Raw genomic sequence first — 66,402 nt, 5'->3', positions numbered from 1 at the left:
AACAATAACGTAGCAACATTATTTGTGATATTGCATCCGAGTGATGGAACATGGGACAGAGTCATGAAGACGATGAGCCGCGGTGAAACTCGATAAATGCTGTTACTGCATTTCAGATCCACGAGACAGTGAATCAACTTTCAGGCAAAATAAAGGGCTCAAATGTCAACAGACAAACAAACAAACAAACAAACAGAAGTACATTGAATGCACCAAGGTTTTCTTTAAGTTCTGTGCGGGACAGTTTGCGCCATTGACCTAATTATAGCTTCTCGTGATAAGCTATATTGACACAGGGCACGACTGTGTTTGTTTGCATCACTGTTACTGATTGCAGTGTTATTACACAGGTATAAGAAGAAGTGTTATTGATGATGAAAGAAAATACTTTTTTCTATAGCTCAAGGTTTGATACCCACTCTTAATAAATGTTTTGTATATCGATGTTGTGTAGATTAACAGCGAGGACCTGCGTCACAACACACACGTGAACAATATGAACATTGCTACCATTTGCTCTTCATAGTAAATCACAAGTCTTTTTTTTTTTTTTTAAATAACCCAGTATTACAATTACCCATAATCCCCTGGAATTGCCAAAACACACCAAGTCAATTCAACGAGCATAATTCATTCACAAACTTATATCACAGACTGTTTAGAAAGATGGACGACGAGAAAAATGCCCAAAAGGGACACCAAGCGATCTTGACCGCCCTCTGGTGGCTGGCTGCGGTACAGGGCATCAACCCTGCTTCCTCCGTGTTGAGGCTGCTGCACACTAGAGGATATTCAGGACGATTTTAGACCCGATTTGTCTCATCCGACAGTCGGTGCCGATTATCTGCCCAAATAATCCTGAAGGGTGAGAAGTTTACAAAATAATCTTAATACAACCGATTGAATCAGAGCCTCCCGATCTCGAATCATAAATATCAAACTCGTAGCAATAACATGGAAACTCCCGAACACGTTTGATATTTCACGATAATCAGCTACGTCAGAAACACACTAATAGCCAATGAAAGCAATTTGACCGGGAACCGTCACCAACCAGCTGCTAAAAACAACAACACATTTCCAACTCGTGCTGCAAATGATGGGACACGAACCAAGCTTAAAAAAACTTTTATGAACAAGTTAAATTGTTTTTCTCAAAGATGGTTTCTGTCGTTTTCGGTAGTTCTTGTCACACTGATATTCGTTCTCCAGTAAATTTGGCTTCAATTAGTTATGTGATGCTATAAAAAGAAAACGTCAGCTAACGATTGGTCAAGACTCGACGTTAAAAGAGCAAGATGGCGTCACCACTGTAACTTTGTCTTTGCCCAACGGGAGGAGGCGGAGACGTGTCGTCCGTCTCTATAAACAGCCTGTGACTAATTTATCTATCATGAACATCTCACGTGTTAACACCTCTGTAATCGTCTCTGGTTGTAACTTGTGAATGTTTACACACAGAGTTTCTGTAAAATCTCAGGCTCACGTGTGAAAGAGAAGAACGCTCTTTACAGTTGTGTTTCTCTTGCTGACAGAAAACTATGAAGTAGAGAGGTGATCTGAGATGTGTTTGCCCCCCCTCACACCCCCTGTAGCCTGCTATGATCAGAGCAGCCTTCTATTGGCCCATCGAATGCCTCCTTGTTGTTTTGCCTCGTAGACTTTTAGCGGGAAAATAAGCTGTTGAAATTAATCATGAAGCATTTTTTTCACCTTCAATCTTTATTTGGTTTGAACCCGTTGCAACTGTTTGCCTGAAGTACGATAAATTATATTGTTTTATTTCTTTTCTGAGGAGGTGCAGTGCAGGGCGCGGATGCGGTGCATCTTTATTGTAGTTTATATTGTATTTATTTGGGAAGTAAATTATGGTTTTTGCATATTTATTTAGATTACCACACAGAAGAGGGACAGCTTATTATCATTAAGCAACTGTGCCAAAAAATGTTTTATCTAACATTCTATATTGACTGCTGAATAAACGTTATTTCAGAGGTATGATGGTGATCATTTCTCCCAAACTATTGATCTTTGGGTGTCAGATAATCTGTACTCAGACTGTATTTAAAATAAATAAAGAAATACGTATTAATAAAAATGTTATCATGCAACATCCTGTTAATAAAGACAAAGTGAACGCTGTGAGGAAATGTGAGGATCACAGCAGCAGGAGGATGAACTGATAAATAAAAACACAAGTTACACCTTTTGTCCTGAATCTCCACTGTCATTGTACTGCGTGGCGTGTTCCTCCGTCGACATGAAAACAGCAACTGAAGTTTATTCTGAGTTAATACCACATAGCTCATGACACTGTGCAGCCAGAAATACTCACCGGATTAATCTGCTGAAAATAGTCCCCAACAAATGACCTATTTAGTCTATTTTTAGAAACTTTTGCAAAAAAAACCACCAAAACCAAAGAAACCACTGAGCGTCTTTTAGTAAATGAAACCAGCCCCCACCCTAGTTTTCTCCTTTTTCTAGATTTAAATCTTCAGAATGAACTCATAGGATTTGGGTGGAGTGCCACAGGCTCATCAGAAATTCAATTAGATTCTAATGAGATTTCAAAAATTAGATTAGATTTGAACAGGTTTTGGTCTCGATTTGACAAATTGCGATGAAACGTGACAAATTTTAAGATATTTCAATGAGATTTTAAATTGTGGCTTTAGATTTGGAGGGTTTTCGTATAGATTTTAAGAGTTTGTAGATTTAAAGAATTTACAATTAGATTTTCAGTTTTAGGTTCAGATTTTTTTTTAAATTGATGGAATTTTAAGAATTTTCATCTAGGTTTGAAGAATTGTTAATTAGATTTGAAACATTTCTAATAAGATTAAAAAATGTTTTCTTTAGATGTTTCTATTGGAAAAAATTGTAGTTTTGATTTATATTTGAAGGGTTTGGCTTAGATTTTAAGTTTTTATGGCTTAGATTCAAATAATTTTCCACTAGATTTCCATTTTTCGGTTTAAATTTAAAATATTTTAAATAAAATGTACGAGATTTTAAAGTTTTTGAAGAGTATGCAAGAACTTGGTATCAGGCTAATAACTTATTAAGTATATTCTGTGTGTTGATGGTGATTCCGTATTGGAAGTTTGATTTGAGGTTTCTTTGTTTAAGGTATATTAAGAACTTCTAGCTTAGCTTTTCCAAAGTGTCAGGGAGACGTGGACTTAAATGTAATTGCTCTGATGCCGTGAGCATCACAAATGAAATAGTTTTGGGTTGAGGCAACAATTTCCCAGAAAGAAACATCGAAACCTGTAATTCTGCAAGTAAACACAGGAGGTAAGTGACATTTCTTACCCCCAACAATGAAGTTGTGTTTTCTCCCCGTCTGTATTTTCTTTCTCTGCAAGATTATGCAGAAACTACTGAACAGATTTTCGTGAAACTTGGTGGAAGGATGGGACGTGGGCCAAGAAAGAACGCATTACATTTTGGCGCAGGTGAGGGGAGTATTTGTCCTTGGCAGAGGTTTGTGCTCCACTGAGTGCCGGTCTAGTTTTAACATGACTTTATAAATGCAGAACAGCCATCACTGACATGAGATTGGGAGGAAATTATACTAAAGAATGACAATTAGCACGAACATATAATTACACAGGACGGTCAGATGTGTTGTTCAACTTACAAAAGTCTCCGCCGAGGGTAAAACTAGCAAAGCGAAAACTATCGCAGGCCCATGACATCTTGTATTTTGACTGTGGGGCATAGCTGTTGGGTTTTGCCAGGTACAACTCTCTATAGGTCTGATCCGCTGCAGACATTTAAACGTGTCATGGCAGGTAAAGCATACGTGTAATTGATATCATTAATTGTATCTGCATTCCTTTCATGTGAGTCAGGCTCAGGTTGTTGTGCCGCTGACTCACCGACACACCGACACGCTACAAACCCATCATTGATTTAATTAGTTACACCTGGAAAAGTCAACGCGTTTGCCTGGAAAAGGGGTCTGTTGCTGTGTTGAAATGCACTCTGGGATATCACTAAGAGGCGGGGGGGCGGAGGCCTTGGTAATGTGCTCAAATCAGAAAAAATCTAATGACAGCACTTCAAGACATTTCCCGCAATTTGATAATATATATATAACAGTTTGCGAGTATCCGAGCAGGAATTTGGCTTTGAATTAAAGGCAAAATAAAACACGCAAAACGAGAGTCCGAGTGTTTTCATGTGACAGCAGCAATACATCTGTCATACACTGTGTGTTCTGGAAATAAATCATGTGGAGGTAACTCAAGAACACTATTTATTTGAGCTATATGCCGCCCTGCAGATGCCAGTCCCGACTTGGAGATGTGGGTAAAAGGGTTTGCTTCCCTCTCGGCCCACCCCTGCAAAGAATCCGCTCACTTTATTGCACTGCAGATGTAAATTATCTAGGATTTAATGTGTTATCACCATATTTCAACCTCCCGGGTAGCAGGAGAAGCCTCCTCCTGAGGTACACATGCGAGAAGACGGGGAGCTTGTTACGCCCTGCAGACACAAATCCCAACAAAACGAGACAACAACCACCTTGGAGTTTATACGATGGCTGCAGGCGTTTAGCGGCAGCACGGGAGTTATCTGAGTTTAGAGATCAGAGACAGGTCACACAGAACGATGTGGCGGAGGTTCGGTCCTGTTAAACTGCTGTGTATTTGTGAGTGAAAACATAATCCTCTCCCTTTGGCGTTTATTTGGCCAAGTGGAGCACATGTTTGAATTTGACTGTGATGTAACTGTATTTATTACAGCTGCGGGAGGAGAAATGATTTCAACACTCTGCATTTGGAGCAATTGAAAATCTGATAAATGGAGAATTTCCTCTTGAAATTAAACTTTCACACCAGCTACCAGAGGGAATAGAAAAACCTGGACAGCATTCCTCCAGCAGGTTTTATTTACATTGTTTTCTATGTGTAATTTCCTTCCGACTCAAAGCGCCCAAAATATGCTTTAAAATGTTTATAGCTGCCTTAAAGTGGAACCACTTCGTCTCGGATGTAAACAGACATTTCCGCTACTTGCCACTGTGGTAAATGTTCTTCAAGCAGAATGTCCCCAGAGGCTCGGCTGAGATCCAGAGGACGTTCGGGGATTAAAAAAAGTACGATCAAAAGCAACACATGTAAGAAAATACAGCGTAATAACACATGGCAGCCATTTGATCACAAAGTATGAATCATCCCCAGGAATCTGAAGCATTCTGAGGCTGTGGTTTGACATTTAGAACAAATAAAAAAAATAATCATTACAGTTATTTGTTGTTCCTGACGTTCTTTTCACTGGGTGATAATGGCAGGTGAGACCTCTGGCCAGCGGGGGTTTACGAGGTCCAAATTGAAAGAGGTGACACTCTTTGCCTCCGGAGGACTTGACGTTAACAGGGACGCCCAGCAACACCCAATGAACCCCCTTCGCCCATTAGCGTCTCAGTTGGGTTCTTCGTTTTTACGCAAGGATTCCTGGATAATCTTCCTTCATCTTGTAAAACGAGCTGTCGGGAGAAAAGCACATTCTAGGCAAAATTAATGATTATTTGTGTTTGCGGGTTTAATAGGAAACCCCCTCGATATCCGTGTCAACATCCTAGCGTGTTGGAGGATAATAGTGTTAGTGTATACAGGACATCTGTTGTTGGTAACGGCGCTGACAAGATCTACAATAAACATGCCAAACTTTTAAAACCCCCCTCCCATGTCCAGCTGCAGCTCGCTGCCTCAGCTCTTCGGAGAAAGATGGCGCGGACGGAGGATGCAGTGGTGACTCTGGAGGACTCGAACAACTGCAGCGAGCAGGTGGTTCTCCTCTTCCTGAGCAGCTCGGGACTCTCCAAAGATGAATTCACACAATCCATTTAGGCCGTTTTGTTTTTTCCCCCATGACATGATTACATTAAAACATTGGGCGTGACACTTTCATTCGATTAGAAGATTCTTACTGTAAAACACAAGGTTGTGGAAACATCGTTTTAAAGCAGAGATGTGCACAGGTCACAGAAACGTACTTGTTGACTCCTCGTGTTCATTTATAATTCACGAGCATCCTGTGGCACACAAACATGAATATTTAATACCTTTATACCTAAATAATCATTAATAATTCACTAAAATTATATGATAGTTCATAGAGATGACGGCATGGTGTACTGTCGCCTCCCACCAAGAAGGTTCCCAGTTCGAATCCCATTTTGTCCGGCGTGGAGTTCTAACTGTGGACTGGATTTGGGATTAGGTTGATCGCAGACTGTAATTTGACGTAAATGAGGCGTGAATGTGAAAGCGGTGGCCCTGTGATTCGCTGGTGACCCGTCCAGACGACACCGCCTCTCGCCCAATTGACTCCAGCTGCCGCCCACGACCCTCCAGGAATCAGTGGTACAGATAATGAATGGATGTTCAGAGAGGAACTGTTCAATCTACAGTTCAGCTCATAATGGGCGACTGTCATGTGAGACATGTGAACAGTGTTAATTTATTGTCTGACGGGGTCCAGATGCTGCTGCTGCTGCTGCTGCAGCTCAGATCTCCGACTGACCGCTCTCAGTTTGAGGCCGCGGTGGTAGAGGAGCAAAAGCCGCTTGACTTGGCAGCGTCGTCTCTAAATAGATCTCGTAAGAAACCGTCTCTGCTGGTGCAAAAGAATGATGGTCATTCTGTGAGCGCGGCTGGCGTGTGTGCGGCTGAACAGAGGATCCACTGTCCTCTGGTTTTCATGTCCTTCGGTCGAGTCCCTGCAAACAGTCCCGCTTGGTTCTTCTTGCTGTGGAGATGCCGCTGATAGCCCGTGTTGTGAAGAGCTGTTGGACGATTAGCAGACGGGTGCATTGTTGAACAATCAGACATCAGCGTGTTATTGATGCCACACAGAGATACGTCCGGCCTCTGTAGAGAAGCTGACGGTTATCTCTCCCTCAGGATTCTTCTTCCTTTTCCTCTCTTTGCACTTTGACACCTTTACACTTACATTTAAAATACTTCTAATTCCAGTCAGATATGTATTGAAACAAAGAAAAGGACTGTTCATTGCCGGATGTTTTTGCTTGTGCGTTGGTGGGTGTGTGTGTTGTTGGGTGTGTGAGTGTTGCAGGGGCTTTGGGGCGGGGGTGGGATCAGGAGTGGCAGGATTTGATGGTTGGATCAGAGGGAGGAGTGGAGCAAGGTGAAGCAATGACACGGAGTAATGATTAAATGTAAAAACAAATAGAATAAATGGAATAATACACAAAACGGAATGACGCATGTTACCTCAGCCAAAGGAGGTTACGTTTTCACCCCCGTCTGTTGTTTGTAAGCACGATTATGCAAAAACACTTTCTGTAACATTGCGAGACAAAGGGCGTTTTTCAACCTTTTCACCGTTTTCTTCAGGAGTGATTAATGGATCTTAATTTAAACAAACGTTTATAGAACCGAGTGTTTGGAATCTGGTGCAGCTTGATGGAATCTCACGGACTGTTGGGCCTCGGTGGAGAAATGTGCTAAAGTGAGATTTCTAGTATTTGAACTAAATCCATTTGTTCATCAGTGTTGGCGAGATAACGAAGCTGAATATTGGGAACATTACACATTTAATCAACTTACGTTTTGTCAAAATGTAAATTTAGAGATAGTTGATGCAAATAACAGCAGAAAGTTAAATGGAAACGGGAAGAAAAGAGAAAGCCTTTTGTACCTGAATTGAACATGCAAATGATAAATATTTAACTATATTCCAAACCATGCAGGTCTTGATTTCTAGATAAGATTAATTCAAACAAGAGCTCTGCTCACTGTTTTATTTTTAAATACTGGCACAAGTTTGCAGAACCAACATATTTGACATTTTTGGCACCTTAGTCGCATCCTCTTCTCATGAGATGATCATTTCAAGACTCTCTAGGATTTTCAGGACACTCTGCTGTTATTACACATTTATTATTCTTAAACGTACGAAGGACGATGATGAGGCTGGAAGTTTTGCTGAGCTGTGATTTCAACATCAGTGTTCAAAAATCAAGTATCTGTTTGATATTTGAGACACTGTGGCTTTTTCACATAACAGCTCCCCCTTGTGGAATAACACGAGAATGATAATTGGGTAAAAGCTATAAACAAATGAACACAGATGACAAATTAAAGATGAATGATAAATAAACAGAATATATATATATATATATGTATATATATATATACACACACACACTGTATATGGGGTGTTTCTAGCGTCTGACTCCAATAATAGTGTGGAACCATATCTGACTATTGAGTAATGTATTTATTTAGGTTACGTGAGAACTTTTAACTAAAATCCACGTCATGCTGCTCGTTCATTCCGGTTAGTGATCGCACTTTATTTGTCCAACATTTCCATCCTGGGGGAGGAGGATGCTTCTCGTAAATTCCTCACAGCCGACAGTCGCGTGCAGTGATTCTCATTTTCCCATCCCTCGCAGGACGGACTCGATTCCTTGTAAGGAAACAAGTGACACAAATAAAGAATTCTTTATGGGATCATATAAATGTTGCTCTAGTTTTGATGGTGTTTTATTTTTTTTATGTGGCCCCTGTTGTTTTTCCCAGGCTGCTCGGAGAGAAGAATACAGTATAATATAGCTGTGATATATATTTTCCTCACTTCATTGATATAAAAACAACACATCCACTCCCTCTGCTCCTTCTGAGCGTCCCACATATTCTCATACTTTCATCACAGTCTTTTATCAGCTTCTCCTTCTGAACCTAATCCACTCTGACATGGTCTTCTCAAAGCGTTGCCAAACCTTTGCAACTTGACTAAAACGGCATGACTCATTTACGGATGGGCCTATTGTAAACATGCTCCAGCTCACAGGTGATAACAGATCTTGAGAAATGTGGACGTCCGCAGCTGTAATTTGAATTTCTCACTGCCTTTTAACTCTGTGTGAGTTATAGCACTGAGCCAACTGTGTAAAGAAGAGCGATGAGTGGAGGGTTAGCAGGTGGGATTCGTCCTCGGCGCAGAAGGTAATTCTTAAAAGAAGCTGTTTGCGTAATGACACCAGAGATAAATTTTTGGCCTTTTACATGTTTAACAATGTATATGAGCCGCTTCTCATTCTGACATCACGACGGGTCACGACCTGAAGTCGACTGAAATTCAGGAGCCGCTGCAACACAGACGTATCATCTTACAACAACTTCCACCTGGTCTGAAGTCATGCATCTCCACGCTGCGTCATTTGCATTTAATGGGCAGAGATCTGAATATTCATTGGATCTAAAAAGTTTACAAATGAATTCCCCGCAGGGACGAAGGAGGACATCTCATTCAGAGCAGCATCAACATTAAATACTTGAAGGGAGACCGACCGATGTATCGGGCGATATGAGCCTTTCACAGACATATCAGCACGTTTGTTTGCTGATGTACATCGATAGGAACACTTTCACAGAATCAACTAGAAGGCCACTCAGAGACCAACAGTCACCTTATGAAATCACATTTAAATTGACTAGATACAGATTTTTAGGGGGGATCTGCACCAAATTGCACCCACCCATGAACATCAGTCCACTAAATATTTCTGCTTTGATATTATTCTGTGAGAAATCCACGAAAATGTGGCAAAACGCCTTATCTCACAAAAAAGAAAACATCCTCGAAGCAACCCCCTGATCCAGATCTGCTTCAAAACCTTATTGTTCTGCCAAGTTTTGAGATAATCAGTCCGGTGGTTTTGCGTAATCCTGCAAACACACAGACAGACAGAGAAAAAAAGAAACAGACAAAACATAACCTCCTTGGTGGAAGTAACACTGGAGAACAGATGTGTTTACTTTCCACATAAATATACATGTTCATTATCTTAGTTAAAGTTCTATATATTTTTTATTGAATCAGTGTTTTCTTTTTTTCTATCTATCTCGTTATTTATGATAAAGTTTATGGTTAAACTGTAAAATATTAAGCCTCAGAAATCATTGCAATGCTGACCACGCTTTAAAGGTTCAGTGTGTAGAATTTAGTGACATCTAGTGGTGAAGTTGCAGGTTGCAGCTGAATACCCCCTCACCTCACCCTCCCCTTCCAAACATGAAAGAGAACCTGAGGAAACCTTCAGTCGTCATAAAAACTCAAAAGGTGTTTAGTTTGTCCAGTCTGGGCTACTGTAAAAAACATGGCGGCCTCCATAGAGAGTCCCTATGTAAATATAAAGTATTTAAATATAAGGGCCAATTCTAAGTGCCTTCAGATAAAGTATTAAATCGAGCTCTGGGATGCTTGACTGTTGTTGTGGTGCTGTGATCTAAATGCTAACATCAGCGTGCTAACGTGTTCACTGTGGCAGCTCGAATACAAACACTGATGTTCACTGTCGTACTTTTCTTAATGCCACGTTCAGTAGCTGGGGCTGTGAGTGTCTGTAGTTCTACAGATATTCGGTCAGTAGCAAAAGAAATAGAAAGAAAAACGTTATTGACCTCATGGCAGCACGAGGTGACAAATCAGAGGATCAGTTATTCTGAGCGGAACCAAACCGTCTGCAGCAGCGTCCGTATCATCCAAACAGACCATCAGCCGTACGTCCAGCAGATTCCCTCCAAACCACAAATGTGAACCTCTGGGTGAGGAAAGCTGGTGATTTAGGGAAGACATTTTCACCAGTGAAGTGACCTGTGTTTAGTCGTGTGGTCATGTGGTCGCATATATATTTATGCGCGTCCACACTGAGGTCACGACATCTGCTCCCAGGTAGCCACTGCTGCATTTTCAAGGGGTTATAAAATTGTATCTTCATACACTATTTATAATCCTTTCATTAAAGCTTAAGAACCACCGCTGTGCATCGTAAAGAATTTGACGCCTACAGCAAACAATTAAAGGGAAGGCACGAACCAGAAAAACTGTTATGTTACTATGCAACATGCTTCAGCTGAACAGGTACGACCAGCTCTCAACATTGTATTACAAATGTACCTGTGAAACTCAGAGTGAAAATATAAATGCATGGTTTTACTTAAGATAATAAACCCTGATGAAGTCCACTGGCACATTAAGCCGGTGTGCTACCTTAATGAGGCATTAAAGGAAGAAACATTGTCTTACTGAACACAGCAGCTTATAAAACCAGCTCGTAAAAGGAGGAATGACCTGCTCGAGTCAATATAAATAACAGAAGTTACAATCCTCAGTCCTTCCCTTGCCTGAAGCCAGTGGCCGAGCAGCAGATCTCTCAATCTCCATGTATACATCCTCAGACCGCAGCGCCCCCTACTGGACAGCAGCTCCTCCAGCTCTGCACACTGCTCTCACTGGGCCTGTGTTTGTTTATTTTGCTGCAGTGTTCCTTGCGCAACAATTTTTTTTTTTGAGGAGAGAATGGCCCTAATCCTCATAAATCAACAAAGGCTACGAGAGAGGAGGAGTGGAGTGTTTTTTATTACTCCACAGGCAACTCCATCCCATGAATGAGGGGGGAAATCACTTTGATGCCGACATAACACAGAGGAAAACAATGGCTGAAGACTCAATACGAATTATTGTCACAGCCGGTCCCTCGTTAGGATAGACTTTCACTTAAAGGCCTTAAAATAACAAAAGATCATACAAATGACAGCATGGAGAGAAATAATTACAGAATAACAAAGGAAAATGGGAAAGAGAATTGTATCTGGGGATGATGGGGAGGATAATAAACATTTAAAATAAAATAATAAATGTTTATAGCAACAAACTAAGACAAACATAAGGTCCAGTAATAATTCTGGTGGAAATATTTAGACAAATAAGCTTAATAAGCCACAAGGGACAGAACCAATGCTGGAACATATTAGTTTGACTTTTATTATTTGCAACTGTACAAACAATTAATATACGTTATGGTTTTCAAACAGAAATTACTAGACTCTGGTGGTACCAGCATTTACTGCCTTGTTCTTTTTCATATGATTGTACATTGAACTTCTTTTAGACTGTCGGTCCGATACATTGAGATATTTAGAGAGATGATTTTGAATTTGAGGATGTATACGTCTTTTTGGGGGGTTTTGTATTTAACTTTTCTGACATTCTACAGACAAATGATTATTTCAAACAATCTCCACTGAGTAAATTACAGTCAATCGTCATATGTGACAATGTAATAACAGTGTACATGTGTACTAATATAGTAATGACTACTGAGTTCTGATGTGATAATGTAGTAATAACTACTGTATTAATTTAGTAATAACTACTGAGTACTAAGGTAATAATGCAGCAATAACTACTGAAGGCTAATTGAATAATGTAGTAAAGACCGAGTGCTGATGTTATGTCGTGATAACTGCTGAGCACTCAGATAATTGAGTAGTTTGAATACTGTATACTGAATGAATACTGAGGGTTGTATATTTAATTTAGCTTTTTGTCTTCTGTCCCTTTGCCCCCTTGATCTTGAAAGCACTTTGTAAATATTCTTTAAAGACCTGCACATAGTTCACTCGCCTTTTTCTAACGTGCTTTGTCGATAAAGTGTTGATTTGACGTTTAAGTTTGTGAAATAAGTCCGGTGAGGTTCTTTGCTGATACTTATCTTATATATAACTGGGAAAACTGCATAAAAAACCTGCAGCTTTGACCAAAATCAGTATTCTGTACTATATGCAAGTACTTTTCAAAGACATCACATTTTGTGAAACTGAATGAGAACCCATGTGTTGGATTGTACTGCCCCAACATCTGAAGTCAGACTTTGCTTCAACATTTCCATTTCCAGGAGACACTAGAAATATACTTTCACAGCGAGTCACTACAGGAAGGCAGATAGGGAGGAGAGGTTTGGGGCAGCGGCAGTTGTTCCTACTTTGTATTTACAGATTGTGTTGGACTGTTACGATAGATTCATGCATCAAATACTCACAACCTTGTGCACACAGTGTTTATAAGCAAGGTTTGGTCTGATTCCTGCTCAGTGCAGTCGGGGCAGAGCATTCATCAAACTGTGGGCGAGATCCAACACATACAAAACAGATGAATCACTCATTCCACGCATTTTCCTTATGTTCAAGGTTAAAATCCGTTTTCTTTGGCTTTTACTCCTCATTGAGTGTTTTGATTTAACACAGCTACCTGATGATAAGTGGCCAAAGTGCATCATACTCTGTTAATGCCTTAATCATCAGGATCTTGCGATTATAATCAAATTTAAATCAGGAAAAAAAATATATCACAGATGTCAGTCCAAAATGGTTTATTTTGTAAAGGGGGCAGTTGGAGGAGATGAGAAAACATGGTGCGCTACTAAATGATGATATATTCAAATGTACATGACATTCAAAGGGTATTACAGTTTCACTCAATTTTCCACACATGTAGTTAAGTCTTCGTTCCAACATGTTCTCCAAGTGTAAATGGATAAAAAGTTTGTATATTTTCAAAATAAAAAATATAAACACAATAAATTCTCAGAATGCTGAAAACAGAAATAACAGTTACATGCAGAATGTAGACTGATGAGTTAATTTTCTTTGATTGAAAAAAAATAAAAATAAAGAAATAAAAAATAAACCCTCGAGGTGAATTACTTACACATCCTGTCAATTTGGAGAAAATTTTGAGGTGAATCCTTCTTCTGCCCTTTTGTCCTCACATTTCACTCACATTAGCAGAAACCGCATTGTTTCAGTCCTTTATCACTAGAATGTAGGTCAATGGGAAATTTAAGAAACTTCTATTAATGACAACTTGAGTGGTCTTGGCTAGCCATTACAAACAGCACACGTGTTGAGATGCTTCATGAAAATGACGGCCCAAAATAAATTACATTTTCCAAAACCTAAACGCACAGACGGGTCGGGATGGGGAAGGAGGGAGGATGGGACTGGATGTAGGAACAAATGACTGGATGACTAGTCAAATACACTGTGAATGAAGCTCCTCTGGATGTGTGGTGTCCAGGGGCACGGCTGTAGAGTGAGTAAAAAGGTCCCAAAGTAGAAACTGCAGTCTTAACATGTGCCATACTTTAAAATGTAGAGGAAAACACCCTTACGCTCATCAATATGATGAGCAGAAAAGTCCCAAACCAAAGCTTTGAAGTCTTTATTTTTGCTATAGGGGAGAGGAAAAAAAAAAATACTCGAAAACAAAAATAAAAACACAAAAAACAGGAGAGGGAGGGGAAAAAAAAACGACTCCAGATATTACGCTGAATGCAGAGAAGATGAACTGCACAAGTTGGGTGAGACACTCCGGCACAGGGGGTTATTTCCTGGAGCTAGACTTCTAATATCCAAAAGTACTGGTCTGGAGGACCCATGTTGGTCAAGGGGTGTCCATGGAGATGCCTACAGCAAAAAAGCTTTAACAGCAGCATCTTGGCAGGCTGTCCACGAGTGGCGCTATGTGCTTCCTGCTGCCTGGCTCTCTTCTCCCTCTGAATTACCTGCAGTAAGAAGAGTGACAGCAGGTTGGCAAATGTTTTGTCAGCGAGTGGTCTGGATATGCGTCCCTTCAGCTGGCAGTTCATTATTAGGAAGCTACAGCTAACAAACGCTATATCCTTCTTTCATGATGTCAAGTTTGTATTTAAATTGTTTTAAAGCAGCATTGATTCACCTTAATGAACACGTTGGAGGATGTAGTTTGTGGTAATGTTGTTTTATACAAGAGGTGTTATTTAGCCTTCCTGCCATAATAAATAGGATGGACAAAATAATAGAAACCCTGTCACTGTATAATGCAACATATCACCACAAAACTGTAGCCTCCAAAACAGGAAGTTCAATCAGCACCTCTCTAAAACTGTTTAAACACTAAACTGAACTTTAAAACCTTCAAGAGATTTAATACAGGATACTTGTATTACACTGCATACGTTTATGCTAGGTGTTCCTAATAAACTGCCAACTGAGTGCATATCACCACTGCTGTGGCACAAACAAGCAAAAGGTAACAACAAAATAAACACTGAAAATCACGACAATAATTTGAATTGAAGCAAACCAGAGAAAACTTTGAACCAAGATATAAAAATCACTGACTTGTAGCAGGAGCGGAGGCTGGGGCTGAGGCCGAGGCGGAGGCATTGTCATCCTCGTCGCTGTCGTCCTCGTTGGACTGTGGTACATCGGTGTCAGGGATGGTTGTTGTCGGTGTCTCGGGCTCCTGCTCCACCCTGCTCTTCAGGGCCAAGATACGGTGATGTAACGCTGAAGCCAGCTGACCTACGTCCTTTGAGCTACCCTAAAGGAGAGAGACACGGGTACAGACAAGTCAGCCTCACTGGAGAACAAAGACAAACCAGAACGGCCCAAGGTAGAGAACATTCCTCCAACAAGGCCAAACAACACAGCTCTCTTGCTCCAATGATGGAAAATAAAAGAAAAAGATAAGCAGTCTGATAATATTCACCAAATTGCACAAACTCATAGATCTAAACAAATATGATAAGATTAAAAAAGCCTTGAAACGTTAAGTGATAAAAAAGAAATTCCCAGGATTTGTCCGTTTGACTGGATCTGCAATTTAATATATTACTAAAATATAAAAAGGTCTGTTTGAAATAAAGCCCCCATTCAAATATGGACTAGCAACATATCAGATAAATTCCATCAATTGTCCGAGCTTAGAGATGACGGACATACCGATATTAGGAAGACCTTGACCCCCTGGTCCTCTGTGTCCATGGCAGTGATTCGTACACTCTTCTCGCTGGCTTTGTCCACCTGCATCTGGGGCCAAAGCTTAGTGTTGAGAATCAACCGGAGGCTGCCCTGGGTCCTCATCACTGGAAAAATGGAACCACAAACAGCAGCAATGAATTACAGGCACAATCAGCCACATGATTCACTGTCTTTTCAGTCCATGTCATTCTACCCGACTATGATCTCAGCAGCAATAGGAATAGAAATAGTAATAACGATTGGCCTTTAGTGTGGATGTTATAAGTGACTATGTTTTTTTGTCCTTTAGCATAAATACAGGATTAAGAAATGTGACTTACAATGAACTCATGATCTAAAACTGTGATATAGCAAAACATGCACAAAAAAACTCAATACTTTTAAAAATGAAGCAAAATCTCAACTTTTGTTTTGCTTACTTGATGGAATAAAATGTTTTACACATCATGCCCCATTTACAGTGTGTATAAGTTTGTTGTGGTGTCTCGTCCACTAAAGGGCTCCCCCTTGTGTTCAATGTCTTGTATAGCAATTGTTATGAACTATCTAATCCCAGCTCTTTCTGGCAAACAGACCCAACCAACCAGAAATACATGCAAACTAGAAAAATTCAGCTGTACACATGTTGTTAAATCCATTGTTTTCACGTGCAGGTGTGTTTACCTAGACGGGACTGTAGCGAGCCGTCGTCCGTCGATGCCATGTCATTGAGCCTCAGCAAACCCCGACCTCTCTCTATCCACGACTGAGCGGTTTTCTCAAAAACATACAACTTACACTGCATCTGTAGAACAAGTGCAGACAAACAAGGACTGTAGCACTTCCTGACACGTGTATTTAGTGCATGTCATGGATCAAGAGAGCCCGGCCTCTACCTGTAAAACATTGCTTTCTGATTCCTCTCCAGTTTTGACGTCGACTTTCTCTAAGATGCACTTCTTGGCTGTGGCTTTGGTGTACGCTGCTGCAGACTCCTCCAAAGACTCCGAGACGCTGTTCACTGCTGCGATGAAACACGTCAGAGAGAAATTAGAATCCTACTCCAAATGTTTGGTCCCTTCACTTTTCATCAATTCATGGGCATGTGTGAAGTGTGCTCCTTCTTCCAGGATATTATATTGGGACACAAAAGCAATACTTTCTGCAGAACTGTGGACGAGACAGTGCTGTAACTGTGAAGGATACGTGGAGGCACTCTATCACTTACACCAGAGCTGCAAAGGCCGCTGCTGATCATTGGCAGAAAAGAAGCACTTGTCTGTTCCCACATTGACGAATGTCTGAGCAGCAGCAGCTTTGAAATGCTGGATTTCTTTTCATTGTCACTGAACAAAGTGGACAGTCACTCTCAAGGTCCAAAACTCTATGTACAGCATCGTCTCAGCAAATCAGAGACCCCCCCCAAAATATAACATACATGAAATATTGGCCTTGGTTGCAATGTATAGGTTCATGACTGGTTGAATATGAAACCAAATAAAAACAAAATTCATATTTAAAAAACAAACAAAATAAAATTACAGCCTCCATCAAACCCAATCTTACAGTATTCTTACATTTGTAATCTGTTACTTCTTCCCTATAAACAAGCAGGAGATATTTTCAAATGATTTGAATTCACTTCACACTCACACAAATGTGACACAATTCTCTGTGGCACCTCATTCCTCTTTAGCAGTAATTTGTATGCACTGTGAATAAACTGCGAGTCTGATGGGAAAGAAAGGGGACAGTTAAATACCCTCTTTAGTGGGAAAAATGTAAATGAAATCAGTCACTGCTATCAACACAGAAACCGGCATTAATGTTTAATTGTTGGGATGCATCACTGGTGGTATGCGCATCTCAGATTGAGCATTTATTACAGACAGTTCTTTAGGCTGAAATGATCAAACACACAATTACTAAACTACTCAATGTGATGCTGAAATCAAAAGACTTGATGTAACATTTTTCAATGACTATTGCTGTTAGGATTACAACACATGTTGGATGTCTGATAAGCTGCTTGTTAAAACAATGCAAGGTCTTTTTGTGGTTTATGATTGTGAAGCCAGGTGTCTAATCAAACACAAAGCATTGTTTGAGTAATCAGTGGGGTTGTGTTCTTACCCTTCTCTGGGGTGGCTTCCTGTGATGAGGGCTCTGAAGCTGGGGCAGCCAAAACCTCTTTATTTTCCTCATTTGCAGACTCACCCTTGGGAGGGCTCTGGAAATACAACAAACCGTGTCACTGGAACTCGCTCAAAGCCGAATAATTAGGAGTGTTGCCGATTTGGCAAAATGCAGAGTGTCTCTGCAACAGGCGGTTATACTCACCAGAACTCTTTCAGACATGTTCTGCCCAAAAACAAATTTTGCTGCACTGTCTGTACTGTTTGTGGCATTTTTTGAACTGGAAAAAGGAAGAAAAAAAAAACCAGTAGTGAGTTTATGGAAGTTAATCATAAATGAAGATGAGTTTCTAAAAATACTCAAAGGAGGACACATTCATTACCTTGGGGTAGAGATGTATTGTAAGAAATAATTAGTGCCCTCTGATTGAGAGTCCAGTGGCACACCATCCTTTGACTTGCCTTCTGTACTGTTTTCCTCCACCTAGAAAAAAACCCTGACGTGTTAGATATGGAATCATGCAAAATCCAAGATTAAATACAAACAAACAAAAATTCACAAATCTATAGTTAATGAAATTCTGATTCACATGTTGCATAGCAAGTGACAAAATGTGGACTATGACAAGCTAATATAGAGTGAAAATTCAAAGAAGGTGGAAAGGGCCTTCCTCTGAGAGCCACCTCTAATTGATTTAGTCTCTTTGTTTGTCACATATCAAGTTTGTATGATCCGAGTAAATCACAAACTGGTGTGAACAGTTGGAAATCAACTTACTTTTGCTCTGTCTTTAATATTCTGACCAAACACAAAAGATATTGCTTCATCTGTCTCCTGCATCTCTCTCCCACCTCCATCGCTGTTACCACTTGCTCCATCTTCCTCATTTTCATGTTTCTGAGACAAGAAAAACAAACAATCTTTTGTCCATTTTCACAGATGTGTTTTACCACGTGGCAGTTTTTCAACCAGTAGCCTCTCCTCACCATTGACTTGGTCAGGGTGGCCGAGTGCTCTGTGTTGTTCAGGAAGAGGGACGGGGTCGCAAGTGTCCCATCTGATGACTTTTTCACACCATTGGTTCCACAACTGGAATCTTTAACGTACAGACAAAAAGAAGACTGATCATTTACATCACTGTTTGTTTACCGTTCTTAAGGAAATTCATCCTGTGACACACATGCAAAAAAAAAAAACACATAAGTCATCAGTATTGACAGTTAAAGAATTATCAGACTAAGAAGATTTTAATGAGGAGTAAAAGTTTTTATCAACTAATGCGGGCAGGTGACTCCAAGCTAACTCACTGGACTCTATATGTGATTTAGAGGGTGGTGCCTGGAGAACTGCAGGGCGGAGGACACTGCGTTGTTGCTCCTTGGGTTTCTGACTTGGGACACCTGCAAAAGACAAAACTTGTCTCATACTTTTTTTTTTAAGCACAATAAGATGTTTTAAGTCTACGAGTTCAAGTCTAGATGTACCTTTTCCACTTGTGAGAGGGGTCATATAAATGAGTGCAAGTCTGGGCTCAGGTTCATGAATTTATTTTCCATTTCAGTAAACTCTGTGTGAGACAATGTTTATGAATGAAACAACCAACCTGAACTTGGTGCCTGTCCATGTATGAGAGTTGGTGGCTTTAAACGGAATCCCACAGGCTTCTCCTCTGGCGAGATAGAGCACAAGAGGAGACGGACATTAAAAAACAGATCCAAGAGTTACACAGAAACATACAAAGGGCACATTCCCTTTGTCTTTGCACTTTCAAAACCACAACGCCAGTTACCACAACAACCCTTGTATAGCCTCAATAGTTGTCAAGCGCTCCGACTCCTGTGCCATAACATGACGGGCTCTAGGGCCTCTGATCTATTTCTACCTCGGTCTCTCTCCATCTCAGCAGCTTTATTAGCCTGGCATGACCTGGACTAAACCAGGGCTTAAGTACAAAACCTAAACACTTGTAAAAAAAGGAAAAAAATGAACTGCAACCCGCTTTCCCTCAACATTTATGAGCTTATCCCCATGTCGAGCAAACATTCATGTTTAATTAAATGTCATATTGTGTTTCCTCAGCCCAGACCTTATTTTCATTTCCCTAACCAACCCAATTCATAAGACACAGAGGAACCACACACAGTTGTACAATGATTCAAAAATACACACAACCACATAGCAATCTACACAAGTCTGTTTTAAATTAAGAAGGCCGATTGCTTGGGAAGTGAAATATATGAAATCATTATGTCTGGTACTTTGCAGAGTTTCTGCCGGCTTTTGAAGTAGTTGTACCAAGAATCTGTGTTTCAATTTTACTGTGTTCCTATTTGTTTCCATTTTTAAGTTAGTACTTTATGTAATGTGCTTAAAGTGGTTATTAAATATAGTGGATGCCACATCCTGTCTGTAACGCTGGTGACATCAATCGCGGCGATAAGAATTATAGGCAGACACTAAAAATAAGTTATCAAATAAAGTCTTAATCTATTCATCAAAAGCTGTGGAGTATTTTAGTTTTCCAACATGTTAAACACATTTAACTATAAATAATTCACAAAATCATAAACAGTCCAACTGCAGTTAGAATTTCAGTATATCTTTCTTTTCCAAATTAATCAGTTTCATCTCGGCTCTCCTTCCTAGCAGAAATCTCATCCTGTTCAGAGTAAGTCCACCACGGTTGATTTAAATATTAATGATGGAAATGCCTCATCATTGGACAGTGACTCCAGTAAAATACATGTGATGAACCATAACCAACTTGGTGTCAAACTGAAAATGATCAGCTGTTAAGTGATAAATGTGATTGATTGAGTTTGACCCAAATCACATCAAAAGGATGGCACTGGCATGGAGCTGAGACCCGAACACGGTCTCTACCAACATCCAATTAAAATTCAACTGACGCTAAATTGGAGTCCTGAACCCACTGCTATACGTTTTTATTTTTTTAATTCTTTAAAAGAGACAAATTGAAAGATTTTCCCACCAATTTCAAATAACTTGTACGGGAACTGTGACTATATGCTCACCAGCAAAACACACAACTACCTTATAATCCATTCCTCTGACATGTTCAGGAGTATCACACACACACACACACACACACACACACACACACACACACACACACACACACACACACACACACACACACACACACACACACACACACACACACACACACACACACACACACACACACACACACACACACACACACACACACACGGAGGAATCTCATAGCAACAAACCCTTTGCCTTGACCAATATCCAAGTAAACTTGGCCTCTTTACAATACTGGCATCATAACATTTGGGTGATAAACTCTGAACTTCCTAATCGAACTTGGGAGTTCAGACAGTCATAATTTAGAACAGTTACAACATTATGTACAGGAATCCTCATGAGTCAAACAAGGTCATAGTGTTCCCACAGTGAAGAAGCTACTTTTTTACCAAGTTCAATTTGATCTAATACTGAAAATTAGTTTACCAGGCTAATAAAATTGATATGACTCTCCTCTCTATGCTTGTTATATTCCACTGTCTATTTGCAACACATGACACAAACAGAGACAGAGAGGACAGAGGACCAAATTCCTTTAAAACAACCAAATCTCAACCAGACCTTAACACAAGAAATGAGCCTAGCCGACAGATATCCAACTTGACTGGGAATTCACTAATCTGGAACAGCAAGTTTCTTCAGATTAGAAAACATATTCAAACTAATACATGTAAAAAGGGAACAATTAAGTTAATATTTTGTATATTTAACTTAACGGCACTCACTGATCTTCAATGTACATTTAGTTAATGTTTCCATAACCTAGAACTTATTAATACATTTCTCATGATAACATAAAAGATGTCTAATGTTGTGTTTTGACTTGAAACATCCATTTTACCAGCGTGACCAATAATAAATCTGGAGGACCACCAATGAATTTCTCCTCTGAGGTAACATTCGAGTTAACCAGAGCTGGTAGGATTTGAAAGGGGAACATTTGCAGACAGGGAATACACAAAGATTATTTGACATCTTATTTGAAACCACTGCTGTTACGACTTCAACAAACAAACATCCTCAAGAATGACTTTTGATTTATAATCCATGGACATGTGGCCTTTAACTTGCAAAGAGAAACTAGTAATGATCTAGATGTCTCACCTGGCTCAGAGTCAGAGTTCCCAGTCGGAGACTGGCAGAAACTCGAGGGCATGAATACATTGTTCTTGGGAACTGCAAAGTAGGACAGGCATTGCACTCAGCATACAAATCATTGTGTACACCACAGGCAATCAAGAAAAAACAAAACAAATGCTCTTGGTTTGGTCGCCATTGGCCCTCACCAGAATGTGGGGGTGGAAACGAAGAGGTCCTTTCCCTTTTCACTGGGGGGCAATAGCTTCCTTCGTCTTTGTCTGAATCTGAAGGTGGTAATAAAATATTAGTTTGAATAAATTCATGTGAAACTATTAACAAAGAAAGTGGCAGTTTGGACATTAGATTCACCTTCTCCATCCTCTGCACTTGAGCCATCTGCAGATCGCTGAAAGAAAACGCAATAAGTCATTTAGTTATTGTTTCTCCCGAAAGAAGGGTCCTTATCCTATGAAATCATTACAAAGTTGAGAACACATAAAAAAATAAAAGGTTGAATCCCAACCTGCAATAATGGATAAAGGTGAGAACTGGTATTCGTTTTAGCAAGATATGGTTGACTGGACGTCAACATACACTTAATCCGCAGTATATTTGGTACAGAGAGTTTAAACTAATGCAGCCTAATACAGCAGTCATGCCATATATCCTACATTTATGAAGGTTAAAATGTTCAGTTTGTGTTGAAACTGTTTAGCAGAGGTGTTGATTCAAGTTTATGATCATTTTGGAGGCTGAGTTATACAGAAAGCGATTCTCTTATTTTTCAGCCTATTTATATCAATGACCAGCAAACAACAACAACACATCACTCTATAACAAAATTACAATTTAACAGCAGCATAAAAAACATACTACAAATTACATAGTAATAGTTAAGCAGTGACATAGAGACATAGTTTTCCTGAATGAATACTGACTTATTTAAAATCTGCACATATTTAAAATCTGCTCAATCATAACATTGGTTTTCAGTCTTGATAAACACTTGACATCTAGAGGAACTTACCTTCTGTGCTTTTTCTTTTTGGAAAACAAACACAGGAGGCGCTATGGCAGGCTTGTCTGTTAAGAGAAGATGAAGGCTTGTCATCCAGGCACCAAATTACGTGGGAAGTTATCACATTCATACTGTAGGGTTGAAAAAGTAGTTAAGGCAATTGACTTGTATGGTCTTAACCCCCCCTTTAAAGCAGGGACCACATCAATGTTGTTCAGGCCTTTGACGATAATCAGCAACAAAGAAATGCACAGAATTATATATATATATATATATATATATATATATATATATATATATATATATATATATATATATATATATATATATCGCACAGAAATTAACATATGATGCAAAAAGTCATCCATAACATTCCACATTAAACAGATCATATGACAGGTTAAAATGTTGTTTCTTTAATTTACAGCTTATTCAAGTGTCAGGTTGAGCTCGGCCAAAAAAAGAAACAGTAAAAGGGAAGCGTGAGAACAATGTGACGAAGGTGGCGGTGGAGATAAAAAAACATGACTTGACTTTCAGAAGCAATCCCACGATACCACGCGGTTCTTAAACAAGTACCAATAAGAAAGAGATCAGTGTGTGGACCTAAACTAAATCCTCCTAAAATACCAAAACAAGTTACGAAATAAATAAAATATGAAAAGGGCGATATTGTAATAGCCACGTTTTAAAAAGAGACCATCAAACTTTGTCACTCCACATCGCCACGGTGCTCTTGTAATCAAATGGGGGAATTTTGTCAATTAATCCCACCAATATTGTGTTGCCCCTGTTGTTGTGCTTATAGCCACTGTCACACGCAACAAGGGCAACACTCAACCCAGGGCAGGTGATCAGCTGAACTCCCATCAGGCCACTTGATGCGTCTCTCTCCACAGTGAAACCTCTCTTAAGGAGGTGTAATCCTGTAACGTTACCAGACAAAGGTTTCCCTCCGTCTGGGTTTGGGCCTGTGGCACCGAGCAGGTGTAGCATCGTTCGTGGAAAAAATAGTCCAAAATACACGACAACACGCAGGCGGACACGGTAACTGTGCCAAGCCCCTGCCTCCCCCGGCACAGCCCCTCATGGCCGAACACTGGCTGTTTATGTAGGCTACACGTTTAATGGCAGGAAAAAAACATGACAATAACGTGTGACCTACATTTCTCTACTAATCGCCCAGCTTTGTGTTCACCTCTGCCTCTGCGTTGCTCAGCTGTCCTGTTGTAATGATTGTTAGAAAACCAGCATGCAACGCCGATGTTCACTTCTGAAACTCGGGCAGCGGGAGACGTTCCCGGCTTATGTTAACCAGCTAGCATTTTTTGCTACACATCTGAGCCGCTCCAGCAAATAGTCGGCGCCGCCGGTTGCTCGCTAACGGGGGCAGAGCGTAGCTTAGCTGGCCGGCTACCGCTAGCTTGCTAATGCGCTCCATCCCGCGTGAGTCATCTCAGCCGGGCAAGGACACCAAGATGCTCGCTCGATTCCCCCCCCACACTGAACAAATCAACATGATAACAAGTGGACGCGATCGGGGGAACTTAGCAAATGTCCACAAAGAAGCGATCCCACTGAGGCATTAGCTCCTGTTTGACGTTTGCGTTTCTACGCGCCTAAATGAACCCTGACAAAACTAGACTGCACTAACAAACAAGGATGTGAAACTGTAAACAGCTACAGTGGAGATAAAACATTAGCCTGGTTAGCTCCACAACGATTCACCCAAGGGCCCCCCGGCATGCTTTGATTTATACCCACAAAAAGATCGCGTAGCCCGCCGCAAATGGCAAAACACACCGCCTATAAATAGCCGGGTGCTAGCATCGGGGGAGCTAAGCCCAGCTAGCGGCAGGCGACGTTCGAGGGCGTTCCGAAGGCGCTCCAGGAATTACCCGCAGCCGGGCCAGTTAGCATCGTTAGCCCCGCTCGCTAACGCCGTGGTCTTGCAAACGCCGCGGGGCTCGCAATTCCCCGGGACTCGGCGCACCACTCGCCGCCACGCAGCCCCGCTCCGGCGGTCGAACGCGCGGACGGTGTGCGGGCTCCGCTCGTAACGCCGCGGCGGCCGTATTGTTTTTCTCTCACTGCCACTCACTCACCTTCGTTTGCCAAGTCCGCCATTTTACTTCGACGCTCAACACACCCACAACCCACCGCGCAGATAACACACACAGGTCCACGCAGGGATGTGTTGTCGGCGGCGGGGCAGCAGCACGTTGGGCCCGTTTCCTGGAGATGTCACTCGACCCCTGACCGCGTCCGAGCCCCTCGACCCGCCTCAGAAACACCGCCCGTCGTCGCCCTGTCCCCGCGAGAGTGTTGTTGTTTTTTTGTTTTTTTTAATCTAAAGCCTTTTTTAAATGAGTTCCAAGAAACTGATCCAAGGTCCGCAGCAGCTCGCCAGGACCTCCGAGAAATGTGATGAGCTGCGGCGCGAGGATGACACAGACTTTTAAAAATAAAGTTATTACATCACGAGGATTCGATTGCAACAGACTTTACTGATCTTAAGAGAAAAGTTTGACAACTCAAAAGTTCTTTACTGACCCGTTCCGGACCTCTCAAGCACAGTCTTCCTCGGTATCATCGTCATCATCATCATCATCATCATCATCATTGTCCTTATCTCTGAAATTTTTTATTTTTCTAATTTCTCTATTTCTGATTTTAAGATTGCTTTCAATTGGTTCTTAACCTTTGCTTTGGAACTGTCTCCTATTGTTTGTATTCAAGTTTTCATTTTGGACTTGTAAAACATCTGTTTTCAAAGGAGCTATACAAATCAAGTTTGTTATTATTATTATTATCATCATCATCATCATCAATTACAGTAATGATAACATTAACAACAACAACAATATAATAATAATACATTTTATTTATACAGCTCCTTTCATACATAACATGCAGCTCCAAGTGCTTTACAATCAAATCAAAGACATGAAATAAGATAGATCAAGTTAACATAAACACAAGGGTCTCAAAAAAAGGATAAATAATTAAAAGCAAGATCATTGAAATAAGTCTTCAGTTGTTTCTTAAAACTATCAATGGAATAATAACAATAATGATTATTATGATCAATTTCAGCAATAATAACATTAACAACAACAACTACAATAATAATAATAAATAAATAATGATATATGAGACCACTTGACAGGAGGATGACTTGCTGTATAAACATGACAATCAGGTTAAAGTGCACAACAAAAAGAAACAATATGAGAAATCTCCCATTCAGCAGAAGCTCCTGAGGAATGCCATGTGTGACAGGCATGAGTGGGAGTCATAAGAAAAGATGAGTAATTTGTGAAAAAAAATAAGACAGACGAGGGATGATCCTGACAACATATTATTCCCAGTTTGAGGGACATTCAAATCCTCAACGTTCAGTTTTTAATCTATTTCTTTCTTGACACACTTTTTACTGCTCCCTCTTGTTTATGTAGCTCTCCAGTTTCTCCCCTAGAGGTGTCCTTGCACAGGAGGTGAATGTGAACTAAAACAAACAAGGCATAGTCGACATTTCACTGATTCAGATTCCCCCCTCCCCCCTCTCCCGTATTGTATTCACCATGTTGACGTTTCTGCACGCGGTGGCGCAGTGCTGCCTCACAGTGAGAGGGTTTGAATACAGCAGACAGCTGGGCCTTTCTTTTAAACCCAGACTCCACACGACAGGGACAAAACAGGCATGATTGATGAGAGGAAATAAAATCCAAACAAAAGAACAAACTCATTCTGTAATGTGTCAGTAATGTTATCTATGAGGCCCACGATGATAAGCCCCAATCTTTGGAGTCAGTCGTAGATGTTTAGTCATTTACTGTCAGTGTCTGAGAAACATGTTGAACTCATTTCCTTCCTCATAAAATATGTACACAGAGTTTTTGGATGTTTTGAAATCTTTTTTTTCGCACCAGCTTCTCTTTTTTTTGTTGCCTTTGTACCTTTAAACAGCCACTTTCACTTCACTGGGAATCAAACATGAAAGCATCATGGACCGGACTGTAGTGCTGATTTGTTCCTATAACTGGGAACACAAAGCAGCTCCAAAATGACTGAACCCTGGATTGGCTGGAAATTTGGTGACTCTAGGAAGCTTTCATTCAGATTCTAAGTGAACATCTTTTCATTCAGAGCATTAATATCTGACATTTGTGTTTGATCAAACTACTTTCATTTGATTTGTGCTGCGTACAGACAGTGATGTGCTCGTCTGCTGCTCTGCATGTGTCAGTTTTGGTCGTACAGAGAATGCAGGTCAACGCACCTTCCACCAGAGGGCGAATTAGCATTTAAATTTTGAGATTAACTTTCAGAGATCAAGATAGTTATCAGGGTGAGTAAAACGTTTCACCCTGAGGTTTCTTTAAAACCGAGATGCACCACTGATTTTCCTTTAACGCTCTATCGATACAACACAAAGTAAGATAACACTAGGGTGGCACACAGCACATACCTCGACCAAGGCCAAACAGTCTGCACCACGTTTCACACACTTATGAGTATCAAATGTTCTAAACATGAGAATGGGTCCATAGGGCCACAAACTGTTTAATACCAACTTTTAATTGAGGCACATTTCTTCATTTTTGTAAGTTCCAGACCAACTGGTAGCACAAAAAAGGAAATTAACTTGTTATCATTAGAAAATGGAACTGCCATAATGAGATCCCCTTTTATGACCTTGCGGTAAAGATATTTAATCAGTGATAACAATTGTAGCTTCTCTGTTGAAGAGTAAAAACCTTTTTTCCTGCTCTGACCTTCTCTCTCAGTCTCATAAAGAAACAGGGCTTAGGCAGAATTTACTGGACAAGTACAGAACAGAAATAAACATGAACTCCCTGTTTGTTTTGTAGGTTCAAATTATGGTGAAGGAAAAGTGAAAAGAGAACATTTCTTAAGAGTCTGTATTGCTCAACAGTGACCCAAAGTTTTCAGAAAGACTCATACTTCAATTTTGCCTTCAGGCAGGACTCAGTTTGCAGACAAGCTGCTGCATGTGTTCATGCTGTTTGCCACAGAAGGCCCTCATCTGTCAAAAGAGCTCGGCTTGTACTTCGAGCTAACAGTTTTCCTTTCATTTCTTTTTTTATTAACCCATCACCACCGTATGATACGTCCAATGTCCACTGTTTATGAATTACTTACCGTATCAATTGGTAGCAGGCCATTAATTAAGGACATTAATTCCTACTAAACTCTGATTATAATAAAGCTAAATGTTCATTGTCAGTTTTCATGTAAAATCCAGGGAGGTTTGACTGGAAGCGATATGGGGATAATTATTATTATGATGCAGACATTCTTTCTTTTAACCTCAAAACCATCTTGTGTCATGTGTGAACACATCTTCTGGATACTATGAAAAAACAGCTGAGTGATCAATCTGAGTGAAATGCAAATGCATTGGCTTGAAAACGGCACCCACGATAGTGCAGAGTAACAGCTAGGAAATTGCGGTTAACACTAGTCACATCCTATCTACCTTGTGCCTTCTGACCGTATACTATGTTGTGCTCTTATGTCACTTGTGTACTTATATGTTTTCTCTACTTTTATGTTCAAACTGGGGAGTAGAAAGAAACAGAATTTCAATCCCTTCTATATCCTGTGCATTTGGCAGAATTGAAAATAAAGTCGACTTTGACCGATTTTGACTTCAAATCAATAATTTTGAAAACTGAATACTTTTTTTGATAGTTTCCCTTTTGGATACATGCTGTTTACAAACGGATGGTTGAAACAGTAGTAAATATTAAATATGCAGACAGCTCTGTCCTCATGTTTACTGGAGTTGTTTTCTACCTGGTGCCAAAGTAATGTTTCTTACACGATGATAAATGGCTTTAAGGATGTCTTCCTTCACATGCATTCACAACAACACCAACCACAGAGAGTTGAAACAACATATCATTGTATTAGAGGAATGCTGAAGGCAGCGCAGCCTCGGTACCCTAGGCAGTGGACCATCATCTCACTTGACAGCTCAGGGCCAAATTTCACAATCACAGCCAACTATAAGCTTTCTCTTGTCAAAGTCACAGGTTTGCCAACCAACAGTCAGATCTCTTTCATGTAGATCGAACCCACGAGGCATAAAACACTGAGGTAATTCTGCAATAAAACACATTAAGTTAAATGTATTTGCACCGCCTTAGAGCCTGGGTGGCGTGTGGGAAGAAACAGGAAATTTGCAGATTCCTTTTATACGTCATGTTGCACAGTTGTAGGGTTCTGCAGCAGCGGTGTAGTAAACAACTGGAGTGAGCACAAGTATTCTGGAGGCTACGGAAATGAGGAGGGCAGGTCCATGAAATGCCTCATTGGGCCTCAGCAGTGTGGGTGTGAGCGCTGGTGAGAGTATAAACAGTGCAGTGTGCTATCCGATGACCACTCAGGCACACAGGGCTCATTAATATCTGTCACTAAGTGTTCAACAAAGAGAGCACAGCAATTTATTTTCAGGAATGAAAAGGGAAAGCTGTGCAGGATATGCACCATGACAATGCTGACAAGTGTTTTTTTAAGTTTCTCAACTGACAGAACACAACAAGACTCAAGGGAGGAAAGTTCAAATATCTGTGCTTCTGAAGTTTCACACATCAGAGTTACGCTCAGAATACAGACGAGCATAACGGAGTCAGTCAACGAGCTTTTAATTGTTGAACTAGTTTATTTTTCAAACAGAATGGTTCTCAGTAGAGCACAGTCAACCACCAAGGCCCAAACGGCCCCTTAAATTCAATCAAGCTGCAGATTATATCGACATAAGTTTCAAACGCACGGCAATTAAGTGGATTTAAGTAGAGAAACATCCTCATATCACCGATGTTGACATATCTGATACCGCTCTTTTATCTATTTACATTAATATGCAGTGATGATGACTTATTGACTTATCATTTATGGTTTCCTGTCAGCGCCGAGGATAAGAATGGGTCGACCACGTGTTCTTTTGATTTATTGTTTTATTTGGAGTCACTTACTTGACACAGTCATCCTCAGCTATTTCCTTTTACAGAGTGATCCATTTAGCTTAGTTTTAAAGTAAAGATATGTAACATATGTTTTTTTCTTTCACATAAGTATGGAAAAACTTAAATAATAATAATAATAGAATTAATAATGATACAGAAAGAAATAATAGTAATGATAATAATGATGATAAATAATAACAAAAATACTATTAAATAAACAAAAAAAGATATATATATATTATCAACATGCATACATACATAGTTCTTTAGTGCATACAAAAACAATTTAGACAAAAGAAGGGCGTTTTGGCGAAATATAACTTTTGCATTTCTCCAAAATTTCCTCAAAGTTGGTTTCCTGGAGCTTCATGGAGAAGGTGATTTGTTCCATAAAACGGTTATCATAGATCATATCGTACCAATCGCCTTCTGATGGGGAATTTCACATGTTCAACTGCCAAGTGACCTGTGTCGCTCCTAAGAACAATAGATAAAGCTTTAGTTTATGGCCTGACACAACTTGCGGGGACTTCCACATACAATCAGAAGTAAATGTGTAACAGTGACACTTTCCCCTGTAACTAACACTCTGCTGCACACAACACAATATTGTTGACTTGTGTTGTGTCGAAGAAATAAAGACAGAGGTAGGATGTCAGCTGAGAGCTCATCGCTGTCTTGATTTATGTTTTCAAATGAAGCTCAGAGGAGATTTGTGTGATAAATTTAAGACAGATCAATCTTGCACATGGAGAGATTTAAGAAGATTTTAATTTAGGAAATTCAAAATAGAAATATTTACGTTTTTTAACATTATATAAGCTAATATCACATGTTATTGTATTATCAGTCATTATTGATCATTTTGGTTGTATACAAACAACAACAACACAGGAATTGCCTCTTAATAATGTTGTTTTTATAAGAAATTTGTACACAGTCATTTCAAAAGCTTTTAGAATTACAGTGTACAAGGCCAATGAGTTCTGCAGGATCAGATTTAACAGGTACATCTTTACACAAAAGCACAATTGTCTGTTATCCCATCCCCCTTTTTGTTCATAGCTGTTTTCAGGAGCGAGGATTGGACAAGCACAACTTCTTGGATGAGGTTTGAGAACATGTTGCGTAAGACTGAGTGCACTTAACGACTTTATTCAATGGCCATTATGTGAGGCGGAATATGAGTGAGGTTACTTTCAAACCTTGTGAGACGTTAACAGGCCAGGCTCCAGTTACAACGACCTAAGGCAACATGGGAGTTAATGTCATGGTGAAAAATGTATAATAATACAAATGTTCACTTTCATCCCCAAAAATGAATCTTTAAATGTGTGATTAATTTACTTAAATCATAAACATGTCCAGCTCTGCTTTTATGAATCCACTATTTTACGTATAGGTACATGGTAAAATTAAAACAGTTGTATCCAGCAACACACCAAAGTCTTCATCTGTCTGTCATGAGCTCCGGGGGGGGAGGGGGGAGAAAAAGGGAAAAAAATGGAAAATGAGCTGAGGTGCAAAGGTGAGGTAATTTATGGAAATATGATATCCGGCTTCGTGCCACATAAGAGCGCCTCGCCTGCACAAGTTGATAGATGCAAGACGAGAGAGCTGCAAACGACACCTGGAGCCATAGAGGTGAGTAAATGTGAAACTATGACATGAAGCGAGTAACAAATCTGTACTAATCAGGACGTCGCTCAACGATATTATTCTTTTTAAGTACGGAATATATGTCTGCTAATTTTATTTTATTTTTTATTTGTATGTAGAACATTTGTAAAAGATGTTTATTTTATTTTAACTTTATTTATTTCTTCTGTATTTGTTTACTTACCGATAACAGCACACTTTGACGCACTTTATCACAATCTAAATATGCAACATTTGACCTTTGTTTAATGGAAAGTATTTATTTTTGTCAACTGAGTGACTTAAACAAATCTAAATACAGGAAACATTTAGAGACAACTGACATAAAAATACAAATGTGTTTATGATTTATTCAGTAAAATCCTGGTTTAATTTAAGTAGGGTTAAAATATATTCAAAGTGAAAGGACAGATTGGAGTTGACACAAAGTTCAAGGTTCATTGTTTCAGATGTGGGCACAGAAGGTGTGGCAGGAGTAACAAAAACAGAGTCATAAAGTAAATATTGTAATTCTCTGCCTTTTCTCCTCCTCTCAGAGCTGAAACTACCGACTGCACCATGCGGTTCTACGTGATGATCCTCCTGCTGGGCCTGTCCTGTGTCTGTCTCACGCTGGCACAAGGTAAGGGGCTGCGGACGGACGGTAGTGTCTCATTTACAGGACGCAATAGAGAGCTGTGGACAAACAGCCAAATAAAATGAAGCACCAGTGAGATTTGTTGTACCTGCGTGGGTTGATGTGCCCTCATTGTTTTTTATTGCGCTTTCAGCTCTCCCTGATTGTGCAAACAGCCTTTTGATCAATAGACCCATGTACTTTATCTATGTTGTATAATACATATTTTACTGCCAATACGTGGCACTGGATTGTACCAGACTCCTGACTTGGGGATTTCTGATCCCTCAGTGTCCTATGAAGACTGCTGTCTGAAGTATGTGACAAAAATAAGCGAGAGACATGCGGTGGGTTACAGACTGCAGAGGACTGACGGCGGCTGCAACATCCCTGCTGTGATGTAAGTACTCATGCAGACACATCAACAACGTCCACTTCCAAGAGTGTGCAGCTCACAGAACTTTAGGACATACAGAAAATATATTAGGTTTTCCAGAGTTTGTGCGTTACCAGCTCCTGACACTTACTTTAATGTGTAGGTGTGTGTGTGCTTCTGTATAGAATGTATGGGTGGATATATGTACGAGTATGTGTGAGCATGTGAGTATATATGAGTACGTATGTGGATATTTCGCGTCCTTGATTCCGACACTGATTCCTATTAATCACATTTGTGTTTTGTCTGCTTCAAGTTCAATAAAAATATAATACAGCCTTTCTTGATTCTTCTTGTTTCTCATTTACTTGTTGTTTCTGTTTCAATGATTGTGTAGCTTCATCATGAGGAAGGGGCGTGTGTTTTGCACAAACGGCAAAGAGCTATGGGTCCAGAAACTGATGGATAAGATCGACCAAAGGATAGGCAATGGCAAAAGACCCCGGAGACGGGTGAGTTTACAGTGACGATAGTTGTTGCACTTCATTACTCTCCATTAGGATCTTCTTATTTTCAGTGTGAGTCTTTGTATTGAGATTCGTTTTTTAAAGTTAGAATAAAGCAAGTTGCTGCACTAGAATCGAGACAAATGACTTTGAAATACTTTGACTGCATTGACAGATTTATGCTCTTATTCTGAGACTTAACCTTTAAATGGAAGACAGGGACATGTGATAGTTAATTTTAAAATGAACTTTGGATGTGTTTATCCTTCACAGCCCCATCGACCGCGGCAGAACAGAGGCTGAGGGCGTTCGCCTGCTGCCCCACCTGTGTCCCTCCGCCCTCTGGCAAATCTTAACATTGAGCAACAGTGGTGGTTTTATGGCATCTGACTGGCAGGCAGTTGAGGAGGTTTGCCAAATCCTGTAGCATTTTATCTTTAGTTTCACTATCCAGGAGGATGAGGGTCCAAAGCTTGTGTGGAAAAAAAACTTTGTTCTCCGGGGGTTGAGCGGCGGATGTGCCTGAGTGGTCTCCAGATGATGCTTTCAAATGCATAAATACAGCTGCTTCAGTGAGAGCGTCTTCTCGCCTTTTAAAACATCAGATTTTCAATAAGCTGCTTAATCACACAAATGGTGATGGAAACTAAATACTAATAATTAATACAATATTTCTTGTGTGATGTACCTCTGCTTCTATCAAATATGTGTGTCAATGCAAACACTAATTGCTAAGTGTGTCATAATAAAGGAGAAGCTCATGTCTTAATTTGTAAATGTCTATATTTTCATATATTTTGTATTCAGGTTTTGGTGTATTTTGCAGTGTGTGTTCAAATAAAAGCATTATTACAGTAAACAAGCTCAAAGTTGTTTCATTTATTTCATTATTTGAATTCATTTTTACACTTTATTATACACTTTAGAACATGAAGAGTTTGGATTGTAAGTTTCCTATAATCATATTGTGTAAGAAGCTTTTAAGAAGCTCCACTGACTTCACTGTGTCTTTATGGGGCTTCAAACATCAAACATTTCCAAACACTTCATGGGGAAAGAACAGGTCGTCCACTAACAAGAAAGTCGGTGGTTCGATGCCTTGCACCTTCGTTCCACGTACTGTTGTGTGATGGAGGAATTGCTGCACATAGCTGCACTGTATGAATGTGCATGTGAACAGCGCTTAGAGTCGTCTTCAGGACTGGAAAAGCACAAATACAAACCATCCACCAGCTTTATGAAGCTGCTTTAACTCTCATACATCACCTGATACTATTAATATTAAACACTGGCATTGTTAAACATGATTATACTGAGAGTGGTGTCCAAGTGACACTTTAAATACAACACAATACAAATAATAGATGTGTAAATATGCTCACCTCAAGAAACCCACTGCTTTTCTGCTGATCGCTGCAATACAACACAATTCTATCATTTAGAAGAAAGTGTTAAAATCACACATGCACCACTTTTCACAGTGGGATCAGCATTTTTCACATATCAGGATAAGTTTTCTTGGCACAGTGTCACACGTTTGAAGCTCCTATTCTTGAGTTTGAGCTTCTCAAAATTCTGTGGTCTCATACAATTATACATTTCATACTCTGACATTGTGGTTTGGGTCATTTTTTATTTAAAATGTATTTTGTTGTCCTGCTTCTTGTCTGGTGGCATCTCGCACTGTGACCCTGGACAGAGTGAATGGATCCAAAAAATGAACGGGTGAATATTTCTCATTGTTATGTTTTGAGTGTGTGTCTCACTTTAAATCTTATCAGCCATGTGGTTTGTATACGTGCACATTGATGACTTCCACACAATGGGGCCATGCAGAGGCGTCATCTTGCAAATTGCTATCATACAATCCTGCACATTCATGTATCAATGTTTATTTATCAGACAGGTATTAACACATCCTCTCACCAGATCTGGGCCTGCACACGAGTACGAGGTAAGTTGTGCAATCAACATTATAAAAATACTTAATGCCCAAAGTATTTGTTTTATACTACCAAGGCAAAGGTGACATATAATAATTTCACTGACATTAATGGTATATACTTCTTATACATCACACAGTTTGACAAGTAGACTCACCACCTTCAGGAATCTGGCTGCAGCTTGGGAAAGATATCTGAGCTGAGACCCAGTTTCTTCTTGTGTATATCAAAACAACACGGCTACGCTCGTATGCATGGAGGGAAAGAAAGAAATGTCTGGTTGGCATCATAAGCAGAAATCTGGGCCGTCTTTTATAAAGAGGAAAAAAACCGTGAAAGGAAAGTATGAGACGGGAAAGCAATATATGGGAAAATCACTTTAGGCCGCAACAAATGTGATGAATTACAGGGAATGGGATGTTTGAACATGTATAAATCAGAAGAAGAGAAAATGAGGCTATTACATGTCACAGCAGGCTGTAAAAACTGAAATAAAACCGATAGAAGTCACGGCACTGACTTGTTTCCTATTGTTTCATCTCTTTCACCTTAATAACGTAAAAAAGCTTTGAAAATTAGCGTGAACATAAATCCAAAGACTGACCTGTCATCTTGACTCCTATGAGTCTAGAAAGGCCAATAAAAAAGAGAAAGCAGCCATAAATCACAGCACACCACAAAGTGAAATCACATTATGTTTATTATCATTTCTCTATCATGTCATAGCTGCTACTTTAGCTCATATGTAAAGTATATATATATATTCATATATACTATGAATCTTGCAGTTAAGTAACTGTTGCAGACATCTGTTAACTGCATATACTTTTTAAAGACATCTCCTGAGATGTATAAATATACATTATTAATAAATATAAAATATTAATAATTGCATATAAACATAGTTATTTACATTTAATCAAATTAGAATGAATATGTATAAAATATAATAACATACATTCTTTTTTAAATCACAAAGATTTGTTTTATGTAAAATCCACATCCCAATTTAAATAGAAGGGCAGCAAGAAAATTCTGGGACAGATTTTTTTCATGTCTTTGCTTTAAAATAAGGAACAAAATTAAATGTATTCTACTTAATTATTTATAAAAACTTTACAACTAGAAGAAACTAAAAAATATGTTGCCCTGCTAATTTATGTTGTTATGATGTTTAGCATTTATGAGAATTCATTCATCATTAAGAATTAAATTAACTAGTTAAGGATGAGTGGAAAAATGATAAAACTTTTTAACACCGATTCATCATACAAAGTCTGGACGAAAACCAAAGTATTGAAGATGTCAGAACCCTATTAAGAAGCATTGTTGCTTTTCCTGATTGACATTTCATTGATCATTTATAATTTCCAAAAATGAATCAAAGGAACGTGTGGTTTTATTTCCACATTCCTGATGCCTGAGCCTCAGGGGCATTGAGTTTCCTTTCATACTCGGTTGTTTCAGATAAGCTCACAACATGTTGGATGTTGTCACAGAATGTGCCTCCGGTCTAAACTTTCATTCACGGTGAATTACAACAGCATGAGCGCAGCGACACCTGCTCAGAATCAAAAGTGAAACCATGTTCTGTCCTTTTAGCTTCACCGAAAAACTGATAGAAATCTATTAAAGGATTCATTCAATATTTTATGGTTGTTCTGCTCCCTGTTTCCAAGAGTAAGACTAAAAGAACCGCATCATGAACGTGTGTTAAATATGGAGTTTGTGCATCTTTTTGTGTAACATCTACAACGGTGTCATATCATGTGAAGACAAGACGAGTGTAGGAAGTGAAATCGACAGGTCCACCTTAAAAAAATAATTTATGTGTTCTGCTGTTCACATTTTCACATACTCTATACAACTATATTTGTATATTTATATTGAAATTACATTAATGATTGCCACAGTAATATATGATTGCCTATTGCAATATACTGTAATTATTGCTCTGGTAATGATGTTTGCACTGTTATCAATTATACGACAATAAAAAACTTAAATCTATCGTTGGATATCATTTGAGGCACTAATAGATATAAGTTTAACCTTTGGACCAAATAATCTTGGCCTCCTGGCTCCATCTCCACACACTCACAAACTGTCACATCAAACTCTTTGGAAGAAGTCAAAGAAGCACGTGTTCCAAAAGGCTACATGATGACGCAGACAACAGAGTGGCGTTTATTCAATGCTCCGTCTGAGTCCACTCTACATCGGAGTCTGTTCTGAGATTCCTTCATGCACGACTGGTTGTGTCCCACAGCTTCCACACATCTCCTCTTCTGAATGCGATGCAGTATAATCCGGTAGGTCCCGCAGACGGGGCTCCTCAGGTCCACGCTGCTGTTGAGGAGATGAGCCCTGGTGATGCCGAGATCCTCCAGCGCTGCCTTCACATTTACTTCGTCGGGGCTGAGGATGCGGCTGGGCTCAGCCAGATGTGAGGGTGTAGAGCTGTAGGAGGGATAGGCCTGGGGATACTCAACGCCTCTCATCCAATCACTGGACGTGATCTGTGCCATCGTGAGGCGATCAACAGGCACCGGCCTCAGGAGGCCCTTGATGACCTCCTGGCAGGATTCAGGTATGTAGGAGGGGATGGCGTAAGAGCCATGCAGGATACAACATTTCAGTCTTCCGGTGTTTGTAGCTTTGAATGGCATGGTGGCGGTCATCATGAAGTAAAGCAAGATACCCAGCGCCCACATATCCACATATCGACCTATATAACCCCTCCCCTTGAAGAGCTCGGGGGCGGCGTACGGTGGAGAGCCACAGAACGTGTGGAGGACGTCGCTGGGGCAGCAGAACGCGCTGAAACCAAAGTCGCCCACTTTAATGCAGTAAGTGTTGGTGTAGAAAACATTCTCTGCCTTCAGGTCCCGGTGCACAATATTACTGTCGTGCTGGAAAAAGAGAAATAAAAAAGGGGGGAATGTTTGAGATTGTTAGATTCAGTTTTCTTGCAGGGGAATTGGAAAGTTGATTAACTTTCCTGCATGGAAAGTCAAATGAAAACCTTATTTTTACTTTTTACTTTACTAGTTCAAAAACTATTATATTGTTGATAACGGCCCCTATGTCTTTCATTTTCATATTCAAATATACTGATATCACTGTTGACCTACAAGCTACTGTTGACTGACCATGTGTTTGACAGCAGACAGGACCTGGGAAAACACCAGCTTGCTCTCCAGATCAGACAGGCGCCCCCTGGTGCTGATGCGTGAGAACAGCTCTCCTCCACTGGCGTACTCCATCACCAGGTGGAGCCGCCTGAAGGTCTCCACCACCTCGTACAGCCGCACTATGTTGGGATGGGCCAGCTTGTCCATGCAGGAGATTTCAGAGGCAAAGAGCGTCTGTGAACGCTTGTCCAGACGAACCTTATCCAGGATTTTAACTGCCACTCGCTCTGTGAGACGAAGCGTGACAGGGAGTAAACCCATTTCAGTCTGTGGTGGGTGAGTGCAGCCTTTTCAAACCAACTGATCCTCACTTTGACAGATTTATTGTATTTTGTTTAGTAATTTGCCCGAGGACACTTCTGCATGCAGAAGCAGAAGACTGGCATCGATCGAACAACCTTCTGGTTAGAGGATGACCTGCTTCCCCCCCTGAGCCACTTTATAGAGCATCTTTCAAGACACTAAAGGCCACGTTTAAAAAAACAAACAAAAAAGGAGTAAAGAAATGAAATAACTTAAAAAAATATAAATAAAGCAAACCAAGGACAGAAAATAAGAGATGAAATGCTCGTGGGGGGTAGAGTTCAAAGCCTTCGTGAACATGTGGGTTTTGAAGAGTTTTTATAAAGTGTGCAGAGATGTGGGAGTGCAGAGCTTTGAAGTCTCCAAATAGAAACATAAGCAGTTTTAGTAAAATGCACTGATATTTGACCCTGTGACCAAAAACAATCTTTTTAGCCACCGTCTCATGTTTGATCACTGAAGCTGTAGAAACCGGAGTAAAGAACATTCAGTATCTCACCTTTGGTCAGGTCATGTATTCCCAGTCTGACCTCGGAGAAGTTGCCACAGCCGATCTGCCCTCTCAGCTCGTAAAGCCCCACCCGCCGTCCAAACGTCAGGTCATTCATCACCCTCTCTGAATGGGTCAGATCGTAGAAGGCCTTCCCAAAAGCTGTGCGCTGCGTCGACTCCTGCTCCTCTGCCACGTTCTCCTTTGCCTCCAGCCTCTTTTCCCCCTTTGTGGGCAACAGGGTGAGGATTTCCTCCTGAGGTGGAGGCGTCTTCAAGTGAGTCCCTGAGGTGGAGATGATGAGATCCAACAGAAACGATTTTGAAATATGTATATCATTATATTGGATGGAATAAAAGTGTATATAGAAATTATAAGATCCTGCAATTTAAATGTAGGGATGCGTCTGTACTCACATGTTTTGCCTTTTAAGTTCTTCCTGCTCCTCTCTGTGTTGATGGCGTTATTTCTGTTCTGCAAATACATTATTCCTGCAGAATCCGAGGGTTTCGAGATGTCCTAAAACCAAAAATAGGAAAACCGAGAAAACTAATGTCCATGTACCAAACACTACAGAAAACAAACAATGTAATATTCATAGTTTGAGTTCAAAAGCACCGGCATGCATCAGAGAACTTGCTCCAATAAAGTTGCTCTACCACCGCTGGTCGTTTTTCCACGACAGCTCTTTTCCCTGTGCTGCACCATTGTCTCCTGATGTATAATCCAAACCTACCGGCCTGTAATCCCACAGTGTCGGACTCCACCCACGCACACAGGCACAATAGATGAGCTCTACAGAGGCTTCTTTAAAGACTGATGGAGACTGATACAGGTGCTGGAACAGGACACTGATGGGATTATATGTGCTGCTTATAAACCGTACTAGGGGTCAGTGGACTGGGGGAAGGTCGTGATACCAGTCGACATAGTTCAACTGCTTGAGGTTGAACAAAGACAGAGTTTGGTTGTTTTTACATTAATGTTAAGTCAAAGTATTGAGGAAGGATGCAGTGATAACACATAGAAATGCAATTATTTTGTCATTTTCCACCAACTCAAAACCAAAAAACAGCAATTTAACCTTCATGAACTCAACCAGAACCTAAAAGGAGAGAACACAGGTCTGAAGTCGTGGCCCTCGGACTGGAAGACACAGTAACACAGTGACCCGGACACTGACAATGACACCAGACAGTGACACAAGGCCGGAAAGTCCAGGTACTGATGAACTACCCCCATCACTCCTGTCAACCACTGACTGCAGCCTGGACACAGGGATTGTGATGCAGTCATCGTGCATAAGCTGCATGTTCATGCTGCAGATGAGTCATCGTAATCCAATCACAGCCCCAGTGACTATCTGAGCACGTGCAATGCTGAATGAAAGTCCAAGGAGAGAGAGAGGCTGAATAGAAAAATATGCAAGATCAAAGGAGACTCAACTGGAAATAGAAAATCAATGTGCAGTTCACTATCTGTGATAAAGATGACTAACGAATGAGGAAGAGATTGAAAATGCATTTGAGGTGTCACAACATTTACACCAGGCCTGTTTTGAATTGATGTTAAACTCCTTTGCATGTTGAAAACTCAATTTAATGACCACACATATAGAGAAATTCATAGATTTAGGCTTTATATCAACTTTAAAATCAATAAACTGATGCTGATTAGTATTCAAAGTATTCAAATGGGCCGGGTGGTGCCTCTGTAGATTGTGAATTCCTATAGTTTCAATAAATAACAACATTGTGGGGACTGACAGTTTATTCTTGACCTTGAACAAAGCAGTTAACAAAGTTCAGCACAATGTCTATCAGTAGCTGCTCTGCTGCTTTCTGTTGGATTACAAATGGAATATTGAAGAATTGCAGATGTTCAAATGTTTATTTTCTTGTTTGACTATTGTTTCCTTGTTATAATGTAAACTTTAAATGTCAGCATTTAATCCAGTTTAGACATAAAAATCATTAAAGTGCTCAGAGAGGAGGAAATTTGTAAAAATCTTTAACACCCTTAAACTTTATCTGCGGAGGAAGATCATGTGACACACGAAAAAGCTCCAGAACAGCACACAAATGTTTTTAATATAAATACAAGCAAATCAGACACACAAACATACTGAAACATAGCAAACCAAATAAAAACAAAGAACACATATAAATCAGTGGCTAAAATTAATAAAATAAAATCGAAAAGAAATGTGACAAAACAATTCAAACTGATTTTCAAACTTTGGTTAATTTATTCTCAAACTTGATAACCTGTGACGCCTGATGACATCTGAATTAAAACTGCATAGTCCATATTTTATTTTTATTATCACTTCACAACACTTGTGACCCTTTAAGGCCCCAAAACCTAGAATTTTAAAACTTGTGATCAACTTTATTGAGTTTTGACTCTCTTGACAACATATCATGGGATCTACATAATTAAATCAAGTATGTGTGAATGTGGGTTTTACCAGGATTATGATGGAGTTTCAGTAAGATTTGTTGCAGCTGAATGAAAGGAATCAACAATGGAATCACCCTAATCAAGGTGTCTGAGTGCCGACGGCTCTCTGAACGATGATCCGTTGATCCCGCAGAAAATGAGGGGATCACATCAACACTTCAAAGAAGGACTAACACCTTATTAAGGCCTGAGTGGAGGATCAGTAAAAGGCCAACATTATAAACGTCTCTCCTGTGATTAAAGCAGAAAGTGGTTTATAAGGAAAAGGAAACAAAAGATAGTATTTAAATTTCCTTTTTTAGATTTAAAAATGAGAAAATATTAGAGTTATTCTTGTCCTTTTTGCCAGCATATTGTTTTCTTAGTTGAATTTCTGTTTTAGATCTCATAAACTTGCAGTGGCCTACATGTTTGGGAGCTGTTTGGGAGCTGTTTTAACACCGATGATCTTGTTTTCTGTCTCTATGTTTCTCTCTGGAGGGAATGAGCAGCAGCAGAGGGTTGAAGGGCAGCTCTGAGAGGTCTGGCCATTTGGTGTCATGTTGAATAAACACAAAGGTGCTGGAGCTTTCTGAAGGGGAGGCCTCAAGGGGCCCCCACGCTGATCCTGTTTATGTGTTTTGGCCGGGTTTTGTTTTAAGTCGGAGGTGCTAAACACCTTCCCCCTGAGATAAAAGATGATTAATGCTTTGAATGAGCGACGCTTTAATGGCTCGAGGCTACTGAAGCACTTCATTAGGCTGAGCTCGGGCCCGGTTGACACACTCTGAGGTCCCGTCGCGGCAGAAACAAGAGGAGCTGTGCAGACTCCCTTTGAAGTGGCCCCTGGTTGTAAGAACACACGGCCCTCCAGCATGGAAATTTGATTAGCTCTCACTTCTCTTTTTGACTCCACACCACTCTGAGACCTGGTTTTTTGGGGTGACATTTGGGGCTGAAGCTCGATCCCACATAAATATCAGAGGCACCGCTGAGCCGAGGGACACTCAGGATCTGGCAGCCGAGGAGCAGATTGGGACTAAAGCCATGGACGTACCCTGGTCGTTGTTTCTCCTCCTGTGCGGCCTCCACATGACCTGTAAGTACTGTTTGCTTTGCTCTACTCTGCTGCTGCTGCTGTGACTTTATCCAGGCAGCTATTCACTCACTGGATTAACACCGTGTCTGCTCAAATGTACTTGCTAATCCCTTGTTATGTGATTAAACGTGGGGAGAGGATGTGACGCTGTGGGATGTGTGTGTTTAGTTCACTTGGGACTACTGTAACAGTGAGGTCAAATTACTACTCTGAGACACACATACTTAAAATACTTCAGTATTATTTCCTAACTCTTATTTTCATTATGGATAAATGAATAAAACACTTCAACATAGTCATGCAAGAATCTCTAAATATTTTTTCCCTTTGTAACCCTGAAGAAAGTAAATCCTGCACAGTTGCATTTTGTGTTTAACTTCATTTTAATATTGATTGAATACTAATGATTTCCCCCCCAAAATGAACTAATACAACATGATACCATGTTACGTCACTGATGGTACTAATGTGTGTTTATGGTGTGTTTTCCAGTGACGGGGGTGTTGGGCAAACACATCGATCACAGAAACCTGTTCACGCAGAGAATGTGCTGCAAGAGACAGAGCCACTTTGTGTACATAGGACAAGGTAACGCTCCACAATCCTTCAGTGGTTGTTTATTCATTTATTTTTTATACTTTCTTCTATACTTTTTATAGAAATAAAAAAAATGACGTCTTCTCATATTTCAATTTTTGGATTGATTAATAGCAAATAGCACATACCTATGCATCTATGTATCTATGTATCTATGTATCTATGTATCTATGTATCTATCTATCTATCTATCTATCTATCTATCTATCTATCTATCTATCTATCTATCTGTCTGATCATTTTTCTCGATCTCTCTCGTCAGACATCTCTGGGAGCCCTGTCAGTGTGGATGTGGGGTTGTGCAGGTCTCACTGTGTAGCAGCCTCGTCCAGAGCCTCCTCACATGAAGCTGGGCAGCAGGATTATTCAAAATATTCCTCCATGCTGGAGTTCCTCAGGAGCAAAAAGGTACGTGGCAGTTCCCAAACTCGCCACCAGGGGGCGTCCCTGTGACTTGTGTGGTTGTCTGATAAGGCGGATTTGATATAAAGGAAGTCAATGTAAAAACATATAAACTTTTAAAGTTTGGATTTATATATCAACTTTTAAAGTTTGGATTTATAGATCAACTTTATGTAAAATTTATAAATATCACTTTGCATGATCAATAAATACCTTTTGGGGGGAGTTTGGTGTAAATATCACACAGTGGGAGTTGAACCACTAAATGCATCTGATTACTCAGACATGTTGTGACCCGGAACAATTAAAACAACTTTCCAATCACCTCCCTGAAGCTGAGGAGCCGAGGAGCCGGAGCTGCGGAGAGCTCGGAGCCGCAGAACCAGCGGCCCTCCTGCGGGGCCGACCAGCTGTGTGCGCCCACCGGGATGCGTGTGGAGCGGCTGCTGCTGCTGGAGGGGCCCCGGGAGGTGGAGGTGGTGGAGGAGTGTCAGTGCGAGATCAGGCTGAGTCAGTGCATCCGAGTCCCGGCGCTGAGGACGTACTTCTCCGAGACCCCGTACGAGACCATCATCGACGTGGGAGGATGCTCCAGCTCCAAGGGCACCCCAGGTGTGTGTGTGTGTGTGCGTGTGCGTGCGTGTGTGTGTGTGTGTGTGTGCAACAAACACAACAGAAAGTGGTGCTCAACAAACAGCAGGTCACGTGCAGCATTATTCATTTAGAAATTTAAACTTTCAGAAATAACAGCCACGTAAAGATTGATTTATTTACATGATCTCTATAAACTGATAATATGATGGTAAAGTTTCACAAATACCAACATTTTGTCCAAATTGTCACATTACATTTTTTCTTATTTTATTTAAACAAGTCTTATATGTGTTTACTTTATGTTTTTTTACACTTAAACTTGTTTTTACTTTCCTTAAATCAACTTTGAGTATAAGTACATTTTGAGTCAAGTATTTTATTCATTGCCTTGTATTTTATTTCATATTATGATTGTTAGCGTGGCAACAGGGAACAATATCAATATCTGATTAAGGCCTTGATTATGTTTGTGCTTTGAGTGAAAGATTTAAAAAAGTTAAGTCGTATAAGTTTAACTTATGTGGTGACTGAAGTAGGATTTATTGCTGTTCACTATACTGATAGAGTTCAAGCTTAAGGTCTTATGTTATGGGCAAGAAACAAAAAGAAGCTACATGCACATACATGATTGAAGGATTTGGTTTAATGCTGAAAAAATATATATCACAATCAAATTGAAAATACATAGTTTCATGTCAGTGTTCAGATATCACTGATGTAAACAAACATTTAACAGCATCAGAAAAACACACGTAAAGAAACTACTGTCTAGTGCATTGAAAGGCCCATCGCAGAGCTGCTGTTTATCTGTTTGTTTGGATCTCAGATTATAACTGAGCTTTTCTTCTTCCGTATAAATCTAACATTTCCTTTAACAATCACTCACAGAGGGATTCTCCTGTGTCCCCACCAAGTTTGACTCCGCTCTGGTGGAAACCCCCAACAAAGTGGATCTCATCCAGACGGTGGTGGCCTGCGAGCTGAAGGAAAGCTGCTACAGGGTCCCGTACGTGGAGTATTACTATGAAATCGTCCTTCACGCAGATGGGGTCCGAGAAGAGAGGCTAAAAGTAGGCACCGAAACACAAACTCTCATATTTCCATCCACAACTTACACCAGAGCTCGTTTCTTCTTTGATTAGCTCGGCATACTTAACACCAGCAGAGCGATTCATTTCTGATGCCGCTTTCACACTCTTTTGTAACCAAGCTGAGAGGAAACGGGGATGGAGTTTGGTGCCAGACAGTAATGAAGTATCTTCATTCATCACACACATGTGTGGGAGACGGCACTTAATCAGGCTAATCCGCTGGCCGGTGGCTGGCACCGCACGTCCTTGTGTGAAGGATTTAAGGATATTCATGCACAACCTGCAGCAATACACATGGCAGACTGGCAGGTTTCATTTTGAATAGAGACAGAGTAGGAATTTCTTCCACTTCACCAACTTCCAGGGAACATGGAGAAGGGAAAATAGGCCTCAGAGGCCAAAACACAAGAAGCCACTCCTCCAAGTGCAAATTTATTTTGAAAAAAGCACATTTGACCTCATCAGGGTCTCAAAAACATGATAAAGAAGATGCTTGATCACATGGCAAATAATACAAGCTCTACATTCTGTGCAGTAAAACTTTTTCTGGGACAAAGCTGTCCTGAGGAAATGAGGATTTAGATCCAGTACATCCCATTCAACAAACTGTTAAAGAAAAAGACTACAAACCAGATATGTAACATTCTTAAAGCCACAAAAACAATCTGGCCTTATTGTTGACGTTTTCTGATAAAGGAAGGGGTTGATAGAGAGAATTTGAAACTGAGTTCCTCCTCTCCCCGCTGTTGGTCATCTGCTGTGTTGCAGCCCCAGAGGTGCGAGCGGAGTGCAAACACAAATGGCCCCTGCAGGTGTCGAATCAAAGCAGTTAACATGATAAACAGCAGCTGGCCCCCCGGCTCAACTGGGTCAATATTTGTGACCAGCTGTGAGCTCATTGCCCTCTCTCTGTGTTGCTAATTTTCCACAGGAAATAGATGTGGGCAGATGTTTGGGAGGCTGCATTACAGGAAACCGATGCCTTCTCAGGTAAGTATGAACCCTGCTGCTGCAGGCAAACACACACACACACATACACACACACACACACACACACACACACACACACACACACACACACACCTCCTCTGCCACTCCCATGACAATTGCCTGTGAGCTCTGACACCTCCTGAGCTCTGCATGTTGGCCTTTCTGGTTGATTCCTACACCCGATGTTTCTTTTAAACTTTCAGCATCATAGATTGTGGCAGACTTGTACAACATCGCTGTCAGTTTAGTTCCACTTTCCAGATTTACTTCATAAGACGTGGATTTTATGGCCTGATTTGGGGAAATTTTGCACACATAAGACCAGAAAGGTCTGAATTTGAATTGTATTAATTTCTGTCTCAACACATTTCTGCTAATTCACAGAAGAGATGAAGAGAAGTCATAATATGCACAACTTTGTGCGTGTGTTACATTCTAGTAACAACACTGGCTATTAGAAACTGTAGTTTAATTATTTATTTGAAAATTCCAAGCAAAAAAAAACTGTCATGGGACACACAGCACATACAGAGGTAGTTTAATACGGTGAACGTGATTTTAATCTATTTATTTTTATATTTTCCTCTCTAGGAGTCCATCTGATCCAGGGAACTGCCACTTGTGGGCAGAGGGACAGTCCAGCTCCTGCGTCCCTCAGAGCTATGAGAGCCACAGCTTCCTCCACCAGCACGGAGTGTTACGCACCGTCCTCTCCATCACCTCCTGCCTTTGCCAAAACTGAACACTGCGCCTCCTAGTGGGAAAAACAACTTCCAAGGCCTGCAGGGGCCTCCCGAAGCTTGACTCACAGGGACTAAACCATATACTGAGACATTCTTTTAAGACTTTTCTACTCTAAAGTATTATTGTATTATATGTAATATATGTAAAAATGATAATTTTGTAAATAAATTTAATACCACATCAGTATTATGAATTGTCCTTTTACCACTGTGGAAAACATGTTATCCAAACTGCCAATGAACTATATCACATGTTGGTAACAGGGGCAGATTACATTAGGAAAATAGATGATATTTTACATTTTACCGGAAAAAGAAGTAGTGAGGTGGCCCAACTTTGATTTTATACACAAAATGATTAAAAAGCACATATATTTCTTGTTTGAGTGCAGTAAAAAAGTGAATCTACAGTGAAATGAGATACTGGCTGCACTGAGTCTGTGAGACTTCAATGACAAAGATCAATGAAATCTGAAATAAATTTGAATAAGTATTGGGGATAAATGTTTAGATGAGCACACGAAACAACTTCTCAAACGTGCCTTTGAAACAACACACGTGCACGTGGCTAATGGCTCCTTATTTTGATATCAAAGTGTGAAACAACACTTTTCTGTGACAGTCACAGTTTGTTTCATCTCAAGAGACGTTTTATGGCTTGTTTGTAAGGTGCCGCGTAGGAAAAGAAAACTTTGATCTCTTAAATGTTTATTACGGTGGGGTACTTTTCTTCTCGGTCTCAATTTGTCTTCTGCTCGTGCGTAATTGTGCGTAAAGATCAAAGGGACCAAATGGCACAGTGTGCATTTTCCTCGTTGGGAACTGAACTAGAAATAACTGGATAAAGTTAAACCAAGTCCAAAGAGCAGCCTCCAGAAACGTGTTTTTTAAATCAGTATTAACACAATAAACCCTCTAACGTGGATTATACAGCATGGATATTTCTGTATCGAAATGGATATGATGGACAAATGCTCGATTCCAAATTTTCCGTGTGAAACCAATATCTATGTAAATATTTTGGGGGATTTTACACAGTAAACTACATTCAGAATGAAAAATATCAAATTGTTGTAAATGTTATAATGAGAATCGTCTGTTATGGGGAGAAAGGAAACAGGGGTGAAGCGATTTTACGCACAACGCCAGTTTGTGCCATGAAGGAGGTCGCTCCATTTGGATTTCTTGCAAAAAAAAAGAAAAGAAAATACAACTTAAGAATTGTGGTAATTATCCAGCTGTAAGTGAATAAGCAGTTATGTAAATCTTTCGACGTGTAGCCAGTGACACCAGCCTCTTTGTCGCAGTAATAGGTTTCGACCTAAAACACTGTGCCTATTATTCTAAATTAATGGATTCATTTAGGCGCAGTTAACCTCCCACGGTGCCCGCACTTCCTCAGGAGATCAGCTCTATGTTCAGTCTCTTCATAATATTTACAGTTTAAAGTTATATATCAGAGAAATATATATGTATATATTCCACAACGACACACTCACTGGTCTCACTGGTCTCACTGGTCTGTGCCAAAGGCTGGATTTAGTTTATTTGAGCCTTTATTGCCAGACGAGGAGACAATGGGCTTGAATGAAATCTACAGTGGGGGTCACACCTTGTTAGCGCTGCCATTAGTCTCCCTTTACATTCGCTGATTGGTGATTTACATTTGCGACCAAATAGCATCTTTACTGCTGTTTACCGAGGCTTCGGGGGCACTGGAGAGCGAACGGGGGCATTTGATATAAAAAGTGGAGCCTCCAGGATCCCGCAGTCACTCCAACTCCAAGTTGCTGGCTGGATGTTCCAGGACACCGGTGCGCCACCGACCGACTCACGCCTCAGAGATGCTCATGTTCGCGCTCAGCTTCGCCGCCCTGGTGTGCACGGTGGCCGCACGGCCTTCACTCAGCTACCTGGAGAATCACTTCACCGCCGAGAACGAGTCCGAGGGGGTTCGTTCAGCCGCCATCAAGAGGCTCCTGGAGGTTTTTGGGATGGAGGACCCCCCTGCTATCCATGGACACAAGCAGGCACCTCAGTACATGCTCGACCTGTACAACACCGTGGCCGATGTGGACGGTGTCACCAAGGACCCTTACCTTCTGGAGGGGAATACTGTGCGCAGCTTCTTTGATAAATGTAAGATCGAACATGCCTTTTTCAACTGGCTCCTGAAGAAGATGAGACATGATGGGAGGTTTGGTTTCTAATGATTTCCTTTTCCTTGCAGTGCGAAGTGAGCAGGTGGAGTTCAGGTTCAATTTGTCCACGGTGGCGAGGAGCGAGAAGATTCTAACTGCAGAGCTGCATCTCTTCAAGCTGCGACCTCAGGCATCAGTCACCTTCAACAGACACCACTTCTGCCAAGTATGTGACATGAAGAAATCACTAAAGAACAATCAGTGATGCTTCTCTCTCTGGGATGTGTCTAATGTTTGGCTCCTTTCATTCTGTTTCCTCCAGGTCAGTGTTTATCAACTGCTTGACAACAGCAAGACCAACCACACACAGGGGAGGAAGCTGCTGTCCTCTCGACTCATCCCAGTCCACTCCACTGGTTGGGAGGTTTTCACCATCACACAAGCTGTAAGTAGCCTCTTCTCTGCAAACACTGAACCCGTGTGAAGAATATTTTTGGGATTTGAACTGACCGACGTGCTCTTCCTCCTGAAGGTTCGCTCCTGGATGGTGGATGAAGGCAGCAACCTGGGCCTCCATGTGGTGGTTCAGACCCTGGGAGGAAGCCAGATGGACATGAAACTGATCCGCTTCGCTTCAGGACGCAGCCACCACCAGAGCAAGCAGCCCATGCTGGTTCTCTTCACTGATGACGGACGTCGCTCTGCTACTATTGAGCATGCAGGTGAGTTTCTTTGGTCAGGTTACATCCAGTGTTGGTAAAAAAAATATACAGCTCAGGCATTTCTGGGGTCTTACTGCTGATGAGCAGGGGTGTAGAGAAGAATTTTGAAGCCCAGATGGAGCTCTGGCCCCCACCGCCCCCCCCATTCTTATCTAATCACACTTACTTGATCTGTGGTAATTTCTGAGTCTACATCAACAATGCAAACAAACCTTTGTGCATTTTAAACCGGACAAATTACTTATTTCTGCACTCAGTCACCTTCTTTCAAAGTTTAGAAACAATTTACTTTGTCATATTCTTACTAAATATATATATTTTACAAATTATTTTAGATTTCAATTACTTGAATACGAGCAATATGTGTGTCGTTTGGTTTATTGTAGAATTGATAACAAGTAAGCATTTTAAACACATAGGATTTATTAGTGCTATTCCATTCAGATTTGTTTCAATTACATTTAAATTTCTCGTGTTAAGTTCTAACTGTGTGATCCAAAGGGATGAACATCTTCCATGCGTGTGAACATTAAAAAATTAAGCTAATATTTTTTTAAGACGCAAAAACTTTAACTTACTCTTCATAGCTTAACTTTGCACGTACAGAACCTAAGCGTGATGTCTAACATAAAGTTTTCCTTTCCTCCAAAAGATTCAAATGATACCCCAGTGACCCCCAGCCTGCCCCACGCCCCCATGACAGGCCCGCCCTCCCGCAGCGCTCGCTCCCTGGACTACAGCGAGGAGGAGGGTCTGTCCACGTCCTGCCAACGCCAGCCGCTCTACGTGGACTTCGAGGAGATCGGCTGGTCGGGCTGGATCGTCTCTCCCAGGGGTTACAACGCGTACCACTGCAAAGGCTCCTGCCCGTTCCCCCTGGGTCAGAACATGAGGCCAACCAACCACGCCACCGTTCAGTCCATCATCAACGCCCTGAAGCTGATGAAGGGCATCGATACGCCGTGCTGTGTGCCGGACAAGCTCTTCTCCATCAACCTGCTCTACTTCGACGATGACGAGAATGTGGTGCTGAAACAGTACAACGACATGGTGGCGGGCAGCTGTGGCTGTCACTGACATCCGCCAGTCAAACGACGGCACATGTATTCTTAGAAAACACAATGTAAGTCGAGTTTGGGGACGTTGAGACCTACTGCCCTTTAAAACTCAACTGATCCCAATGAGTAATGTGCCCTGTCCCACATGTGACTTTGTAATATATGTAAATATCCATAAATTATAATATATGGCAGTGATGGAAGTGACATCCTGTGAAAGATGTAAATGTGTATATTTTATGTTCTCTGGTGTGAATGATTATACAGTCAGAATAAATGGTGCAAAGAAAAAAGAATACGGTGTGATTTTATTCGGCGTGAAATCGTACAGTTGAACAGAGAAACCAAGCGACACAACTATTTCCTGTACACCATGGTCCACTCTGCAATTTGTATGATCACAAGAAATCGTTAAACTGAGTTTTAAACACGCATTTGATCACAAAAAAGGTTCCATTTCAAACAGAATCATTTAAAAATCAAAAGGATCATAATGACTTGAAGGGGATATACTGATATGTGTGTGTTCCATCAAACAATGAACACAGATTTACACCTGCAACCTTTTCTAAATGTGACATTTTGTCAAAAATAACACCTCGCGATAGAGTTTTTAGGAATGTTGTCAGATTGAACACTGTTTTCACTTCTTTTAAATTTATCTGTGCAACATTAATGCATGAAAATGTTCCTGAAATAGATTTTTTTTTACTATTTACAGCAATGTTTCTAAGCGGAAAGCAGCTAAATAAGAAGTAGAATATGATAGTTGTTAATGTTGCTATCGTTGCCATATTTTCCTGAGCATTATTTGTGCCTAAATCAAAAAGCGTATTTGTTGCAGGAAGAACATTGAGCGAGTTTAACCGTTGGTCAGTCAAAGGGTTTCTCTGCCTCTCCCTCTACCGACCACTCCTCTGCGGGACCCTGCAGCTCATGTCTGGAGAGATGTTGCACGACTCCCACACCGAAACAGTCGCCCAGCACGTTGGCGGTCGTCCTCAAACGATCCCTGTCCACAGTCACACAGGACGTTTCCATGTTAGAGACTCGTTAGATTAGGAAGACATATGGGTTTCAGTAAAGGTGTAAACCCCCAAAAAATACTATGTAACTATATCTATAATGTACATAATACAACACTGGCAGGGTACTTTTCAGACTCTATATTTGTCGTGAGGTTGTTCTGTCATGTCCTGATCACACATGCACAGACACACACACACACACTCACAGCATCCAGTCAACTGTGATGATATAGGAAATGCCTTCAAGGGGCAGGCCAACTGATGACAGCACCATCGCCATGGTTACCATGCCGCCCTGTGGGATACCTGAGCCACCGATAGCGGCCACTGTCGAAGTTATACTGAAATTACACGAATAAGAAAAAACAATAATGATCAACTGCACACGACAGAGAATACATGTGAAAAAAACAAAATGGAAGACACATGGTTAAGTTAACCCACAAATATGAATGATTTCATATTAATGATTGATTATAGTTTAATTGCTCCGGTTTAATGATGAGGTAATAACAAACTAAATATTAATAAATATATCAATACTTCAAAATTAGATCCAGTATTATTTCCCTTTTCTACAGCACATATAAATGACTATTCAATTAGTTGTTTAAATGACTTTTTCAATGATAATTATAATTTCTGTAAATTGAAGTAAAAATGTGATCATACCTGACGATGATGATTTGACCCAGATTAAGTTCCATATTGTAAACCTGGGCTATGAATATGGCAGCGACAGCCTCATAGAGTGCTGTTCCATCCATGGTCATGACGGCACCTATAGGCATCATGAAGCGTGTCACCCGTTTGTCCATTCTCAGATTATTCTCCAGACAGTTGAGGCTAATGGGTAGGGTCACAGAACTGTGGGGGGGAAAAAATAAACAATTATATAATATACAGAACAATAAAACTTTAATGGTGATCACATCATTTTTTCAAAATTCAGCAGCCTCTTATGTTTGGTATTGATTCAAATCAGATAAAACTAATTTTCAATCCATTTTTATAGCATCAAATTAAACTTGGACAAACATCAGAAGTTGTAGTTATGACCTTATAAGACAATTTGGCTTCACTTTCGGGGAGATTAGTCCATCTTTATCTTTATATCTTTCTCTGGTAATAACATGGAGCTGTTAATCCTGGAAGTGCATCTCACCTGGATGACGTCCCAAAGGCGGTGGTGAGAGCCTCCAGGAGACCAGCCATGAATTTGAAGGGATTTTTGCGTGCGCAAATGAAATAGATGAGCGGCAGGGTGAACAAGCTGTGGATGACCAGGCCAGTGGTCACAGTGAGAGTATACATGCCAACCTGTTGTCCTACAACACCGACGTCCTTCAGCTTCAAAATCTGTCCTGCAACCAAGAAGAAGATTCCTACCGGGGAATACCTGCGGGAGAGAGGTGAGATGCAGAAAATCTGATGTAGTGATGAGAAACGACTGTAGAGGGCGACTGTAAGGCAGCTTGATACCGTATCCTCATATTTTACTCACCAGATGAATACACCAATCAGATGCATGATGGCTTTACTGAGGCAGTCAAAGAAGTCCTTCAGAGGTTTCGCCTCATCCCCCATTTTGGCCAGGACGAGGCCAAAGGCGATGCAGAAGACCACTAAGCCCAGAATGTTGACCCCGTCGATGGTGCCTGGCATCGGTGTTGTGTTATCTAAAGTCAAATCAAGTAACATTGATACATAACATGATAATAACCAGTTAAAACATTAGGTTCAACTTACAAAGAAAGGAAAAAAGTGAAAGTGGTTTTGCGGAGCTTACTTCTTTCAGTCATGTTGACATCGAGAGTTTCCTTTTCAGAATAAATTGTTTTATACTGAATAAAAGACAAGAAAATCCTCATTAGTGACGAGTAAAGAAAAAAGAGCGAGGAAAAAAAACACCAGCATCACTGCAGAGCTCACCCTTCTGAAACAAGCCTCCACCAGATTTGGAGGAAACATATCTCTGCAAACCAAAACAAGGGTAACAAATCAAAGATTAACAAGGATTAGATATTTGACAAAGCTTTTTGATGCCCACCTGATCAGATCCAGAAAGGCATCCACTGTCTGCATGGTGTCCGATGGACCACCAGGGGACACTGAGTTGGGCGTGGGGGATTTCCCTGGCTGGATGAGAACCACTAGGACGATGCCAGTGAACACAGCCAGGAAGGTGGTCGTCGCGTAATAAGAAAAAGCATAGAGCCCCATTTTCCCAGAGCACGTCTTGTCCACTGACGAAATGCCTGAAACAAAAAGACAAGTAAAACAACTGTGTAACTTCAGGTAAAATTATTACAAAGTGATAGTTCAATGTGTAACGTTCATATATCTAGAAAACCCCATGAAAATAAATGTATCCAACTTTTCAGTATTTTTGCCCTGTTTTATTATTTGGTTGTAGTTAGTTATATATTATTATATATAGTTATACAACACTATAATTATTGTTAGTATAATAATTTATTGTGTGGACTGATACTCGTTTAAAACCATATTGCCCCTCAGAGATAATAAGGATAATCCATTCATTCATCCATCCATTCATAGGTTTTATTTCGGGGGTTGGTGTTGTTGTGTTTTGGCCGCATTGCATTGAGCATATTTCTAATATTTAGAGACGGAGAAATGCTGAACTTTTGGTCCAATGTTGGGCTCTAACCTGTGATCAGACTGGAGATGATGAGAGGAAGCACCATCATCTGCAGCATTCTCAGCAGCAGGTCTCCAGGAAACAGGAGGTAGTAAATTTGCAGGTCCGTCATGTTAGCGGCACGTAGAGCAAAACCCAGGCCGATACCTTGAAGAGGGTAAAATGAACAGTGTTCATCATGTCAGGTGATGAAACAGCCACTTCAGTAATATTAGTAATATACAGTGAATATGAACAAGTGATGATTTCTGTTCATTATCATCCTGGTCTATAGCTAAATGAAAATACAATATTCATTCAACACTGAGATTAAAAGAAACTTAACAAAGAGAATTACGTTGAACTTCAACTGGCAATATTCAACACAGACTTACCCAGGACAATAGCAGCCATAGTGAGCAGAAGAAAAGCATTTCTGAAGACAAAACTTTTGACGTTACATTTACAGAGAGACAGCGAATTCAAACTCCAGGGCTCAGAGTTCACCAGACATGTGTCACTGTCTTGTCTAACTAAAGCGTCCTCGCTGCTCGGCTTACAGCAGAGACGCATCTCGCTCACAGACTGCGGACGAAAAGAGAGAGAGAGGAGTCTTCACAGGGTTTTACAAAAAAACATCCAGTGTTGTATAAATGTTAAAAAAGGAGAATATTAACAAAATCTAATGGAAGAAGATAGTAGAAGTAGAAGATAGTTTTCATTAGCTACTAAATCCAATAAAGAAATCCTTGATTCAAACCTTTGGAAGAGCTGTAAAGTTCCTGATGTTTCCCTCTCGCCACTTGTTTTAGTCTAAGTTTAAAACCAGTATTGTAACTTCTTCTAATTAACTATGTTCTGCTCCTCCCATCCCACAGGCTGTTAGTCTATTTGTCTTGCTACACAAATTTGACTCAGCGATCACTAAATGTAGCTCTGGATATTAGATGACAGAGAGAACACGAACTATCTCAAATTAATGGTGTGACTTTCTTTCACTTGGAAATGTGTCTGCAGTAATACGGAACAGTAAATATAACAATAATAACAGTATTTGTCGATGTCTGAATCCTGCAGCTCTGGAGTCAGAGATCCTTGCATAGGACATGTAGTAGAATAAATGGGGGGTAGAGAGACAGAGGGAGGGGGAGAGGGAAGTGCTCAGTGCATGATGGGAGTTCCCCCAGCTGTCTAGGCATATAGCAGCATAACTAAGGGATGGTTCAGGACTCACCTGATCCAGAATCAACTATAGGCTTTATCAAAAAGGAACGTTTTAAGTTTAACCTTAAATGTAGAGATGGTGCCTGCCTCCCAAACCCCGAGTGGGAGCTGGTTCCACAGGAGAACCTGGTAGCTGAAGGCTCCTGCTACCAGGTTCCACAGGAGAACCTGGTAGCTGAAGGCTCCTGCTACCATGTTCCACAGGAGAACCTGGTAGCTGAAGGCTCCTGCTACCATGTTCCACAGGAGAACCTGGTAGCTGAAGGCTCCACCTCCCATCCTGCTCTTACAGATTCTAGGAACCACCAGAGAGCCTGTGTTTTGGGATCTAAGTGATCTATTTGGACAATATTGTGATGTGAGCTCTTAATGAAGGGTCTTGATTATTAAGGTCTTGGAGCAGGATCTTGAATTCTATTCTAAATTTTACAGGGAGCCAATGCAGAGAAGCTTAGACAGGAGTAATATGCTGCAGCATTTTGGACCAACTGGAGGCTTTTCCCAGACTTACTGGGACATCCTGATAACAAAGAATTACAGTAATCCAGTCTACAGGGAACACATGCATGGACGAGCGTCTCAGCATCCTTCTGAGACAGGATGCTCCTAATTATCCTAATATTGTGCAGGTGGAAGAAAGCTGTCCTAGAGTCATTGTTAATATTAACAAATATGAATCTATCTGATAAGTACAACTTAAACCAGCCTGGTTCCTTTAATCCTCACATGATGTTCCAGCCTCTGGGACAGAAACTCGTGATCCCTGTTGTCAAATGCGCCACTAAGACCAAGTATAGACACAACTTACCATTCCCTGTTCTTGTTTCTAATCTCATCATAAATATATATCCAAGGATTAAGTTCTTTGCTATGAAACTAAACTTTTCTCTCATCAAAACTCCCTTTGCCCATTACAAAACCCTGTCTGTGAGGAGTGTAACCTGAGCGGTGACGGGGGCGTTGACCATAGAGTGGCACTAAAGGGGGTTGATACCACTTGGCATGATGCTGAACGACAGCCAGTGCTCATTGTGAAAGGGGCTGCGGTTCACAATGGAGAAAACGACGAAATGCTGCCATTATAATGGGGACCAAAGGGCCCGGTGGCAGCCCGACACCTGATCTCCTCTTTGGCCCGGGCTTCCTTTTGTCCCGGTATTTCATATCTGACAAATCCACAGGCCCGGAGGCAGATGATGTTGGAGCAGCAATGGAGCTGAGGCTCGTCGTCTGTGGGCTCAGACATGGGGAATAAACAGACCATCTTCACAGCACAGCAGCTCGACGCCTATCAGGTCTGTGTCCGTCATCCTCACTCGCTCTGGATACGACTCAGTGCAAACTACTGCAAACAGGGTTAAACACACAGAGGAGGGTTCGAGGCTGATTGGATTATTTAGAAGCAAATAGAAAATGAATTAGTGTGATGCATCCTTCAGGGAAACGTTGAACTAGGTCAACGCTTCTCTGATGCTGCTTGTTTATTCAATATTGTTTTTGTTACTCAACCAAACCATGAAGTTAACTAAGGTCTGACACAGTTAGTGACAGATGCATAAGCGTTAATCATCAGTTATTTTACATTTTGAATGATCTAATATTTTTGCACATCAGGTCATTGGTGTAAAGTAACTAATTTACTCCACTTAGTTACATTACTATGCATAAGTACAATTTGAGGTACGTCATTTTTTGTCTTTCTTAACTCTACATTTCAACTACACTTAAGACATGAGAAATACAAAATTATGTATATGATCAACTCAGAAAAATAAAGTAGTTAAAATTAACTCTCTGATTTGCTTTATGAAATAATAATAATTAATCAATAAGTCAAAATGTGCAGTATTACTCCAGATACTGACCCCAGGTTGTATTTTGTACCAAACAAGTGTGTGTTTTAAAGTACTAATTTCACATGTATGTCTCCCATAGAGTATTTCTACGATCTGAATATGTCTTCCTCCGCTGCATCAAGCAGATAATGAAGCACAAACAAACAAACTTCTACATCCTCACCTTCTTTGCCCTTTCCTGTTTTCCTGTCTCGTTTGTCTTTGCAGGACTGTACTTACTTCACGAGAAAGGAAATCCTCAGGTGAGCAGACAACTCCAGTGTTTTCTCGCTCGTATCAGAAAAAAGCTCGGTCATATTCACTGTGACACACCTGACACAGCTGAATTTTGTTCTGCACAGTACTGCACTGTAACTCTAAACTACTGTATCGGCAGCCCTGTGCTACTGTGGGGCAGGTGACCACTGAGATCACATGGGATTTCAAATCTTGCTATTGGAGAACTCTTTCGGAACTTTACCATAGCAACATGTTTTAATGCCGTGAGCTGAATAGGACTTTTTTTGAATTATTCTTTCTAAACCCTAATTGCACCTGTAGAATACACAAGGTTTCATGTAATTCAATGTTGAAAGGACATTTCTTTAAACCTTTCCCAGACTCTTCTACCGTTATCGGGATCTGGCACCGCAGCTCGTTCCCCTTGACTACACCAGCCAGCCAGATGTGAAGTTACCATATGAGCTGATTGGGAGCATGCCAGAGCTGAAGGTAGACCCACTGGTCCGCGCACACCCTGCAGACCCGCGCTCCCCCTGTGTGCCCAATCCATAATTAATGGCCAACTAATCGACAGAATTCTATGAGAGGTTATATGTTACCCGACTCCTTTAAACTTGAAGAAAGCAGGTGGGTCCCCGAGGACACACTCTGTGGGAATGGGTCAATTATATGCTTCTTTACGCGCTGAGATAAAAGGTACAGAGGTGTGTTAACACGCGGGTCACTGACATGTGCTGAGGAAGGGAGGGGGCTGTCGAGATCCTGCTTTCCCTCACAGACTTTCACTTTTTCCAAAACTGTGACCATTTTTTTAAGTTTTGGAGACGTAATAACTTGGTGTTCCCTGCGTCCAGGACAACCCGTTCCGTCAGAGGATCGCCGAGGCTTTCTCTGAGGACGGAGAGGGGAACATGACGCTGGAAGACTTTTTGGACATGTTTTCAGTCCTGAGTGAGATGGCTCCACGTGACCTCAAGGCCTACTACGCCTTCAAGATTTATGGTAAAATATCAGGAAAAAATGATTTAATCACAAGAAAGTCCCCATTGCAGAGGTGTAGACTGGCTTTACTTCACTTTTAACACCATATAGACTGTATTTATACAGATGGACGACACATCCTCCCTGAAATGAAGCCAAAATATGCCAGATATGAACGCTGAGTGCATTTAAATTTTTGGGGGAACTATCCCTTTAAGACGATGTGAATTTACATTGTACTTGACAAATTCAAACAGAAAAGTAATAAGTTCAAATAATGAATATATGGTACAAGTAATTAAAAAGTGTCCTGATGTAAAACAGGCCCCACTTGAACGCAACCTAACCCCTCAATCCCTGGAACTAATGTTAACTATGAACCACTGTTTTTCTGGGTTTAACAATATGAAACATGTGAATCATGCATTTTAATATGATGCAATGACAACAGAGGGTGCACAGTGAAGAGTTATGGAGCTGTAAGCATGACGGGTGGTGCATGGGTTGTTATAAATGATTAACCAGCCCATTATGGAGGCAAAGCGCTTGTCAAAGCCCCCTTCCTAATTAACAAACGATGACAGATGAAGAAGTTACATTCACATTGTCATGGTCATGGATCAAGGAAAGTTTGCATCCATTATTCAGACCCACAGAGGAGAGAAATCAAGGAAGGTGACACACTGTACAAGCACAGTTGCATCACCATGAAGATGCATGAGCTCAGAAAAGCCAAATGCCAAATGAAACAGTGGGAAAGTATAAAGCCTAAAAAAACATGTTTACTCAAGATCTTAACAGTCAAATTTGTTCCCAAATATCAGCAACAATAGTTACATAAACAGTTATTAAATCCAGCGAGTTTATGTTTGTTTATCAGCAAGATTATGAGAAAACGATTGAATGGAACAAAACTTGGTCAAAGGATGGGAGATGATCCAGGAAAGACTTTTCTTTCAGTTCCTGTAACATTGCGAGATCAGGCGCTTTTTTGACATTTTCAAAGATTTCCCAGAGATCAACTCCTGGATCTTGATGAAAGAAATCAGGCGTATTTATGGGACTGATCCCCAAGAGGTTGTGAGATTTTAGTTTAATGAGAACTAGAGTGGCCTAATTTATGGCTAATTTATTTCATCAAGAGGTAATACGTTCCTATGTGTGATGGATGTCTCACTGTAGCTATTTATTCTTTTCATAATAAATTATTCTGTCATATTCCTTCTTGATTAATAGCTTGGCCCAAAAATGTCAGAAACTTGTAAAAAAAATCACAATATCCCAAAGCCCAAGTTGATAAAAAGGATATTAGATCAACAGTCTTGAGAAATCCAACAAATCTGACTGATTATCTGAGTCAGAGACTTTTTTTTTTCTCCTGTCATTGATTAATCAACTGATCATTTCTCTGTATATCTAACTTCTCCAAGACTTCAACAATGACGACTTTATCTGCAAGTCAGACCTGGAGAAGACCGTGAACAAACTGACCCGCAACGAGCTGACGGAGGACGAGGTGAGGATGGTGTGTGAGAAGGTGATCGACGAGGCCGACCTGGACAACGACGGACGTCTGTCGCTGGAGGACTTCCAGCACATGATTGCTAGAGCCCCGGACTTCCTCAGGTAATCCACCGTCAACCATGCACCACAGGATACAATGTGCTTTTAGCTTTTAACTTTGTTTAAATCTGAATTCTCTCATTTCTGTCCGCAGCACCTTCCACATAAGGATATAAGGAAATGAGGACATTTCTTATGCATCTTGTTTTTAGTTGTTTGTATATTTTGTACAAACATTTGAAACAAAAAAAACCTCAGACTTTTTACATTTCACAACCAGAGCAAGTACTATGACTCATCTTATCTCTAATCTTATCATCACTGTTAACATTTGGGATTTTGTACAAAGTCTACATCTTTTATTTTTGAAGCTGCAGAAATAACACCAGTCATGGTGTGACGGTACGACTGTCATCGGGTTGGAGCATCGGCCAATCCATCATCATGAGGCTCATGAATTATGATCAACAGTAGATTTGTCTTTCAAAGACACCAGAGCATAAAAGAAACATGTCAGAATCTTACCCCTGGATTCACCGGACCAATAATGAGAGCTGTCGAGCTTCAACTGACCGTGTCCATTCCTCCGAGTCAATAAAGAAACCAAAACAAGGATGCTGAGCTTTATAATCTTATTTTATTAAATCAAAATTACACATATATCTACAAACAGTAGATATATTTTCATATGTGTTTAGAAAGTACAGTACAATTTAAGTAGATCTCTTTTTCAATGTGATATTTACAATGTTCCTTTCACATTTCTCTTTTCTAAAATGTTTTGTATTACTCTCCCTGTGTACTTCACAATGAATGGAATGAAAATACGGCTGTAAAAACGGATTTGTACGGTATATTACGACAGGTGATGGGAGTAATTGAGAAAGAGGATATGATTTAAAAACAAAAAAAATCAAAAAAAGAAGGGAGGTATAATTTCGGCTGCAAAGCGACACAGCTCGAGTGCCACGAAAGCTCCCTATGTTTCTGTGGGTGACTTAAAGCTACAGTATCACTCAAGTGAGAAAACAGCACTATGCCTACATTTCAACGTGCAGATTGTTCCTACTTAACCACTCGAGGTGAATTTCTCTCGCATCGATGTCGCAACGCAGGTTTTATACAAACAGAGCATGTGTCCTGCTTTCTTTTTTTTTTGGCTCAGTGATTTAAACAAAAACAAAAAAAAACAGCCACACATTCATCGTTACACGTCTACGTATATGTCTGAAAATTACGTCACACACATATGCACAGGTCCAAGACTCACGATGCATAGCTCACCTACAACAGGACTGAGTAATGGCGGTTAAGACAAATGGTCGCGAGGTCCCAAAATTATTTGATATTACAAAAAAAGAAAAAGAAAAGGGTGCAGGCAAGGAAAAGACAGCCCCCCCCCATCCCCATTGGTGTTTGTGCATACAGGAGCTGGATTTAGACACAAGTTAGCAGGAAACACAAGGAACAACGGAAACAGACTCAATGTTAAACAGGAGCTGAGGGAACACGTTTGCATCACACAGGTTCTAGTTTACTGTGGCTCGTGGTGGTTATAAAATACTGGTTTCAATTTGAGTGGGGGTGGTGTGATGCATTCTGTGCCTCTGGTGCCACCTAGCTGTTTAACTCAGGGGCCACAACAAGACAACAGCACAGAAACATGTACAATAACACTAGTGGGACCACCTTTAACTCATCACTTTTAAACTAGTTTGGCAGGACAGTAGCATAGAAAGAGAGGCTCACAGATTCTCTTATATAAGTATATATAACTGCTGGAGTAGGATTTTCAGTGAACTTCTACCAGGAGAGTGGATCAAACCGCAAAGGGGATAAAGTCGGTTATAAGTAGGTGCATTTAAATTTCAGACTTATCACGATTTTTTGTTACCGAGACTGCTCAGATCAAAATATCTTTTTCTACAAGGTAATTGTATTGCTGTACTGCAAACTATCACTCGGCACAGACTACACACAACACACGAGTTACTGGTAAAGTGCAAGGAGGAGAGCTGCTTGGATCGCAGGATTGGGGGGGGAAGGGGTTTACAGCGTGAAACCTCAAGAGTGAATATATTTGCTGATCGAAATAAGCAGAGACGTCATTTAGCTTGAGAGCGAGTTAGAGCTGCGACAAGACCTTCACGTGACTCTTTTTTTAAGAGTGCAAATAATTAGATACATTTCAAATAACTGTTCGGATAATAGCTTAATGATCTAAATCTTAAATATCAAACATTTGCTGGTTCCACTTTCCCAAATTGTGAGGATTTGGAGCTTTTTTGGTAAATTTTCAATGTATTTAATGAACGTTTTTGAGGGTTTCGACAAGACATTTGAAGAAGTCACCTGTGGCTTAAGGGAACTTTCAGAGATATTTTTCACTATTTTGTAACCGAACCAATCAACTAATCAAGACAATAAGTGGTGAATTAATCAAACATTATAGTTTAAGACAGGATCTTGTAAAAGACCAAAATTAACTGTGGAGGATCAAACTATTCAGCAAGCGCCTCCAATCCAGTGTCAGCACATTTGCACTCAGATGTGTTTTAAAATCAAGTGACAGTTTATAGTCGCTTCAATTGACTGTCAAGGACTGTGTGCAATAGTAAGAGCAGGAGATATAAAGCCTTTCAAACCAATTCCTCTATGATCCTTGACTGTTTGTTTGATTCTCAACTGCTGAAATGAATAGAAGGTTTGTGCAGCTCTGTTTCACTGGAGTTCAAGCCGATCGGTCTCCGGGTGAGATTTATCACATAAAAAAGGGGAAACCACTAATAAAAATAGATCTAAATGTCACATTTGTATTTATAATCCCTAAACCTTGACAAAATTATATGATTTTTCTTTCTCGGTTGTGCTACCAGCTGTATGAAATGTAGAAGAGGCTAATACAAGAAGTAAGAACGCGTCTTTTTTTGGTGACGTGGAACATCTGGGCAACGCTCCAGGTCAAGTCCTCCACCAGTCGAGCGGTTTGACTCGTGAAGACAACAGATCTCCTTTTAAATGGAAGAGATGCACCACTGGAAGCTTTCAGAAGAGGAAGAGAGGAGAGGAAGTCTTCCACTCACTCGGAGTAAGATGGTTTGTGTGGACTGGGAGGACAGGCCATGGTTGGGTAGAAGGGGGGAATGGGGAGAAAGTGCTATAAGCAAAGCACAGTCCATTTATGTCCAGCCAGTTGGCAGCCACTGTCGAAGGCCTCGGTCCTCAGAGTAGGCTACAGCGGAAGAAGCTGGTCTTTTTCTGAGGCTCGGAGATCTTAACTCCGTGACTGCTCCCCTGCGCCGCATTTCCCTCCTGCAGCAGAATAACAGAGACGTCACCTCTCTGTGTCAAGTAGAGCTGTGCATTTCAAGTGGCTGGTTTTGGAAACTTTATGTTCGCCATTTTCTCACATTTTTTTGCAAATACTACACCAAATGATCAAAAAAGTTTATCTTACCAATTTTGTGTCCATTTTCGATTTGATGTCTCGGGCAAGTGTCAAAAACGCCTGAAAACCAGAACAGATATATCGTCACATTTGTGCATCTATTCAACATGTTGTCAAACAAAAGAAAACAGACTATAACTACTTACGTTTTCCACGTTGATGTTGGCCTTTGCACTTGTCTCCATGAACTTGATTCCAAATTCTAATGCAAGCTGAAAGACAAACGGAGGAAATTACGATACAAATCTTTTTTTAAAGTTATACCAGTAACTACAATCTAATACAACCCTCTGATAATGTAATACTTTGAATTCTCACATTCTCCCCCCTGTCCTTGGACACCTGCCGCTTGTCGTTGATGTCACATTTGTTGCCGAGGACCATCTTTTCAACATCAGAGGATGCATGCTTGAATTAAAGAAATAAAAACATCACTTAACATGTTAAAAATCTGATATTTAGAAGAGGTAAGAGGTAGAAAGCACATAAACAAGGTTATATTTGATCTAGTAAATACCTCCTCTATGTTTCTTATCCAGTTCTTGATGTTTTCAAACGACTTCTCGTTGGTGATGTCATAGACGAGCATGATGCCCTGTAAAGAAAAGTGTCGAGATTGAAAGTGCTCGAGAAGCTGTGGCTTCCTTTTTGAAAAGGTGGATTTATGTTACGTTTGTGTGTCGGTCCACGAAGTTACCCACCATAGCTCCTCTGTAGTAGGCAGTTGTGATTGTTCGGAAGCGCTCCTGGCCGGCCGTATCCCTGGAAATCACCAGAATGGCAACGATAAATATGCAATACTTTAAAAAGGTCAATGTCAGCAAAGATCCCGGGGGCGGGGGAAGTTTCTTTGCATTTTGCTCGGCCGGCAAGCAGAACATCAACTTTTCAGGGGAAGTTGTTTTATTCTTGGAAATATTGAGAGTGGCTGTGAGAAATGTCCGAGTCAGTTGTTGCGACATTCTCCAGAACTTTTCCTGCCAGCGGCCCACAAGTAAAAATGTCTGGGTAACAAATCCGATCGAGCCCATGTGAGAATACAGCAAGAAAATAACCTCCTGCTTTGTTTCTTCGTATGTGAAAGAGAAAGTTCAGAGAATGGCCAGACATTTTCTGAAGTTCGTGCCCGACAGCGGCTTCACTGAGGCCATTTCTCAACAGAGTGTCATAGCAGATACTAGATATGGACTTTTGGCACATCAGAGGTTGAATACATTTGAATCTATGGACCATAAACCTGTGATTTACCACTGAGGACAGACACTACACATACAGAGTGATAGAAATATGAAAATGTTAATAGTGCCTTTGACTTTTAAAAGGCAGAAGAATCATATTCCCAGTCTTTTGAGGACCGTCACTTTGAGAGAAGAACACCGACACAACACATTCATCTCAAACTCACCATATCTGCAACTTTATCTTCTTGCCGTCCAGCTCTATCGTCCTGATCTTGAAATCAATGCCTGGAGGGATAAAGGAGGATCGGACATGTCATTCATACCGTTAGCTCGTTAGCATCTGGCTCCGACACAACAAAACGACACTTATCTACTGGGAATGAACTGAACTGGGAGCTCAGGGGGTTTATTACCGCAGTAATGTGGGTATAAAATGATAAGGGTGTTTTTATAATGCTTAAATTACAGAGTTACAGCGGGATATGTAACAGGCTTTCCGGTGTGTGCCAGGATGTAGACGGGGCCTAAGAGCTGACGTCAGTGTTAGCTGTTAGCTTAGGAGCACCCGGCATGAAAATATAATAAAACACACACATCCCTGCTTTTACATTTACCTCACACCGAACACACAGACAACACTACACACACTATTACCCACTTTATCGTGTTCTTAACATCTCACTCAACACGAATAAGGGCGTCTTTATCAACCGAACGACAAAGAGAAACTACTGCATCCTAGCAAGCGCTCCAGCAAGTAGACGGAGCCGCGGTCAGTGTAAACACACAGGGACACAGGCGCAGTCTCACCTATGGTCGAGATGAACGTGGAGTTGAAGGCGTCCTCTGAAAACCGGAACAGGACGCAGGTCTTCCCGACACCGGAGTCACCGATTAGCAGTAATTTGAACAAATAATCGTACGTCTTCGCCATACTTGATGTTAGTGCGGAAATCCCGCCCGGCGCGGCAGCGATGAAGTGAAACGGAAAGGACGCCCCCTGCTGGCGCGGAATTCACCTGCAGTTTATCTCTGACCAGCTCAGAGTTCAGTCACCGACTACAGTAAACTACTCTTAACTACAGTAAACTACTCTTAACTACAGTAAACTACTCTAAACTACTGAAAACTACTGTAAACTACTCTAAACTACTGAAAACTATAGTAAACTACTTTAAACTACTCTAAACTACTAAAAAGTACTGTAAAGTACTGTAAACTACAGCAAATTACTATAAACTAATGCAAATTACTAACTACTAAGAACTACTATAAACTACAGTAAACTACTGAAAACTACTATACACTACAGTAAACTACTGTAAACTTCTAACTACAGTAAACTACTGAAAACTTTATACTACAGTAAACTACTGA

The 66,402-nt window shown here is 40.6% G+C and overlaps 9 protein-coding genes across 19 annotated transcripts in view; 5 read left to right on the top strand and 4 right to left on the bottom strand.

The window, feature by feature from the left end:
- LOC118117992 (neurturin) overlaps window positions 1–677 on the top strand; it is a 7,928-nt gene extending 7,251 nt beyond the window's left edge. For all 3 annotated transcript variants that reach the window (XM_035170739.2, XM_035170740.2, XM_035170741.2), the window contains exon 3: window positions 1–677. This exon is cut by the window's left edge and continues 770 nt beyond it. The gene's annotated coding sequence lies outside the window, so the exon portion shown is untranslated.
- Window positions 678–13,181: 12,504 nt separating this feature from the next.
- Window positions 13,182–25,318, bottom strand: ranbp3b (RAN binding protein 3b). Of its 8 annotated transcripts, none has more exons than XM_035170459.2 (18): window positions 25,023–25,314; window positions 22,927–22,982; window positions 22,269–22,305; window positions 22,106–22,183; window positions 21,924–21,995; window positions 19,351–19,416; window positions 19,055–19,147; window positions 18,734–18,843; window positions 18,525–18,644; window positions 18,130–18,230; window positions 17,952–18,027; window positions 17,745–17,841; window positions 17,265–17,342; window positions 16,508–16,635; window positions 16,296–16,416; window positions 15,594–15,736; window positions 14,991–15,192; window positions 13,182–14,392 (listed from the first exon to the last, which is right to left on the bottom strand). In XM_035170459.2, exons 1-18 carry the CDS (start codon window positions 25,042–25,044, stop codon window positions 14,349–14,351), a joined length of 1,644 nt encoding a protein of 547 aa, XP_035026350.1. In that variant the 5' UTR covers window positions 25,045–25,314; the 3' UTR covers window positions 13,182–14,348. The 8 variants fall into 8 exon arrangements, with proteins under 8 accessions (XP_035026350.1, XP_035026351.1, XP_035026353.1 ...); XM_035170460.2 differs by lacking the exon at window positions 25,023–25,314 and adding an exon at window positions 24,816–24,990; XM_035170462.2 differs by lacking the exon at window positions 21,924–21,995 and having other exon boundaries at window positions 25,023–25,318.
- Window positions 25,319–31,480: 6,162 nt separating this feature from the next.
- Window positions 31,481–33,931, top strand: ccl25a (chemokine (C-C motif) ligand 25a). The gene is made up of 5 exons (XM_035169297.2): window positions 31,481–31,556; window positions 32,108–32,193; window positions 32,479–32,587; window positions 32,961–33,075; window positions 33,343–33,931. The coding sequence occupies exons 2-5, from the start codon at window positions 32,130–32,132 to the stop codon at window positions 33,370–33,372; spliced, it is 318 nt and encodes a 105-aa protein (XP_035025188.1). The 5' UTR covers window positions 31,481–31,556; window positions 32,108–32,129; the 3' UTR covers window positions 33,373–33,931.
- Window positions 33,932–35,694: 1,763 nt separating this feature from the next.
- LOC118117228 (serine/threonine-protein kinase NIM1) lies at window positions 35,695–39,829 on the bottom strand. The gene is made up of 5 exons (XM_035169296.2): window positions 39,736–39,829; window positions 39,416–39,518; window positions 39,009–39,284; window positions 38,165–38,433; window positions 35,695–37,924 (listed from the first exon to the last, which is right to left on the bottom strand). Exons 2-5 carry the CDS (start codon window positions 39,483–39,485, stop codon window positions 37,169–37,171), a joined length of 1,371 nt encoding a protein of 456 aa, XP_035025187.1. The 5' UTR covers window positions 39,486–39,518; window positions 39,736–39,829; the 3' UTR covers window positions 35,695–37,168.
- Window positions 39,830–42,222: 2,393 nt separating this feature from the next.
- pnhd (pinhead) lies at window positions 42,223–47,039 on the top strand. The gene is made up of 7 exons (XM_035170956.1): window positions 42,223–42,540; window positions 43,033–43,128; window positions 43,400–43,545; window positions 43,875–44,151; window positions 45,022–45,203; window positions 46,156–46,214; window positions 46,806–47,039. Exons 1-7 carry the CDS (start codon window positions 42,489–42,491, stop codon window positions 46,954–46,956), a joined length of 963 nt encoding a protein of 320 aa, XP_035026847.1. The 5' UTR covers window positions 42,223–42,488; the 3' UTR covers window positions 46,957–47,039.
- Window positions 47,040–48,801: 1,762 nt separating this feature from the next.
- On the top strand, window positions 48,802–50,897 carry LOC118118153 (anti-dorsalizing morphogenic protein). Its single transcript, XM_047342095.1, has 5 exons — window positions 48,802–49,096; window positions 49,188–49,324; window positions 49,421–49,543; window positions 49,631–49,838; window positions 50,491–50,897. Exons 1-5 carry the CDS (start codon window positions 48,802–48,804, stop codon window positions 50,895–50,897), a joined length of 1,170 nt encoding a protein of 389 aa, XP_047198051.1.
- A 287-nt stretch (window positions 50,898–51,184) lies between these two features.
- On the bottom strand, window positions 51,185–55,339 carry LOC118117872 (excitatory amino acid transporter 1-like). The gene is given in 11 exon segments (XM_047342016.1): window positions 51,185–51,890; window positions 52,113–52,247; window positions 52,579–52,773; window positions 53,072–53,305; window positions 53,411–53,585; window positions 53,696–53,759; window positions 53,761–53,881; window positions 53,957–54,164; window positions 54,581–54,718; window positions 54,946–55,135; window positions 55,311–55,339. Coding segments are annotated over 10 exon segments (1,587 nt in total). The 5' UTR covers window positions 55,124–55,135; window positions 55,311–55,339; the 3' UTR covers window positions 51,185–51,751.
- Window positions 55,340–57,018: 1,679 nt separating this feature from the next.
- Window positions 57,019–60,572, top strand: cib3 (calcium and integrin binding family member 3). Of its 2 annotated transcripts, XM_035170703.1 has the most exons (6): window positions 57,019–57,069; window positions 57,838–57,872; window positions 58,230–58,341; window positions 58,707–58,854; window positions 60,264–60,459; window positions 60,551–60,572. In XM_035170703.1, exons 1-6 carry the CDS (start codon window positions 57,019–57,021, stop codon window positions 60,570–60,572), a joined length of 564 nt encoding a protein of 187 aa, XP_035026594.1. The 2 variants fall into 2 exon arrangements, with proteins under 2 accessions (XP_035026594.1, XP_035026595.1); XM_035170704.1 differs by lacking the exons at window positions 57,838–57,872; window positions 58,230–58,341.
- Window positions 60,573–61,014: 442 nt separating this feature from the next.
- On the bottom strand, window positions 61,015–66,026 carry LOC118117982 (ras-related protein Rab-8A). The gene is made up of 8 exons (XM_035170702.2): window positions 65,836–66,026; window positions 65,250–65,310; window positions 64,546–64,606; window positions 64,362–64,439; window positions 64,163–64,252; window positions 63,991–64,056; window positions 63,854–63,904; window positions 61,015–63,708 (listed from the first exon to the last, which is right to left on the bottom strand). The coding sequence occupies exons 1-8, from the start codon at window positions 65,957–65,959 to the stop codon at window positions 63,619–63,621; spliced, it is 621 nt and encodes a 206-aa protein (XP_035026593.1). The 5' UTR covers window positions 65,960–66,026; the 3' UTR covers window positions 61,015–63,618.
- Between the last annotated feature and the right edge of the window lie 376 nt (window positions 66,027–66,402).

The sequence above is a fragment of the Hippoglossus stenolepis genome, chromosome 11 (assembly GCF_022539355.2).
Source record: "Hippoglossus stenolepis isolate QCI-W04-F060 chromosome 11, HSTE1.2, whole genome shotgun sequence".
Classification (NCBI taxonomy): Eukaryota; Metazoa; Chordata; class Actinopteri; order Pleuronectiformes; family Pleuronectidae; genus Hippoglossus; species Hippoglossus stenolepis.
This window is presented reverse-complemented; position numbering and strand designations above follow the sequence as displayed.

What these genes read in the sequence shown, in the direction of transcription:
- LOC118118153 (XM_047342095.1), top strand. Translation starts at nt 48,802, where the DNA reads ATGCTCATGTTCGCGCTCAGCTTCGCCGCCCTGGTGTGCACGGTGGCC. An exon ending in GCGCAGCTTCTTTGATAAAT is followed by an intron (nt 49,097 to 49,187) that starts GTAAGATCGAAC and finishes TTTTCCTTGCAG; the next exon opens with TGCGAAGTGAGCAGGTGGAG. An exon ending in TTTTCACCATCACACAAGCT is followed by an intron (nt 49,544 to 49,630) that starts GTAAGTAGCCTC and finishes TTCCTCCTGAAG; the next exon opens with GTTCGCTCCTGGATGGTGGA.
- ccl25a (XM_035169297.2), top strand. Translation starts at nt 32,130, where the DNA reads ATGCGGTTCTACGTGATGATCCTCCTGCTGGGCCTGTCCTGTGTCTGT. An exon ending in CTGTCTCACGCTGGCACAAG is followed by an intron (nt 32,194 to 32,478) that starts GTAAGGGGCTGC and finishes CTGATCCCTCAG; the next exon opens with TGTCCTATGAAGACTGCTGT. An exon ending in TGCAACATCCCTGCTGTGAT is followed by an intron (nt 32,588 to 32,960) that starts GTAAGTACTCAT and finishes ATGATTGTGTAG; the next exon opens with CTTCATCATGAGGAAGGGGC.
- pnhd (XM_035170956.1), top strand. Translation starts at nt 42,489, where the DNA reads ATGGACGTACCCTGGTCGTTGTTTCTCCTCCTGTGCGGCCTCCACATG. An exon ending in GTGCGGCCTCCACATGACCT is followed by an intron (nt 42,541 to 43,032) that starts GTAAGTACTGTT and finishes TGTGTTTTCCAG; the next exon opens with TGACGGGGGTGTTGGGCAAA. An exon ending in TCCGAGAAGAGAGGCTAAAA is followed by an intron (nt 45,204 to 46,155) that starts GTAGGCACCGAA and finishes AATTTTCCACAG; the next exon opens with GAAATAGATGTGGGCAGATG.
- LOC118117982 (XM_035170702.2), bottom strand. Translation starts at nt 65,959, where the DNA reads ATGGCGAAGACGTACGATTATTTGTTCAAATTACTGCTAATCGGTGAC. An exon ending in CCTACTACAGAGGAGCTATG is followed by an intron (nt 64,440 to 64,545) that starts GTGGGTAACTTC and finishes TTTTCTTTACAG; the next exon opens with GGCATCATGCTCGTCTATGA. An exon ending in CGAAAATGGACACAAAATTG is followed by an intron (nt 63,709 to 63,853) that starts GTAAGATAAACT and finishes ATTCTGCTGCAG; the next exon opens with GAGGGAAATGCGGCGCAGGG.
- LOC118117228 (XM_035169296.2), bottom strand. Translation starts at nt 39,485, where the DNA reads ATGTATTTGCAGAACAGAAATAACGCCATCAACACAGAGAGGAGCAGG. An exon ending in AATACATGACCTGACCAAAG is followed by an intron (nt 38,434 to 39,008) that starts GTGAGATACTGA and finishes TTCGTCTCACAG; the next exon opens with AGCGAGTGGCAGTTAAAATC. An exon ending in TGTCTGCTGTCAAACACATG is followed by an intron (nt 37,925 to 38,164) that starts GTCAGTCAACAG and finishes CTCTTTTTCCAG; the next exon opens with CACGACAGTAATATTGTGCA.
- cib3 (XM_035170703.1), top strand. Translation starts at nt 57,019, where the DNA reads ATGGGGAATAAACAGACCATCTTCACAGCACAGCAGCTCGACGCCTAT. An exon ending in ACGAGAAAGGAAATCCTCAG is followed by an intron (nt 57,873 to 58,229) that starts GTGAGCAGACAA and finishes AACCTTTCCCAG; the next exon opens with ACTCTTCTACCGTTATCGGG. An exon ending in GGAGCATGCCAGAGCTGAAG is followed by an intron (nt 58,342 to 58,706) that starts GTAGACCCACTG and finishes CCCTGCGTCCAG; the next exon opens with GACAACCCGTTCCGTCAGAG.
- ranbp3b (XM_035170458.2), bottom strand. Translation starts at nt 23,010, where the DNA reads ATGACAAGCCTTCATCTTCTCTTAACAGACAAGCCTGCCATAGCGCCT. An exon ending in AAAAAGAAAAAGCACAGAAG is followed by an intron (nt 22,306 to 22,926) that starts GTAAGTTCCTCT and finishes GTTTTCTTTCAG; the next exon opens with CGATCTGCAGATGGCTCAAG. An exon ending in TAAATCACATATAGAGTCCA is followed by an intron (nt 18,844 to 19,054) that starts GTGAGTTAGCTT and finishes TGTACGTTAAAG; the next exon opens with ATTCCAGTTGTGGAACCAAT.